The sequence below is a fragment of the Haliaeetus leucocephalus genome, unplaced genomic scaffold (assembly GCF_000737465.1).
Source record: "Haliaeetus leucocephalus isolate CR32 unplaced genomic scaffold, Haliaeetus_leucocephalus-4.0 Scaffold171, whole genome shotgun sequence".
In the NCBI taxonomy this organism is placed as follows: Eukaryota; Metazoa; Chordata; class Aves; order Accipitriformes; family Accipitridae; genus Haliaeetus; species Haliaeetus leucocephalus.
In genome coordinates this window covers 1,033,386-1,105,474 of record NW_010972607.1, presented here as the reverse complement: position 1 = coordinate 1,105,474, position 72,089 = coordinate 1,033,386, and the positions used below count along the sequence as shown (strand labels likewise).

Sequence of the window (72,089 nt, the reverse complement as noted above, 5' to 3'; positions counted from 1 at the left end):
ATCCTTGACTGAGAATAAATTGGTGTCCAATGTGCATAGCCTGTGAACTGGTCAGAATGAAATAATGTTGCTTACCATTCTCATTTTGAGTAATGATCTTGTCAGAGTTTAGAGATAGCTGTGAAGGATCTAGATAACTGGAAACTAAAGACTGAAGATATTCAGATAGAGCTGCTGCTTTTTCTGGAGTCTTTCACACCAATGAACAAGCTCTTTCAGAAGAACTTGAATTTAGCTGGCCATAAAGCTTAACTGGGCACGATGGTCTCAGTTTTTCATTTGAAGTTATCAGAGTTAATTGTAAGGGGGTGATTCAGAGTAACTTTAAATACTATTTTTCCCAGCAAACAATTTCTTAAAAATGCAAAGGAAAGTCGTATCAAGAGTAGATGTTATTTTTTATATTTTTACTTTGGTGAATTATATGTTACTCAGTCAACTTTTCAAAAAATCAGTTATGCTGATATGCTTTCTGTGTGGCAGGCTGCAACTGAACCTCGTTTTTCATACAATATGTCGTGTGATGTTACCAAATCAATTTGTGCTGTATCCATTTTGCACTTATGGATAGTTTGCACTCTCTCATGAGCAGAAATAGTCAGCTGGCAATAGTAGAAGACAGAGGAAAAAATGGATGGAGTCCACAACCTCCTTCTTTGTGGCAGTAGGTCCTTCTTTCATCCACTTCCAGTTTTTTCCTTGTCTCATCAATATGTACAAAGCAGATGCTAAGTCAAAAAGCAGATACACTCTTAGTTCTTTATAAATCAATCCTTTTACATTGTAACAGCCAGAAAGTTAAATGAGGGTAGGGAAAGGTCTCTATCTTGTCTGATTGGCAGAAAAGGGCCATGGCTAGCTGTAATTGCTTATTGGATGTAATTCTGTTCAAAGACATTGACTTGGCAGACCAGTCTTACCAGAGCCCAGGCTACTGTAAAACAATGCACAGGGTATTTCTTGTGTTGCTGAGATGAAGTTCATAGCATGAATGAAGGAGCAGTACGTTGCTACAAGCCTAGAAAATAAGGAGAAAAAGAAAGCTAGAAGGTGTCACTTGTTGGTGTATTGCACATGTTTAGGAATTTAGGAATGCATGCTCTGTGATAATTTCATACTCTTACTGTCCAGTTCTGTTCCCTGATTTATTTTGGAAATGTTTTTTCACGAGTTGGAAGTAAGATGGCAACCTGAAAGGGCATGATATGAAATCAATCAGAAAAGGAAGTCAGAATGACTTCTGCAATTATGTGAAGTGCAGTTGGATGCAGTGCAGTTACTGTTCCTCTCTGCCTTGTCCCTTGTTTGCTTTCATTACAAAGTACACAGGCACACACCCTGACCTTTGGCAGCTGAGGCCATAGAAGTATCTACTGAGTACAAATTCTAGTGTAGTCCGTGACTGCCAGTTGTCAGACACCTCTCTGATGCTTGGAGCTAAGGCATTCCTTCTCTGGAGTGGCCTTCACCATCCCTCATTAAAAAGACAAAAAGTTTTTTGTTTTTTTTCCTCACTGCCTGATGAAACTAGCTCTCTGAAACTCTTTGATTTTATTTCTAGTTTTCAGCTGTGCTAAATGCACTGGGAATTAAATTACAAAGCCGATGTTACCTCATGTTCTGCAAACTACTCCCTGAGGCATTTCATCACTGTGCACACTTGAGACTTTACAGTGTTGCAGCAGGGCTGTAAAGTGCCTAAACAAAACATTATGCAGCTGTTAAAAATAAAATAATAATAATAAGAAGAAGAAGAAGAAGAAAACAGGTTAAAAGGGAGAGAAACTCTTCCAGCCAGGTTTCTAGGCAGACCTGACAAGTGCCACATATTCCCGGTGACATGCATTTGGCAAGTGCATCCTGGAGTCCTGATGCAGTCTGCAGGGAGGCAGCAAGGATTCCCCAGTGATTCATCCTGCCCACCACGCAGTGCTATTCTCCCCACTGGATCCCAGCCATCACGCTAAAGCCACAGCCGGGGGTGCGGAGGGAGTAGAAGAGGACGTACGCTGCTGCCCTAGCCGTGAAGCAGGAAGGCAGCTGGAGTGCCGGTTAGTCCCAGGCATCACTTCTGGGGTGAAACACAGTGCAGAAGCAGGCATGGAGAAAGAGGAGGAGGATGAGGTTGCTTTGGACTCCTTTTGACCATTGAGCCCTTGCCTAGCTGAAACTGATCTCTGTCACAGCAAGTTCTAGTCCTCTTGTTAACTATAATCTTATGCTTTGGCTTCTCATTGCTCCTTTTATGTATTATGATCACCCACTAATATGGATCCTGAATATTGTTTTGTTTTTTCTTGTATTAAATTCTCACCCACATTCTCCACTTGTATGAGGGGAGTTCTGCCTGTTGTGAAAGGAGCCGACTTCTGTTACGTTTGGCTTCTGAAGCATCTGGTTAGAATTTATTGAGAAAGGAAGAAAATTAAATTGTGTGTTTCACTGAGTTCTGTGTTTCATCTGTTTTTCTTTGCATGAAAATAATCATTAAAAATTCAGATTCAGGTGGACTAAAGGTATTAAATTAGTGTTCAATTTATTGAGTGGTTTTAGGAAAAACAGTTGCAAAAGGTGAAACAGGCATTTCAGCATTTAAAAGGAAAATTTTATTTTTTAAAAGTGTTAATTAAATTATAAGCTTTTCCCATGTCCCAAAACCAAAAGTTATTTGCACAGCAGTAATGCTTACGTGTTTATTCATCCTACACACTACATCTGGTTCCTTCCAGCTGATTCCTGTTGTGACTGCTTCAGCAAGGAAATGGTCTTGTGTGAAGCCCCTATATCTTCTGACTGCATGAAGAGATTTGGGTGAAGTTCAGGTGGCAGAAGCTACTCCTGGTGTTGGCAGGTGTCCTGCCTGTGCAGCTGCTCAGAATTCATTGCAGAACACAAAGCTGGGTGTTGAAATTGCAGGAGTAGCAGATAAATCTGAAAGTTGGATGTACTGTTCATCTCATCTCCCTAATTAGGTATTTATGTGGTCTCATAGTATCCAACTGACTCAGTCATCAGTGGTTACTTTCCCACAGCAATGAAATACTGCTTTTTTACCAAGGAAACTCTGAGATAGGACAGCATACAGGAAATCTGTTATTAGGCCAACACTGGACCACGTTGTTCAGGTCCTTAATCTACTGCTCTGTGCCTTATTTTCTTTCATGGAGGCTATCAACCCACCTTTTTGTTGCAGGCCATATTGGACAAGAATGAGTAATATAAGGAAATAATGTGGATAGTCATAATAGGGTCTAACCTTATGTATCTATTAATGCATCCCATTCTTCCACTGTCTCAAAATGCCTTGATAAGCTCCTCCTTCTTTATGTTAAAATTGTGCAGAAATTTGCAGCTTTGCAGGAGAGAACAGGGTAACAGGGAGCCCCTGCAGTAACAATCTTATCATCGTGCTGTGACACCCTGTGCTCATCAGCTGATTGGTCTCAGAGTAATATGTAGTCAGGTGCTAAGTGGCTGGGAGGTGCAGTCCTCAGTTCCTGATAAGAAGTCTGTAGATGTGAGGAAAGGCTTTATTGCCCTTTGTCAGTTGGTACGTTAGAAGGGCAGAGCCTTAAAAGCTGTCTTCTGTCACTTACCTTTCCTGTTGTGGAAGCTCTGTTTAAGTCAAATGAGCTCTGCTCTAGAGAATGCCATCTGGATGGAAAATAACACAGACTTGAGTTGTCAAAGCCTTAGACCAAAACAGAGAGAGGACTGTGGAACTATTATCTCCATCCTAAGATTAGGACACAGTATCTTACAGACCCTAGCTGCAAATAGTGAAGTAGTAGGACTACACAGGTATTCAGCTGACTGAGTGTCAATGAAAATGTTTGATGCTGACCTGCAAAATCCTTCAGAGCAGGCTGGAAACAAAAATGAGAGCAGTTTCGTAGATGCTGGATGTAACCCTGCTAGCCCAATCCAAACCATCTCTGCAGAACATATATCAGTGATGTAAATCTAAGGTTTACTGACGGGGGGGATTTACAGTGCAAAAACCTAAGTTTCTTCCTGAAGTTGTAGTAAGTCAGCGATGAAGGCAACTCCTCTGCTCTGACCCTCATATGAGACTGCTTTTGGGTCATCAGTGGTTTGGTTAAGCTCATAGTAACATTTGTTTACACTGAGATTTTTACTGTTTGTTCCAAGAGGATGTTTAAATTTTCTGCAGTTTAATGGGTACTGAAAGGTCTGGGTTGTGTCTTTTAGCTGAAGTAGACATTGATCACATGCTGCTACTATTACAAACCGTGAAAGTAGTAAAACTTCAGGCTCTACTTGTTCAGACAAACTCTTCTTGGTCACATGGCAGTTCTAAGAGCCCCTGCCTCTTCTGCTGTCTGAAGTGTTGTTGTGCACTCCTACTACTGTACATTGCTTTTGGGGGGTGGGTGAAGCCTTTAGCCCAGAGACCAATTTTTGGAGTTGAGGAGAAGGCTACAAACACTTTTGCAGAATTGGTCCACCAGCATCTCTGTGGAGACTATCTAACCAGCTGATAGATAGAGGAGCAAGATCCTGAGCTGGCTCAGATGCTGACAGTGGCCAGGCTTTGTAGGAACGTAGACAGTGCCCTTGACTACTGCTATCAAACACATCAATGTAAAACAGCAGGCATCAACAAAGTTAATAAATGAAAAAAGCAGTGCAATCAAGAGTTGTTTTAATTAGCTATTGGTTCTAATTATAGTGTTGTCGAGTGCCTTCCTGGATTTCCTACCAGAAGAGTAGTTGGAGTAATATATATGTTTACCAAGATAAGGTATAGGAGGTGCATACATATATATGCATTAAAAATGGACTGAAAATCCTGCTAGCAAAACAAAATGATGCAGATGAAATCTACACACTGAAGACTCAAACCCAGAGGTTCTGCTTCAGTTAGCAAGTGTAGTCATCTATTATTGGAGCTGGGATGCTGATGTTAACTGAACCAAAATATTGGTTTTACAGTTCATAAGCAGTTTTGGTGAAACGAGCAGCTCACACTGAGCCATCTGAAGAACTTCCTGTTTCTAGAATACTCTGAGCCCAAGCTACAACATAGAGGAGAGACAGCTGATATTTTTCAGTTGACATTAGTTTGAGTGGAAGGAGTTGGGGTTGGGAAAAAAGTATTTTTTCTTTCAGTACTTGCACAGCATTCTGAGAGCAGGGGATGGTTATTGTTTCAAGAAAATTTCTATTTGGCAAAGACATGTGGTCTCCTGACACGTAGAGGATCTGTAAACTAAGTCTGCAGTAAGCTCTTTCGCACATTTACTCATTCCTTCTTTGGTTAAATGATTTCCGGCAACACACTTGACAGCTGTAAATGTAAGGGTCCCGCATATCCCTCCCTAGACAAGACCCCTTACCAGTGTGAGCGGGTCTGGGCGCAGATATGCACAGCTAGCTGATTCTTGCTTAGCCTGACAAGAGGAATGTAAAAAATGTGCCAGCTTTCAAGGGTCAGAGGCTAAAATATGGATGTGTTTATTGCATATTTTGGTTGTCCCTTTCATAGACAGTTTGACACATTCTTTCAGTGAACTTTCTGGAAGACAAATAGCTCAAAATGGGCACAGGAGAAATTGATCCTGTCAGGATTCCCATACATGCAATTATGTTCACGTGTCAAGTGTACTTAGTCACTGTTGATTTTAATTTTTTTTGCTGTTCAGACATTTATACCTTGCTGTCGGTGAGGTATTTAATTTTATTAATGTGGACATCCTTAAAGGGAAGACGTGAAAGATCAGTTGTTTCAGACTTCACTTTCCCTTATGAAATGGCTGATATCACATTGTAGATAATTCTTTTGAAGACATGCTTTTGGTCTGCTTTTTCACTCAGCCGTGTGGAAGGATGCCTACATCTCCTTGCATAACTTAAGCACTGAAAGCTGCTCTTTAGCCTTTGCTTCTTTATGTATGATAGCTAGATCATTATGAAAAACTGTTTTGAGCTCCTTTGTTCCTTTGCTTTTAAGCTTTTTGTGTGTGATATGCTTAACAGTTTTGGAAGTTATTAAATCAGCTAATCTACCATGGTGCAAAAACAGTGGCAAGATGTGCTTCTTAAAATTACTAGCCTGGGAATGTAATTGTCAATACATCTTATGCTGCGTTCAAATGAATACTCACATTTTTTACAGCAGCAAGCAACTAATGGAAGGATGAAATTATTGTAGTCGGAAACCAAAAGTCTCAGAATACAGAAGAGAGCAGTACTGAGAAAACATAGTATGAAATCTGCTTTGAATATGTCTGGCTTGGAGTTTTCCTGGTGACTGGGAATGTAAATCCTGTACTGAAAAAACTGGGAGAGATGATGTCAATTACAGAAAGAAAGATGGATGTTTTATTGTGGATGGACATATTTAGATAAAATCAGTCAAAACACTGCTAAAAAAGAACTCAAATTAATTTGTATTGTATGCAGCCAGCTCTTAATAATTTAATTCAAAATTAGATAACCTTTTGCTGATCCAGGGACTGCTGGAATTTCACAGCTCTTGTTTTTCAGTCACAAAGTGTGACTAGTTCTCCATATCCATGAAAACTGGAGGTCAGCATTTTTTTAGTCTATATAAATGCAATCTCAAAATGACAGAAGGAGAATGTTCAAGCTAATTACGAAGGGAATTATTGGCTTTGTTCATATAGGAACCCCTTTAATATCTGGAAGAGTGGTTTAATGATGTGATCTGGCACACATTCTGCAGTGCCTCATCATCAAACAAATAAAAAAGCCCTCAGTTGGCATTTTTGCCTGTGGGCTGCTGAGAGTTGATTATTCTTCTAATCAGAACCATCACAATCAAGGCAGAAAATTAGCTAGGTTAGGTCTCTGCTGATTTGTCCTGTGGCCCTAAGCATCAGATGGCCTTGAGTACTCTTGAATCCTATCAACAAGTATTCGAGTAATACCTGTTTTGCTCAACCTGTTCTAATTAACACCCTCTTTTCTTCTGTTGAAGTGCTTGGTTGTGTGCACGCTTATTCATATTACACTGATACCAGAAGGCATTAGCTGTCCTTCAAAAGAGAAAGCTTACTAGCCTAGACAATAAATACAGAGTTTAATTTTCTAGTATAAAAATGTAGAATTATTTTGATACACCATGTGTGTCTGTGAGTGTGTACCTAATTCTGTATTTTTATCAGTAACATTTATTTTTATACACAGAGTAAACACATACAGTTAAACAGTCAGCTATGTAATTGAATATACAACCTGGGCGTGTCGTGTGGTGAACCTGTTTGTTTGTAAATGGCAATGTGCTCCTCCTGACAGCAGCCTGCTTCAGTCATTAATTCTGGTTTTCCCCTATTATTTTTGCACACAGCCAATGCTGTTCTGCTTAGCTGGAGTTTACAAGTGGTCCGCTTGATATCTAAATTAACTAAATATTATAGTTAGTAGGCCTGATTTTCATCCCATGTATTTACATGTTGAAACCAAGGAGCGGCTCCCCGTTTTGCCCTCCTGCAACAGAAGGTGAAACTTGATCCAGTAGCTCTTGTGGGGTGGACCTTTTCATCTACAGATCCTGTGCAACTGAAGTAAATTGCAAGCTGTCAAGTTAACTTAATTGCTCCCTTTCTCTACTGTATTCTTAAAAACCCTTAATGACTCAATAATGCTTTTCTTCCTGCAGCTTCTACTCTCCTTTTGTATAGTGTGTGGTTAACGATTGTTAAAAAAATGAAACAAGCCCAATTTATTTAAAATACAAAACGCATGTTTAGCTTATACCTAACATAGGCAAAAGAAAAAGTAAAGCACAGAAGGCAACTGAACCGGTAATTCTCCTCAACACCTGCCATGACTCTCTGAAGCTTGTTGGTACTATTAATGTAAATTTTGTAATATTTCTCTAGCGTAAAAATAAGTATGGAGTGATGAAAGATTTTTAAGATTTTTTTTTTCAGAGTATGGATTCCTTCAGTTATTGAATATAAAAATTGCTTCTTGGGACAATCTGGGAGTTTTACACCAAATTTAATCCATTCTTAAAAGTAATTATTCATGTCAAGATGATTCTTTTTCTGTATTTGTTGATGGAAGAACTCAGCTTACTAAGTGGCTGCCTTTTTAGCTATGTGATCATGCTACTACTGCAACTGAACAAAATTTTGAGAAGAGGAGCTCTTTTTTGTAGTGTTAGACAGCAGTATGGAGATTCTTGAGTTTTATCTACTTCAAAGAATTTAAATAACAATGTTCAGCAGACAAAAAAATCTAATTTTGAGGGTATAGAAATGAGTGAAACAATGATTAGGCAATCAACCCCAACATATTAAGAAGTTGTCTTCTCTATTGTGCTGCACTGGAAAATGATCTCTGTGTTTCAGGTTGAGAAGTTTAAAATAATTGATTTTGAAAGGAAGAACAGGTTTCAATTAGCCTTAATGCAAGTTTCCTCATTTGTAATGCATTAACGAGACTAGATATTCCATACCCCATGTGTTATGAGCACACACATTTGAACAGACTGTGTGTTTCTATGCAACACACACATACATAACTGATACTAACCAGTGGAGTCAATTTAGTGTCTTGCTGTCTGAGTGTTTATTCAAGAGCATCACCTTAGCACGTAAAAGCAAGAAAATTGCACGGGTGAAGTGAATTAAGCTTTAATGTTTGAACACATGGGAATTACGTGCTGCCACCTACGTTCAGATTACTGGTAAGATCAATGGTAGTGTATTGATAGAGTCTCAGGTCATTTTTAGCAAGGGGATAGTGGTAGTGATGTCATGATCTTCTAATGGACCAAAGAACCATATTTAAAATGTTAATCCTGGCAAGAATTTTTTCTTTCGTGCTATAAAAAGTGGCCACTCATTAAAGTAAAAGCATTTTAACCCTTTCCCCCTATGGATTAAGAGTCAAGTATTGACCACTAAGATATCTGTAGTCCAGTTTCCCGGAGATAGAATAATTAAATGAAAGTCATAAGAGGAATTACTGTAATAATATTGGTAATGAATGATTCTCAGTATGAGTTATTCATTGTCATGTTTCATATAATAAAACGCTGTGTTCACACATTCTTCTTTGGCTGAGGTAGTTTTCCTCTGACATCAGCATAATAATGCATAATTTTACATCACTAGGTAGTCCATGCAGATTCACTGCTTTGTTGAATGTTTTCTGCATAGTTAGGCCTCAATTCAGGAAAGCATTTAGCTAATTATTTAAATCATTCCGTGTAGTATGTGCTTAATTCTAAAGCATCAGCTTAATTGCTGTCTTGAACTGCTTATTAGAACAGAGGACCTTGATAGTCACCTATCTGTAACCTTCTGGGAACTTTGGACCTACAGTGTCAGGATGTACTTTTAACATCAGTCATAGCTATGATTTAAATAAAGAATAAATATTCATGCACTGTTACTTAGACCATTCTGTAATCTAACAAAAGGTGTCTTAACATATATTTAAGTGCATTTGTATGCCTGAGTTAAAACATGCTAAGGTGTGAAGAAGGGGGAAAATGTACAAAAAAGCTGAAGATGCTTGCTCATTAACAGAAGACGTTCATAAACAAAGGCAAAATAACTGATGAAGTGGGAAAAAACAGTTAAACAGCTTGATTCAGCAACTCAGCAAAAACAGTCTAATAGATTAGCAAAAGGCAGTGATTTTCTGTCGGTTTATTTCTTTCTGTAATCCAAGGAACTGTTAACATTTTTTAAAGGATTTGGAAGGTTCAGGATGCTTTGTTTCTCTGATGTAAAAGCTAAAGTAGATAGATAGATTTCTATACTTAAGTTCATATCTTTATTACCAATAAGTTTTGCTTTATTTATTTAAAACCATGATTTGTATTTCTTTTGACGTATTTAATGTACAAAATATTTAAGGTTTTTTTTTTTCACTTCATTGATGAAGGGAAAGTTAGGGAAACAAAGCAAATGACCTCCAGCTGTTCAGCATGTTGTCTGCAAGTTTGGTGAACACCAAAGCCTTAAATTGCCTTTTGCTCCTGGGAGCTTGGAAGGCATAATTTAGGAGAAGATTTTTCATTTGAGGGAAGGAAGTAGAGGTCTCTGTGGACATTTCTTGCCATGTGGTATGAAAAAGCAGGTGTAAACCAAGTTTGATTACGTTTGCTTCACTGTAAAAATTCTTGCAAAGCATCTTTGGGCAACCTCTCAACAAAACTTAAGAGAGCAAGCTTGAGCAGTAGAAGAGTGTTCCTAAAGAAATGACCATGTGATTATGAAGTGTGCATCCTGAAAATTACAGGACAAGCTGAGCAATATAAAAGTCTAAGATATCTTTGAAGTACAATAAAAGACTTTTCAGTTGTATTATTTTTGTCCTGAGTCAGAACGTACAAAATGAAAGGACAAATCTTGAGGTCTGTATTCAGTTTCAGTCAATTGTTAGCTGAACTTGTATTGGAGACAGTAGAAAACTAGGCAGCCTTCATTTGTCTAGGCGTTTTTATGTTACAGCCTCCTTGGAGAGCTAGTGAGATGCATTTAAACAGGTATTTTAATATACTCTTTTACATAAGTGTTTCTTTTTATTAAAATAAAGGATAAAGGATTTCAAGGGTAAAGGCATAAAGGAAATCAAGATTTACTTTTTCTCCGAGTAAATTTGTGTCCAAAAAGTAATCTTGTCTCTGAGGCATTGACGAGGTGCACTCTTCCTTCTGACTGTTACAGGTAGCAAAGGTGAAAATGTTCCATTGATAAACATTTGAGGACTACTGCATTCGGTTAGACACTTGTAATCAGCTGTATCATTTCCTATCACTCTTTTTCTAAAGAATGCAGCATCATGGATTATAAATTACTTTCTTACCTATGAAATTCATGGTACGAATTGTATCTGTGGTAGAAATTGTCAGGTGTCAGGCTCAGAAATGCAGAGGAGCAGGTACGTTTCCATTTGGCAACCAAGCTGGACAACTCAGTGACCAGAGACTGGAGTGCACCAAATTCCAAAAGTTTCCAGAGGTTCAAAAAATGGTCAGACCAACTGATGAAGAAAAATCTATCATTCTCTGTTAAGCACGAAGAGCCCAAACCTCTGGCTATGCAAAAGATTGGTGGCCGTTGTGAAAATATGCTGGGGAGATATGACTATGTAGGTATTTAGTATAGTCTAGACATCTTCCATTGGCCAGTGTTAGGACTATTTTGTTGGCCTTGATGGGAATTTGCTCTGGCCCAGGGTCACTGCTCTTGTTGCTTTTCACTTTGAAGCTCTGTAACTGGGATTTTGCCCACACAATTGGTCTAAGCTTCATGTGATTATGTGTTTATACCCCAACTATGTGCTTAAGCTATGAAGACTTCATTCTTGAGTTTTAGGGTTTGTTTTGTTTCTTTATTGCTAACGTAGTACTTAAGAGTAAGAATGAAAGGAAGAAATAGTTCATGTGCTCAAGAATTCATTTTAACATCTAAGGAACAATGCAGACGCTTCCTAATAGACAGTAATGGTTCTTGCCAGACCTGTGCAGTCCCTTTCCCACACCTGCCTTTTGGTGTCTTTATAATAAGTAGGAAGAAGAAGGGAGGGCAGGGGAAGAAACCTTTGGTTTAATTTGTCTGTGCTATTCTCTGCTTCTTATCTTAAACCTTAGTGTCTGTACTTTTAAAAATAGTTACTATGTGTTATGCAGACAAGATCATCGTTCAGTTGTGAATGAATTGATTTCACTACAGGCAGAAGATTAGAATTCATTTAAGTTTAATTTGGAAACACTTTTAGGAAAAATTCCATAGGGAAATTAAAAGAATAGCTTCAGTTTTACCTCTCTGAAATTTCTGATTGGTCCGAAAGCAATGCATGCTTTTTTCCTCCCTATTTTTCCCCTATGTGGGTATTTTACACATGCATATAAAAGTAAATGAGCAGGTTTTGCACCTTTTATCAATTCAAGCTTTATTTTTACATATTGAAAAACAGTTTCTGTCACTCTTGAAGAAATAAGAATTCTAAAACCCCATAATAGGAACAACATTATGGGAACTTCATAATTTGAAAAGGGGGGGAGGGGAGGATAAAATAAAAGCTGCATTGAATTCCACCATTTCTTGATCTCATTCAACTAAAAAAAAATATTGTTGCCCATCAGATTGTAATCTTTGTAATGTCTTAGATGTTTTACACACTAATTGGCAGTTTATAATGCAAAGCTTTTCAGATCACATTTGTAAACAGAGAAGCTGATTTGGATCAGGACCTATCTTGTTCATATGGTATACAAAGATTAAGATAAATTTCTCTAGTTGAAAAAACATTTTAAGTCCTATTGTTGAGAGACCATGTGTATCAAGATTAAACCTGATGGAAAATTTTATAGTCTATGTGCTGTAAGTCTTTAGAAGAAATTACAGGAATGAAAAGAAAAAAAAATCTAGCATTAATAATAGCTGTGCTGCTTGGTGCTGCTTCAGTCTGTAATCTAACACTCTGGTTGTTCTTCTTTTGCTAGTTTGCCTAGCCTAAGAGAGAGACTAATATGGAAGAATAACAGAAACAAGGTTAAATTATTAGATTTCTCCATAGGACTTTCTCTAAAATGCCACTTCCATGTCAGGAAAGGAAATTTTTTTCCTATGGGTCTCTTAAATAAACACAAGGCAATTGTGTAACAAGAAAGCAATTCATTGATTGAAGCCTGCTTTCCTGATAGCAAATTGTCTGTGAATATATTTATGCTTTGTTTTTACGTGAACAAGTTCCAATAGCTTTTGAGAATGTATTTGAATATATAGGTTATTCATGTTAATAGCAAGTTGTGGTTTGATACTAGAATTTCTTGTTATGTTTCTGGGTCTGTTTGTGTGGCACTGTGATTGGTTTTTTTTCTCAACATTTTGCTCAGGCTATTTTATATTGCATCTGGATTTATTCCTTTTAGCTGGAGGATGGGGATTATGACCATAACTTACTAAAACATACACAGTTTATTAAACATAAAAATACTGTGAAACTTCTTGAGGATTAGTTTCATTTTATACACTTACATATTGGGAAATTAAGGAGTAGATTTTACCAGTTATAAGTTACTAGGGTGTCTGAGTCTCCAAATTCTAATTTGATCACAAAATATTTTAAATTAAGTTTGTTGACAGATCGAGAGATTAATAATAAACAGCTATAGCTTAATGTTAGAGAAGAGCATTTCTAATGCAACAGCAAGTGTAGGTGTATACGCAACAGATAGGCACTTTTATCAAAATGTATGTTTCTTCTCAAATACTGCCCATATAATTACTGGTGCAAATTGATGGAGTGTTTTTTCCCTAGGAGTATGGAAGAGGTGGAGATTTCAGTTGATACTAGTCAGCCATCACTCTGCTGTTAATATATTAGTGGGAAAATAAATTTGCAAAGATGTCTTGGGTTATGTACACTTCCTTGTGGAAATAGACTGCAGTTTATCTCTGTTATTCAGTGTGCAGGTCAACATGCTTGTTGGACAAGCATTCTTTTCTTTCATTTTGTGTGAGAAGCAAGACCTTTCTGCAGATAGGGCATTGTTCTCCATACCCATTAACAGATGTCAGCACATGCCGCAGGATAGGTTAGCAAATACCAGTCACAGAATCACATTCCATCAAGGTTGATAGACTGTGTCTTCTGGGTTAGACACATGGTCAACACATTTTGTTAGAGTCCAATTTGGACTCTTTAGTAGGACTCCTAACTGTGGGTGTTTTTTACTATTATTTTGTTTTGGTTTTTAAGAATTTAAACTCTGAATAGGTTATTTTCTCCCAAATGTGTCTGATAGTAAAGCATGTGTTAGTACAGCAGAGATTAGGAAGACTTTCTTGCTTATGATAGATAGCATAATGTAGATGTGCTAATGAATCGGCAAACTGCAGGTTTTCTGGTATAAGCCAGAGGTAGCTGAGGTAGGTTTTGTATTTTCAAGCAAAAGCATGGAATAAAAGATGAAGCTGGCATCTGGTGTGGTGTTAGTGTCTAAAGTAGGCAAATGGAGAGTCATGCATGGATGGTATCAATGACCATGTTTAGAAATAAGTGAGTAGTAATTACCAGATCTCCTCATTCCACCTCAGATAAAGTGGTGTAAATGTTGCTGGTGAACTCCAGAGTAGTACTTATGTGAACACAGGTAATAAGCTTGTGTCCATAAATCAACAAAGAGACTGGCTTCAGCCCAGACATTTTGGATTCACAGTGTGGATAGAGGCTCCAAACACAAATCTCAGGCTGCCTTTAGTATCTGGTTAGGTGTGGTACCTTTCAGATTACGTTACCAGGATCTTCAACACTGAAGTTTCTCCTGTAAGTCTAAGTAATGCCTTTCACAGAATAGTAATTCTTCCTTTACCTTCCCCTCCCTCCTTCTCTCTTCATCCATCTCTGCAAGTTAAATGCCCACAGCAATGGAAAATCAATAGCCAGGTAGAGTCTGTAGTCATGGGGATTAAAGCTATAAGAGCTGGGACAGCTGAGAATGAGAGCCTGACCTCTTTGGGAGCAATGCTGTGGCATGTTGTACCCCTTTATCACCCTTACCATCCACAGCATGACTGTGTCACTGAAGCCCCCAAGATGCAGCAAGTGCTTCGCTTCAGAAGTTGCAGCAAAACAGTAATACTGAGAGATGAAAGTCATGTGCCAGCTTTGGACAAATTTTACAAATGCAGAGTCTGAGGAAACAGTTTTAATAAACAGAATAAAAAATGTCCAGCTCATCGATTAGGAGGTGCAGAATGATAGGAAGTTAAGTGGGTGAGGGTGTTGCAGTACTTCAGAATTTCTGGAGTACTCAAATTTATAGGTGGGAAATAAATGTTGATTTGTTTATTCCCTCACTCCCCCATATCTACTCAAGGAAGGGCAATTAGTTTCTATTTTTTAATGTTTGCATTATCATTGAACATATATCTTTCTGCAGTGCCAGCTATAAAAAGTCAATACAGGACCCAGCTGTACAAATAAACACAGTTATGAGTGTAAGGGAGAAATTATTATCAGTAAGTGGAGTAAACACATTTCTGCAGAATTTATTTCTTAAAGAGCTTTTAAAGAATAAAAATAAAAGATGTGTCTGTACTTTAAATTCAATGTCATTGTTAACTGTTAAAATGCAACTGAAATTTTTGTTCAGCAATAGAATCAGAAAAAAATGTACTTCAGGTCTCTCAGGTTAATGGAATTAACACAACATATGTCATTCAAAGAACCCATACATTTTAAATAGGATAGATTCCTTTCCTATTCAAACCTACTCCTTTCCTCCTGTGTTTTGCAGTCTTTTTTTTGCCGTGATTCTGCTTATAGAAGCCTCCTCCTTCTGGATGTAGGCTTTCTTTGTTTTGCAAAGGATGTGTTTCAGTCAAGGCGCATTAAGAATTTTTCAACAATCAGATTTTATTAAAAGAAACAAAAAAAACCCAAAAAAACAAAAAATTGGGGGGCTTTTGGAATTTTGGTTGTTTTTTTTTTTTCTTTTTCTTTTCCAGAAGGTAAAAGACTTTTACCAGACTGGTTTTAAGGAGGTTTCTTGGTTCTGGAAGTTAAGAGAATTAAAAGGTTGTAATTGGTCACCTGCAGGATAGCTGTAAACTTCGATAGCATGGGAAAAATGAAGTTCGAGAAAGTGAAGCTTGAGCAGTTACTTTACCAGTGTTGTAAACCTTGGCCTGTCCTATCTAAGGACAGTTTCCAGATCAATTGCCTATGCAGGGATAGGTACTTCTGACATTTCAAAAGGTCTAGTTTTTGTATGAGTACAGAATAAAAGTAATAATCATGAGTTTGGTATTTTTTGGTGAATTTCTTCTGTTCTGGCCAGACATTCTTTGACTCTTCAGAGCTACCCAGTGCTTAATAAGTTCTTTTAAAAACCAAAATGCTAGCTCAAACTGATTTGTTTCATGTTTCTTCCCATGTTTTAATCCCTATAGTAGATCACTTGTTTGTCTCATTTGAATAGGCAGTATGAAGTACCAGGTACAATCATAACTGATCAGAGTCCTGTTTTTTAACATGAAAAAACCCCAGCCCTTCAAACAGAAAGGCACAATGTCTCTCTTGTACCATTGGCTGATAAGAAGGGGTAAAGGCATAAGATTCTCTAGGGAGACAAGCCACATAAAAATGATACTTTTTCTCATGAAGTCCAGCTTAATGCAGCTCTATTCTTTCTGATTTTCATTTGTTTTGTGTTTTTGCTTTTGGACCCATCCAAGTAGTGTGAAAAATCTCCCAGAGAAGAGGGACATAGCAGGAATAAAAGGCAAAAGGTAGATCTCCAACAGATGCATGTGAAGTGAAATACATGTAGATCACTCAGCTCTTTCAAGAAGTGTGATAGGCTCTTGCAGCCGGTTGTGGAACAGTAATTTGAAGTCTGATGAACTCTTTCAAGTGCAGGGGCCTGATTCTGCTCAGCTGTGTAATTGTGATGGAAGGGAGCCAGCCAAAGGCAGAGACCTGGGCGCAACCTTTTGGGAGGCTTGTTCCAGCAGAGTGGGTGGGAGAGTAAAATGAAGGTTACAAATAATAAGTTTCTCTGCCTGATTGATAATGAACTAGTAATAAGTGGCCTTATTATAGTAATAAGTTTCCCATGGAAGCCTGATGATTGCAGAGAGGCTTTAGCTGAGTGCATGTGACCACATCTTATTTTGATCAGCTGTAGCATAGCAAAGCTGTGTAATTATCATAATCTAACAATTAGTCTGGCATCCTTTCCCAGTGTTTAATTACTCCAATAAATGGTAATTGAATAGAGGACTTAATGACAAGAGAATAAGTTTCTTTCTGCATTGTGTACTTAACTTGCAGTCTTTTCTAGGCATAATTTTTGAATACTGTTTTTTTGAACAACAGCCTTGATTAATTGTTTCTCTTTTGTTTTGTCAGTCAGTATTTTGCTTCCTACGTAGTGTTTTCTGATGGTGTTTTGAACTAGTCTTAACTTGTGAAACTGTAGCCTAAGGACTAAAAGGTCATAGGCAGCTCCTTTATATTACAGGGGGGTTTTGTTTGCTTGCTCAGGTTAGCGATATCCTGCTAGAGATCTAAAATGTCACTGGCTTGCTACTGTTATCAAACCCACTTCTCTTAGCATCTGGAAAATGTTGAATTTTCTTTCAGTTTGAATAGAGCTGGAATCAAAATAGCTCTTTGATTACTTCATTGTTTGTGCATCAGAATCATTGTTGATGTCAGCAGAGCTATGGGAACAGAGTTTATTAAATGTTGTGACAAAGCCAGTAAAAAGAGCAGAAAAGCATTGAAGAGGTTATTTTTGTGTAGCACAGAAATAGCATCTTTAGAATTATCTGCAGTAAAATGGTACACTTAATCCCACAACCCCTCAGATAATTAACAACCAGAAGATTTCCCTCATCACACATAACAGCTTTAAGTTAGTTGAAGTGAGGGGGCTTGGACTGTCTAAAAAGATAACAAGGCACAAGTTACCCTGGTGTGCTCCAGTCACAGCATGTGAATAGAGCTTGGGATGGTCTCATGCACTACACTTGCCACCTAAGCAGAGGTAAAAGCTGTGAGCAAGCTCAGTAGTGTGGAATAGTAAATCACTGACATCATCACATCCTAAGGGCAATTAAAATGTTGTCCTTTTAAAGGATGTTAACATTTTCCAGAAAATGTTTGGGGTTTGTGTATTACTGCATGTACAAATACGTACTTTATACTCATCTTTCTGTTATTAATAATTTAAGCAAATAGTTTCATAACTAGCTAACAGAAATAAATTTAATTTTCAACCTATTTCTGTATTTTTTACAGTTGAAGCTTTTCCTGTGCCTAGAATGTCTGTAAGAGATGTTTCTATTGTCTAATAACATGTAATCTGCTGGTGGTTCAGCCTTTGTTGGGATACTTACGGGATCTTCTCACCTGGGTGCTTTTTTCATGATACTTGTAGGAATGGACTTCTCCCTGATACCTGTCTGTCTCCATTAAATTTAGTTAAAACCGGCTTAGTAGCTGTGAAAGTAAAAAGAAGGAGCTGTGCGACCAGCAGTTATAGGGGTATGCACGTGCTGCTCACAGAAGCCTTTTTTTAATTAGGAAACAGAACATGTAAGTTTTTGCTGGGCTATTTCTGAAGAACTAAGGGTAATTACAGTTTGTATTTACCCCAAGAATAAATGGATTCAGTGAATTTTGTTAATATTGCTTTGCATTTCAGATTATCATTTGAGAGCAAGGCAACTGGTGTAAGGCATTCAGCAGTGGCAGGGTCCCCTGCACATTGGTGTTACAGGCTGTGCAGGCTCCAGACAGCAGAGTTGGGGCCATTTGCATCTGATCCCTTCTGATGCCAGACTGAAGACTGGGATTTCATAATTCATTGTTAGAGCAGTTATTTGAAGTCTTTTCTGGTTCACAGTGAAGTCTTGCTGCATGCATTTGACAGAACTGACTCCAAATAAAGAAAGGTTGACATAGTAAAAGGAAAATTTTCCAATACACTTATCTTGAAGTAAAGCATCTGGTGTGTTGATTTTACAGGAAGGGTGATAGAATATAACTAATAAGATTTGTATGGGAAGCAACAAGCAGAAGCTATTGCAATTTTTTTATCTATCTAAATGATAATGGGCAATTAGTGTTATTTGTGCTGTTCTTAAACTGGATTTTTATAGTGTTTATTCCAAGAAAGAAAGAAAGGAAGAAAGAAACAACAACAACAACAAAAAACCAAGCAAAACTGTTGTTGCATTCTAAATATCTCTTTAAATACATCATCACTTGTTTCAGTGACCAGCAAAGTTAATAAATTCAAGACAAGTCACATACACTTCAGAACTTAAAATTATGAAGAGAAGCATGCACACAGACTGTGTACTTTTACTTGTGTTAATGGATAAACAGAAAATAGAAGGCATTAATTACTTTGAAAATTTTTTGCTAGTCTTGTGTTTCTGTGGTTAAAATTACCGTGAAGTTCTTTCTCTGCATCCTGAATACTTGGACATTTCATCAGTGGCACTTGAGTACAGAAACATTCATATGACTGTCTTTGCTGGAAGCAGTATGCAAGTTTTGTGTAGTAAGCTGATGTTTGTTGGTTATGGAAGTGTTTAGGTTTAGAAACTACTTAACTATATGTCTCTGTCTTCAAAATGGCTTTTATAGCCCTACCACCTAACAGCTAGCTTTGTAGTATGCAGGTTTCCAAGACACCGTTTGAATGCCACCTGACTCAAAACAAAGGTTAATTATGTTTGAAGAATAGCTGTGTTTTGCTGTGCGTAAGCCAGAGTGCATGAAGACAAATGACATTATTTGCAAGAAGGTTTGTAGGTCCTGTCAGAGTTTCAGAGAAGCCTTTTTTGTTGGTTTCTAACACAACACAATGTTCTGTTGCGCAAAATTTATGTAGGACTGGTTTCATCCTCGTAGTGGGTTTTATCTAAAGATCCTGATTACTGCGTGGTTCCAGAAGGGCATGGGAGTCCAGACGAGGATCTGCCAGAACAATTTGAAGACCTAGCTGAGAAAAAGAAAAGTACATCAGTAGCATTACTAGAGACTGTAGGAAAGCAAGCTTTCTATTCAGAATGGGATTAGAAAAAGGGACAAATGTATTAAACCTTAAATGCAGTCAACAGGAGATCTGCTATTCCTGTCATCTCTACAAATCTATCTGCTAACAGATTCCACCTTCCCTTTACATATTATGCTCCTCAACATATGTACCTGGCTAAACATTGATAAGTGCTTTCATTTGAAGTGGAACTTTTGTTTCACTCTAATACCTGACATTACACTACCACTAAGAGGTTTTCAGCCTGTAAATGTTAAGTGTTTTCCTCTCAGATGTGGTTTAAAATTCTTGGAACTGTGTTTCTGAAGTGTTTTGTTTAATAGCTTTGAGAAGCCTGAGCTGATGAATTTTTTTGTGAGGTACTCATGGCCACCCCTTGCCTTTCTGTTCAGGTTAGAGGTCTTTGTGTTTCCTCTTTGAGAAGGTAAATACAACATACTGCCTTATAGCTGAAGAAATGAGAACAGTCTCAGTTCATTCCAAGAAGGATGCTGGAGATGTTGTAGCCTCTTTTGGAAAAATAAAATTAGTTCTACAACTCTTCAGTACACATGCTGAGGTTTTGATTACTGACTTCTTTAAGATATTACAAGAGGGGAAATAAATACCTGCTTTCTGCTTCTTAGCTGGCTAATAACCTCTTTTCTGTATTGCTGTTACTATATGGAGTGAAGAGACCTCACTCAGAGCAGCTTGATAAAATACCTTGGTACATGTTTTCCCTGGAGCAGGTTCACTGCTGTGCCGGCAATATCAGCTAAAGGCCAGTTTAGATCACTTAAAATATGCACCATCTTCTTCCTTTTTTAGGCATGTAAGTGTAAACACTTTCTGGCTACGGTGAATGACTGTGAAATGAAAATATTGAGAAGCAGGGGAGTGGGGAGGGAAGGACACTAGGATAAAAGGACTTGGTTATGTGCTTCACCCTCAAATCTGCTTTGCAGGCAGTGCTTGCTTCTTACTTTCCACATGTTTGATAGGCAAGTGTGTGCTGTGGCGAATGAAGACACTCAACTGCTTTAGCATTTAGGGAAGCAGAAACAAGCATGAATCTACTAAAATACCAGTGATCAAAGAGGACGGCTGTGGTTTGGTTTTGTTTGTTTAACAAGAATACAGTAGGGAACTTTGCCAAGAGGGAGTCAGATGAGCTCTTTGTGTGCAGTATTGGATAGAACAGCTCAGTGGTGCAGATTACAAGTTTGATTTCTTTGCTAACATGGATTTAAGGTGTGATCACAAATTTAGTTGTCTGTCTTTTTGTATTTATCATCTCCATTATCATAGACCGTGCAATTGGATTCTTCCCTTCAAATTCAGCTATTTACAGTACAGGTTCTGTCTGGGAAATGTCTGTCTAGACTCTCCTTTTGGTTAAAGGAGAGAAATAGCTGCTTCTGGAGTGTGATCCATCTCATTCCAGTGTACCTTGGGCCTAAACAGGCCAGATGAATTGGACTCAAGAAGTTGTGTTTCTCTCCATTGACCTAAAGAGAATGCAGAGAAGCAGTTCACATAAGGTTATTTGTGTTGTAAAAGTCTAATATTAAGGAGACCACTCTGATCCCTAGTGTAGTTACATAGGTGTAGTTCTGAGAGCATATAGTTTCTGTCACAAAACCATAATTGGGCATTATTGTGAAGGCACAGGCTGATATAAGAGGTAACCTTGAGAATCCCTTGAGAAAACTGCATTGTCTGTCACCTGCACCATTAAAAAAAAGCACACACACACACAAACACACACACACACATATAAATATATATTCATTTTTACTTACTAAAACTGTAATTAAGAAAAAAAAAAGAGATACCATTGCCAGAATGTGGCTTTCCTACTCATAAGATACTCTTTTTCATTACCTTTAAGAAATAGCATACTGTTAACTGATACGGAGAACAGACACCAATTTGAAAACAATGCATTTTTGCAAATGTACTAAGACAGAATCTGTTCAGGTGACAGCCTTTGGAAAACACTGGAGTACAAAAATATATTCTTAACTAATGCTTTAGATAAATGTAAATTCTCCTGGAAGAACTGTGGTTCAGAGAGGCTTTTCCATGTTACAGAATGGAACTGTGAGGCTGTGCACTGGCTAAAATTATACAGATATATCATGCTTTGATGCGTGTTCAGTTTTTCCCCTTTAAAAAGCTATTTTATTGAAGTTAAATTATTGTAGAGATACGAAAAGTTGTAGTTTGCTCTGAATTTATCCTTGGAGGGCCAGCAGATCATTGCTTTTTCTCTGAAATTAGATAGAAGGATCCAGATGGCAGATTTCAAGCCTATCAGGTGTTTAAAATGTGCCCCTCAGCTAAAAAGAAGTATTATAGTTAAATCTGTCGTGGTCTTTTTATTGCTCTGTGTACACTTGACAACTGCAGCCGTGAAAGAGAGAAGCTACAAGTAGCCTAGTCAGCCTCAAGTGGAGTAGGGCAGTGGTTGGTTTCTTTGGCTGCCCCAGGGAGTCTGATAGACGTACAGACCTGGTTTATGGAATCATTAAATTCATCATGGTATAAGCTCCCATGAAGGCAGTGAATTTGTTAGCATAGTTTCTTCCAGATACTGTCAGGCATTACAGAAGTAATATAAGTGAAATGGAGAGGGGGGGAGGACACTCTCCCCACCCCCAACAAAAGAAGAATCCCACATCTCTTAAAGGGTTGTCAGTAATAATAGTAATAATAAAGTGCATCTGGGTTGGTGCTTTCTGCTGCATTTCTCAGCTGGCACTCATTCAGAACTGTCACGTTAGGCTAAGTGCTGATAATTTGTATCCCAGAATCCTTTTATCTGAACAGAGCAACATCTCCACTGTGTACTTTTGGCAAAGGAGAGACACTGCTTTTCAAATATCTTTAAAAAGCAATACAGGCTTTTCTGTGCATTTGACAAATGGCTGCTAATCATGAAGAAAGAGTAAACCTGTTTGTGCTCTTGTAGTAATTCTAAGTACTTGCAGTCAAATCAGCTTTCAGCACAGGGGTGATTACTGCCTGATTCAGAGAAGAGGATATGTTTGGGTTATTTATTTGCATGCATATGTAGATGTTTATATAGACACTGATTTGGGGAGGATGCTGCAGTTTTGGCTTCTTTGCTTCTTGCTTCTTTCTCCAATTAAAAAAACCACCAAAACAAAACCACAACTAAATAAAGCAGACGCTTTCTTTCTTTGTTTATTCAATAAACCATAAGGAAAGATAGCCTATAACTTGGTGTGCGTTAGCAACAGAGTCATGTTGTAAGGGAAGAGAGCAAAAGCCTTATCCAGAAGATCATATGATCGTAGTCTTGTAAAAGCAGTCTCTGATAGCTCTGGTGAATTGTAAGGGTTATTTCTGAGACTGAATGTGCATGGCTGGAGTGAAATGAAGTGCCATTAGTGATGCTCCTTTTATGAGAAAGTTGCCCTGCAACAAGGTCATCCTGAGTTAACTGTGCTTATGTCTGAACTCTTCCTGCGATTTCAGATTCCAGCGGGGTGACTACCACATCGATGTCTGCATCAATGACTACCTGGATGTGTTCTGCCCTCACTATGAAGACTCGGTGCCGGAAGATAAGACCGAACGCTATGTTCTGTACATGGTGAACTTTGACGGCTACAGCTCCTGTGATCACACCTCCAAAGGGTTCAAGAGGTGGGAGTGTAATCGGCCACATTCCCCGAATGGACCATTGAAGTTCTCGGAAAAGTTCCAGCTCTTCACGCCCTTCTCGCTAGGATTTGAGTTCAGGCCAGGCCGGGAATATTTCTACATCTGTGAGTATATAGAGAATTACCACTGTTGCACAGCAGGTGCAAGAAACCCAGCTAATTTTTCACCTATGCTCTGTGGAAATACAGAGGGCCAAACAGTATATAATGCAGATGTCTTACAGTGAATGCCAACTTAACTGTCCCCAGATACATAAGCTAGGAATCTAGCTAGTGAAAATGAGATTAAATCACAGCTGCTTTTCTCACATGAAATAGGATGTGGCTACTGAACCATGGTTGACTTTTAAAGCAAAATGCACTATTACATTTATTCCAGTACTCTGAGGTGGAGGAGGAGGAGAAGGGAGCAAGAAGCTGTCCCCAAATATAAGGAAAAATAATTAATAATTTCCATGTGAAATTCCTCAATTTTCTTATTTGCTTAGATGAAATACTCTTGTGTCTGTAATATTTATCATCCAAGGTAAGTGACGTCTGTGTAGTTTGTAAGTGTATGGCTGCTGATGTCTGTAGTCTAGTGGTATTTAAAGTTGTAATTTCCTAGGGTGAATACTCCTAGCATCAAGCCAAGTAGCTCCTTTTTTCCTCCTTCCCTTTTTTCCACCCCCTGTTTCTGTCAGCATGGGCGATGTGGGGTGCTGTGGGAGCAGGCAGCAAGCAGGGGAGTGTGAATGGGCTACCATACCTTCACGCCCACTCCCCAAAGCAATTTTGAGCACCCCCCCAGAGCTCTGCACTCCCCTTCACGTAGGTCTGCATCAGGGCTGCTCTGGGCACCTAGAGGAGATGCAGGATAACATCTGGGGATAAGGAAGTAAAAACATCAGGAGGCTAAAAACCAGTGGGTTAAGCAAATTGATTCCCTGACCCCACTGTGCAGTTGATACTGCTTCAGCTGTCTCGTTTGTTTAATCCTCCAACAAAGATCTTATTGCATCAATTTGTTTTGTACCTGAATCTTCCACTCCTAACAAGTTTTGACTGCTCCAGTAATATTTTTTTTTCTGTTTTTATTGTTAGACTATAGAGTTGAAAGCTTTAGACAGACTGTAGATCCCAATAAATATTGCCTTCATATGTGTAGCTGGCTTTTCTGCTGTGAAACAGTCATTCCACCTCATTTCACCAGAGAAGCTGAGTATATACGATCCCTGTTTTTCAGCCTCATTTCTTCAGCATGAGATTTTTCTTTTCCTTTTCTAAATCCACAGGGAAATACATTCCTATTGGATAGTTTTCCATTCATTTCTTTTTCTTCCAGCAAATAAAAACCTCTAATGAGTCGTGGTTCAGCATCAGAAGAACAGTGCCTTGTTCTTGTGCTGAAGCACAGTAATAATACTAAAAATAATTTTGAAAAGCAAACTGTAATATTACTTAAAACTGTTTTTTAATATGGTCATGAGAAATCATGTAAAGGTATCAGAATTAAGAGGATAATGTTCTAGGATGAATAAACCTGTACTGTGTTGGCCCAGTCCTACTTGTGTCACTCACAAAAGCTTCCCATTAACTTCAACAGGAGTTTTGTGTCATTCAAAACTCCAATATCACGGTCCCTGGGAATACTGGATTTTTTGGTGGGGTTTGTTTGTTTGTTTGTGGTTGGGTTTTTTTTATTCAATTCCTGAGCATCATGAGTAAAACAAGCAGGAATACTTAAACTAAGGAATGCAGTCATTACCATCACATGGTCTCAATGAAATCTAGCATAGGGATGGCATTGGTAGCTGCAAGCATTAAAAAAAACAACAACCTACCCCCTCCCCCCCAAAATGGTTTTCTACATTTCAAAAAAGAAAGAAAGAGCAATGTTTAATTAAGGTGAAAAACAAACATGAAAGTGAAGGAAAAAAATGTGAGAAATCTTACCTTGGTCTGTCTACCTAAGAGCATCGTTGTTAGAACATACAAAATCCATTGAATTCTCAAGCAAGACATTATTATTCAAATACATTCAGGTTGCTTATGCCTGATTTTCCTCATTGTGGTTAATTTCAGTATTTCACGGAAAATCATTATGTATCTACTATAACATTCATTTAACTGAGTCATTTAACTGTCAAGGGCTCCCTTCAAAATAATTGTTCCAAAGAGCTTTAAAATATGAAGAGCTTTATGATATTCAGCTGCATTTAGATGGAATTATTTTTTTCTAATGAAAGGTAAAATATCAAAAAATTACTAGCAAAGAGATGTTCATTTACTGGTAGCTTACTGGCCTGGTATTCACTGAAATTAAATTTTAAGGCATGTTTCAGGACACAAAGGCATTTTTCCTCCTTTTCTGTAGTTTAAGTATTTTTTGCCTTCATCCTTCGCTCTGCTGCTCTCGCAGCAGTTGCAGGGTAGCACTGTACATGAAGTTAACAATTATACGGAAACCTGCTCAGGGGAGAGTTGTCCATCCTGGAATGTTTTTCTCTTAGTTTGTGCTGAAGAAACAAGTTAGTGCAATGTTGTTCCATGTTTCCTCATCAAAATTGTCAAGCAGGCGCTAGTCCAGGTTACGGAGACTGCCTTTGTTATTTTTCTGTATCTGCATGTTAAAGAAATTACTGATTCGCCAGGGAAGGTTTCCTTTCCTCGGCTGTTCTGAAACCTTTGCCCTCTCTGCAGAAGAGGGGGAAGGCTGACTATGTAGCATCAGTCTGGTATATTCTATTTAAGGGTTACAAAATATGTCTTGTAGTCTAGACCTCTGGACAGACAGAAATATTAAGTGGTTGGTTAGGTATTTAGCTTAATTACTGTCTGGTGCTTTTTTGAAAATCTTCGCAGTTTACCTTTTAAGGATGTGACTTGCCTCTCTTGCTTCCATTATTTTCAGAAAATGCAATAATTTTAGAACAATCATTGTCTCTTTTTCTGAACTGTTGGTTTTGAAAATGCCACTTTTCTTTATTATGCCATTGCCTTCATATATCGTTCCGATGAACTCTGATCTCCCTTCATTGCATGTTCGTTCTAGGAAAACACAAAAAAATCTATCTTTCTGATATCAAATTTACATTGAAGAAGTGAATTCAACGTTGCAGACATGCAATCAACAAGTACTGCTTGAGTTTACTTTTGAAAGAAGAAAAGGTTAAATATTTACAGATAAGTTAACTTTTATTTGGTTAGGGAGTCCACATTGGGGGGCTAGGGAAAGAAAATAATAGATCATGACCTGAAGTCTCAGTTTTTACTTAGTTCTTAGCAGGTGCTCACCTCAGGTTAGTGTGTGTTAGCCTGAAAACAGACAAAATAGTCTTACTACTGAAACAGAAGCAAATGAAATAAAGAGAAAGCAGAAATTAAATTCTTACTGGTATGACAGTGATTTTAATGTCCTCTGAAAGGGAACAAAATTTGGGGTATGCAGGTTAACGTGGGGCACTGTGCAAGGGGAGATGAACATAAAAGCAAGGAAGGGGGGAAGAAAAAAGATCCTGAAATGTATAATGTCATCTAATTATATAATTCAAAATAAGGGTAACATTTTCATTACTTTAATTTAATTATGAGTGGTTTATTTTTATTAATGTGCTAAGTATTGAATAAAATACCAGTAGTAACTTGGCAAATGCTAAGTATTGAATAAAATACCAGTAACAGCTTGGCAAATATACATCAGAGCTGTTGAGATAAAAAAATAAAGACACGGCTAGAACCAGACTGGTCTGGATTACTGCAGAATTCTGACTGCAGCTTCTGAACCAAGCTCCTGTGTTGATGTAAGCTAGACCCCATTGTTCTTTTTTTGAAAGCAATATATCATTGGTGTAGTGTCAGAAGTTGTACTAATATTAAGCTGTAGCATTATGCTTTTCTCTGAGTGATCAGTCCAGTTATTCCATCAAAGAATTTGGTATTTGACATGATTTATCGTTAAGAATAATATGCTGGTTTTATCATCTTATCCTCCAAGATTTTATATTGTTATGGGAGAAGGTGCTGCCCAAGCATTTGCACAGCAGAGTTGCACACACATACCACGGTAGTATTTGGGTCTGGGGTTGTATTCTCTCTCACTGGGTCCTTTTTCTCTCCTCTAGGCAGTTCTTTCTCTTTCCTGTTTTTTAGGCTAGTTGTTAGTATGTCTCCTTTTTCTGGCTCAAACCAGTTCTGGAGCTTTCATATTTCTTAAGGAATCTTCTTATTCCTCCAATCAGAGAATAGGTCAACGTTAAGCAAAAGCATTAAGCAAGTTATGAGTTCTGCTTTAACATGAATGACTACTTTTAAGCAGCTCAAAAAAGTCCTTAAAGTCCTCCAAAACATATTAACAGCCTCCATAATTTATGTACGTTCCTGTGCTATTATAGCCTCACAATCTTATCCTATTACTGCCACATGCTGTTTCATCTGGTTTGGGTGTGGTCCACATGCTCATGTAGCTCAGCTTTGCCACTTTCCATAACATCATATATTGTTTATTTAGTCATTTGATCACTGTGAATATTGTCAGTTATGCATGTTTATACCCTTTTCCTACAAAGACCAGGTAGATTTGCTTTTCTTCACAGTCCTCTTGCTGCTCTCCTGTTCTCCATGAGATCTTGAAGGTTTTTGCCAGCAGCTAGCAGGCTTTACATGTAACGTATCTAAACATAACTTAAGTGGTTCTTTTCCCATGCTTATTAAGGAAAGAGCTCTTTTAATCTTTTAAAAATCCTGTTGTCCTACCTGTAGTTTATTTGTGTCACTTTTTTTGTTACTGTTTCTCTCTAGTTTTATCTCATGTGTCCTTCTGATTTTATTTCAGAATGCTTTTGCTGTTTCTTTGTATCACCTTTAATGATGTGTCATTATCACTGTATCTTTGTTGTCACCATTTATTTGCATGAAGCTTCTGATTGTCGATTCAGGAAGCTTTTGTTGTAACCATATTGCTCCTGACCACACCAGGATAGTATGCTTTTACGATTTGAATTTAATTATGGTTATAAATAATATGATCTTTCTTAAATTTGTGATTAAATTAAGAAATTCAGTTTTGTAAAGTTGTACTTACAGTTGTACATACACTTCTTAATAACAGCCACTCTCCTGTAGTCCTTTTCCTCATAGGATATATTCCCCAGGGAATGTGCTGTTACTTATTCCCTTGATTTTCTTAATGTTTGCCTTTGTTCCCCATCATCCTTGTTTCTCTTTACTAATTTCTTCTTTTCCTGAAATTTCTGACTGTCATCTCCTGAGGGCTTTTATTCAAATGACATTAGCTGCTGCTTCTGTAGGAGAACTTGTGATTTTCATAATTTTGAATATAAAATTGTCTCTCTTCTGTTAGCTTCTTCCATCTCTGTGACTGGAAGTTGTAATGTTTGAATCCTGCTGTCATTTTTCTCTAACAGTGGCCAGGTAGTTGGACCATCTCTCTGCAACCATCTGCACACTTCTGGAGGGTTCTCCGATTCAAAAGATCTTAAGGAAAGAACAGTAGTAGAAAAAAGTGTTTATAATACCCCACTTTTTTTGTCTCACTTTTTCCTATTAATTAGTTAGTTAGCTTGTCTTATTAATAAGGTCTCTAGCTGAACTTTTGTTGATGCAGTAACAGTCTCTGATGACAGTTAAGCTGAACTTTGTCTTCTCCCATCTGCCCTTTTGTGAGTGTGTGTTTAAGTGTTAAGGGTTTGTTTGTGCTATTATTTTTCTTTAGTCTCTCCTACAATCCTCTAGCAGTTTCTCTGTCCTGTCCAATTCCATGTTTCATGACAAGGTTAATTTCTGGGAGAGTTACTGGCTTTTTTTCTCAAAGCTGTAAGCATATTTTAAGATCGTTATCAAGTTGTCTTGTTCCTGTTCCCTCCTTTCCACCTGAGATGCTTTCAGTAGAACCTCTACTGAAATGCTTTCTCCAGGTGGCCTAGCCACTGAATTTCTGGACATGGGGGAGGACATGAAACCACCACTGCTTGGTAAGGATTGCTTGGTAACCACCACTGCTGCTGATGGTTGTGGTAAAGATTTTTGATTATTAATGAGGAATTATTGACAGAGTTTAGCAGTCTAACTCACAGGGAAGAACTGTACATATCCCTATACAAATCAGCAGTTAGCATAGGAAGGGCACTGTCCACTTTTCATGGAAATTATCACAGACCTAACAAAAACTCTCCATGACTAAGAACCTGGAATAGCTTCCCAGATTGCCAGTTTGGCTGTTATTCTTTTAGGATTGGTTTCAGTATAGCGAGAATTAAGGAAGGGGACTTCATAGAAGCAAGGATGAATAGCCTGTGGTACAGTATGGGAGAAAACTACTGAGAAATCTTTACACTGAAGTGTATTAGCAGTTACTTGGTATTTTTCATGTGCTCAGAGAATGGTATTAAACAGCTGCATAGAGCTCATTGCTCTTGCTCAAGCACCAGCTTAATATTAGCAGATACCAATTGTTTTGCATGAACAGGCACAACTCACGCTAAAATGATTATTTGATTTAGGGATCTCCACATGTTTGCCAGAGGTTTAGTCTGATGTAATGGGAGCACAAAACAGAAAGACTGTGAACTGTAATCTTGACCTGTTAGAAAAGGTAAATGTGAGTCCCCCCCCCAAAAAACTACACTTCTCTCTCTCCTTTTTCATTTTGTTATAGACCTGGAAATCCTGCTTTTTCAGAACCAGTTGGTGTTGTCAGTGTAGCAGTTTACACCACCGGCTGTAGGTCTGCTGGTGGGAGCTGCTGTCTGAGGGCATAAATATAGTATTTCTCAGGTTTTGAGTCGGACTTATTTGAGGAAATTCCTGCTGGAAAAGCAGATAATGTAAAGAACCCAGTATGACTACTCAGTTGCATCCTGGAGAGTATTAGAATCAATCAAAGGTTGCTGTAGACAAGTTGGCTAATGGTTAGGTTACTTACTTTTTTTTGAGAAGTCAGCTGTTACTTGTATCTCAGCTGGGGTAGGATGGTAATATTTAACTGGTAATACTCTAAAAACCCTTTTTTTTTTTTTTTTTTTTTTTTAATCCAACGCTTGGAATATATGGTTTCTCTGTAAGCAGTCATACCAGTAAAGACAAATCTCTTAACCAGCAAACTGACTTTGGCATAACTGGCAAATTATACCATCTTGGAAATTCAAAGAAAGCACAGTGGCTGTTTTATCTATGCATTTACCGATGTAAATGTAAAGACACTGTCAACCTGGATTTAAAGTTGCCTTTATGTAAAGGAGAATTGCTTCTTGATGTTCACCAATGTACCCAATACTGATTCTTCTTCCGAGTGTCCTTACAGTTGTGGGGAAGAAATTAGTTTCGATTTTAATGGTAATACTCTGTTTCTGTTTTTCTGTTTGTAGTTATGATCTGGGCATCTCTTGCAATCACCCATTGTGTACCTAGTATATCTGCTTGTTCAGGCAGTTGGTCATTTTGTACACTTCTAATGCTACTTGTCTCTCAAAGTCCTTGGCTAATTCTCTGTGTGGCTTCTTGACCAATACCCATGATACCTTTTCCAGTAGGACAAAATAAGGCTTTCCGTATATGAAAAGAGATTATTTTGCTTTTTCCACTGAGCACAGTCTGCAATTGTATGAGAAGATCTTTCAGTAAAACCCTTATTTGGAAGGGTTTTTTTCCCCTCATATCCATAACCCATATGCTGTAAAAGTCCTGGTTTGGATATTTCCCCCCCTTGAATCTGTCAATACTTGGACTCAAAGTAAAAGATTTGGCTTGTGGCAAAGTTTGGACTTTAGCTTTAGAGTTGTGCAAGGTATAGAGAAATGAGTAGAGCAGATTGATGGTAAGTCTTGTCATGCCATACTCAGCTTTTACTGGGGGCACTGGAATCACTGTATTCACTCCATAGGCTAAATTTTTATTAAAATTTGTTTCTACTCGTGGAATCAGTTGACTTAAGTAGCAGATATTTTGCTTGGAAAGTGAAGACTGGATTTGTCTTTCAGCAGTGAAAAAAGGCCGTCTGTCTTCAATTCAACAGGTGTTAGTTAATGCAGCTACTACTGGTGTTTGTGTTTTCTCTTTGCTTTTTGAAGACATGAAGTCAGAAGATACCTTTTGCAACTCTCTCCAGACATCCTGGTTCGCACCAAAAGCTAAAAGGTGAAGACTAAAGAACTAAAGAATGTTACTAAAGGATGCTGAAGGAATTACAACCATTTTTAGTGTGTTAACTGCACTTTTCTTTTGGGGAAACATGGTTTATTGCCAGGTCCCCCATTAACCTTTCAGTCAAGGTCTGATCAGCATAAACACTAATGCTACTCTGGCAGCAGTGGGCTCAGATATGCCATTCTACTACAAATCCTGCTTTGATAGCTAGTTTACCAGAATCACTTGAGATGTTCTGAATGAAATCAAAGCAATTGAAAGGGTTTGATAAATGTGTACTTTAAAAAATATTTTGTGTGATAACATTAGAGAGACAAGGAAGGTGACCTTTAAAAGGGAATTCGTGCTTACCCTAGTGTGTAGATTAAAGGACTGGTTTCTGTTATAAAGCATCAGAAGAATTAAGTGCTGGTCCTGCTAAAAAGAAAGCAGGAACAATCACCAGTGTCTAATAGATTTTGACATTGGTAGTGTTCTTAGAATCCTCAAAGGGAGTGTTAAAAGCTGTTGAATAATTTGGGACTCAGGAGAAATCTATATAAGAAAATGAAGAGAGAACCCACAGAAGTGCTGGTCTCTATTGTTTGAGTTTTTCAAAGGGAATGACTGTCTTTCAGATAACAAGTTGAAAGAAGATGATTTGGCTTCATGTGCTTCAAAAATTCAGTAGCATTAAGATCCTGATAGCAGCAGAAATACAAAAGAGGGGAGAATATAATATGTATCTGCAACTTTGAAAGCTGTCTCATGAGCGTATTGCATAAGGTCTTCCCCCCTGTAGGAAGACCAGTGACTTGTGTTGGTTTCTACTGAAGTACTGATTTTGGACGTTAGAAGAATGAGGGAGTGCCCACAGACAGAAAGGATGAGAGACAGGGTTTCCTTTCCTCTGTCTTTTTTTCTTTCTCATCTAACAAGCTTGATGAAGGCCAGTGCATTTTGTAGGAAAATAAAGCATGTGTTGACTGTTGTTATGTGATCATCAAATCACAAATGTTAAAAAGATAGGTTGGTTAGACCTTGGGTAAAAGACCTCCAGGGAGCATTAGGAACTTAATAAGGCCATATGTGACACACCTGCCTTACGGGAAACAGTGAGTAAATGTTTCATACTGGTGGCTGTGGATTACTGTAATTTTTAACATTTGTGATTCTTGCAAAAATCCCATTGCACCTTCCTTAAAAGTAAGTATTTAAATTCCAGTGTTCTGCTGGAAGTGCAATTGAATGAATTGCAGACAGCCCTTTAAATCCTGATGGACCATTCATCATTCCTTACTTTAAATCAGTTTTGATGTTCAACAGCTACAGCTTAACATCTCAGAGGTGGCTGCACTTCAATGGTGGGTGAGGGTCTTTGCAGTGGTACTTCACTGGGATGTTATGAGATTAATAAGGTGAAGCATGTAGATTCCTTGGATGAAAGAACTCATAGAAGTGGAGAGTAGTATTAATAATTATCTGAGGACTTATAACTCTGTAACAGTGTTCTAATTTGATTCCTGAGCAAACTGAAACCTGTTTAATGAGCTGTTGTATTGGAAGTATGTGTTTTGTAGCATGGAGCAGATGCCAGCAGAAATGGAAATAACATAGCAGTGACATTTGGAATAACAGTGTTGTAACTCATTGCCTCCATGTCATCAGCATGTTAGTCTCCCTGTTCCTCAGACTAACTCACTAAGGCAGCACTTTCTCTGCTGATACTGTCTGTGTGTCATGATACAAACTGAATATATATTCATGCCTGCAACCAATAGACCAAAACCAAACTCCCTCAATGAAAAAATGCTTCCACATGCTGAGCAACTGGCTGATGATCTTGTTTCATAAGTTCATATTCAACATTTAACTCCATATTTTCATAAATACTTGGATTTAAAAGAAGCAAATTTGTTTCTAAGCTACCTAACCCTCTGATATTAGAGGAGGCCATAAAATAGGAGAATGTTACAGAATTCTCAATAACTTTTTCTTTTTATTCCCCAGTAATACATACTATTCAGACAAGGTGGCCAAGACTTTGGGCTCAAAATGGAACATGTAGTTAATACTCCTATCATCTCCAAGATTCTTGGCAAGTCAATATATATCACATAGAATAAGATTTTTCACAGAGTATTCAGAAATGAATAGAAGTGCTTTATTCTGAAAAAATTACAGAAAAATTTTTTCAGACTTCCAAATGTTTCCACTTTCCCTCAGGAAAGCAGTAGGTCATCCTCAGATCTACATTGTTGGCCAAATGAGATTTTTTACTGCCTCTAAAATCTGCCTGGCTTCCCTTTTACATCATGGATATTTAATATTTAAAGTGTCAAGTGGTATAGCCAGCTAGATACAGCACTGCTTTAGGGAATTAAGAATGGCTTGAAGGTGTATCAGAATCTCACTCGTGCCATATCTCTATGCACAAAAGTAACCAGGCTCCTGATGATGGATATGGGGAATAACGTTGCTGTTGCTGATCTTCTGGGGGTGAAATGATCTTAATTATTTGAAAGATAATCAGAATGGCAGTATATTAATCAATTTAAAGAGCCCTGACAATTCAGTTGTAGTGGCATCCAAAACGTGTTCGGGGAAAAATACACCAGAATGGCTTAACGTACATTATGTTTTAAGAGTTGTAGGTGGGGATATTGTGAAGATACGAGCTTGGATTTCTTCTTAAGTGTTTTTTGACACATCTGCTTTTAGTAATACTGGGTCATTTTTCTGTATCTTGATGACTGTATCATTAAAAAAATGCATGTGGACTACTTCTCTCTAATATTTTAGCGTTTTGCAGAAGACATTCAGCTGTGAGGTGCTGAAGAATGAACTATCCTACAGCACAGAGGCCTGTACTGGGACTAAAGTCAGGATCCCTAGCAGCAGCTGCAGCAAGGCTTACTGTCTGTATGCATGTGAATGTATTTCTGCCTGAGAAATCTTGAGCAGAAATAGAGTAGCCTTAGGCTGAAAAAGGTGTTGTGTCTTTCTTCAGCATCCTGGGGACTGTAAAAGAATGCAGCCTCTCCTCTTGAAGAGGGCTTAGTATTAAGACCTCTCTGCTTCTGGCTGGTGATGCACAGAAAAGTCATGAACTTGTCTTTCCCCTGGCGAATGGAGTTATGTGTACAGTTCCTGTTGGTGCTTCATGGAGGTGGGGTCTGTCTTCCTTAGGTCTTTTCTGTAAACAGCATCGAGAAGTAGAAGGGAGGAATGGCATAGTCAAAACTCCATAGGCATATCAGCAAGGTAGAAAATGTGTTTCTTTCTTAGAGAGGTGCAGAAGGAAAGTGTATGTTTGTTTGGAAATAAAGTATGTTCCAGTGAGGATGTTGACAGTGTTGTGTAGTTCAGATGTGAGTAACTGACACAGGTAGGTTACTGTTCAGCAATCTCTTTTCTCAAATTTTCTTGTATTTCACAAGACTTTTAAAATCATTTTATTAGCAGTTGAATATAAGCAGGCAAATTATAAAGCTACTGGATTTTCAAATTAATAATCATGTGTAAGAATACATTTAAAGTATGTTTATAACAAGACAAACCAGTTGAATCAGTCGTCTGAAGCCTTGAAATATGGATATTATTTATTTTTCACCATTGATAGTGCTGTGTCTCTTACCTGGGTCTCACTGGAGTAATCTGTGTGATCACAAGACTGCCTCTGAGGAATGAAGCATCTCCTTGACAGCTGTTCGGCAGTGTGCTACAAAGAGCCCACACTCAAGCCCACACACTTTGCTGCAGTACTGAGTTTCAAACTTAAATTGGGAGGAGTTTAGCTGTCTCCCATTGTAGCACTAAAAAATGCTGCCAACTAGGTAGTGGAAGCAACAGCTACCTCACAGCCTCACAGATTGTTGTAACCACCTCCCACATCTGTACAAAATGTGCCACTTCCAACTTATAATAGGAGAGTCTTGGGTAGCTTTCACTGCTGACCCTTTCTCCCTGGCCTGAGCAGAGCGATCAGCCAGTGTGGTTAGAAATCAGTGCCAGAGACAGGGTTCCTCATCTGTATTGCTGCACCTGTGTTAGCTTTGCTTAGAAACACACACCAGTGCAACAGCGTTTTTTGTTCACAGTCCCACTTGAAATACTCAGTGGCAGCTCAAGCAAAACTGTGTAAATTAGTCACTGTCACGTTTAGGCATTAAAAGTGGAATTAGTAATTTATATTAATCACAAATGTTTCTCCAGGTTTTATTAACAAGCAGATTGGCTGCCAAAATGCTTTCTGGAAGACATTTTTTCTCTCAACTGCCACAGAGAACAAAACAGTTATTATGGGCATTTAGATAAAGATTAACTGTTTCAGCAATTCATTTGAGGAAAACTGTATTTTATTATACATTCCACTTCAGTGCAGACCACCACTGCCAGCATGATTTGTCACCTCCTTGCTAAAATTATACAGTGGAGACACAAGATGCTGTAATTCATTTTAAGAGCAGAAACAGGTTAATCAACAAAGCAGAATGAGGTTAAAAAACAAACTAGACCCACATTTCTTAATTTTTTGGCAGGTCCAAATTTCCAATAGAAGTGAGATGTCTATCTAAGTGCTGTTTTAGCACATTTTGGTTCCTTTTGTCTTCATGCTTTCTTCTTTCTTTGCTGGCATCATGCCTTTTTTTTCGTCAAGATGGCTTCATGTGCCCTATTTAGATCTCCAGGAAAAAGTAGTGCAGGTAACTGCTTCATATTCTGTGCATCTGCAGGTAGTTCTGTGGAATACTGTAGGAGTGGTCCATGAACTCAGTACAGGTTGTGAAGAGATTACTAGAATGATAAGAAGGAGGTAAGAATGAATATTGCAGTGTTTAACAGCAATGCAGGGCAGACTGCCAACACAACCTTCACACTTTCACATGATTTGGACAGACAAAATCAATTTCCTAGGATACTACTTTTTGAGGTTATCAGGTTCCAAGGAATTAAAGAATAGACATGCTATATTTTGTTCTATTACGGCTAGCTCCCTTTTTTCTTCCACTTTTGCATTTTAGAATGGTATAAAATGAAGGAAATCAAAACACAAGTGAAAAATCAGCTGTTTGCTACAAAGGAGACAAACAAGGGTTGAAGGAGAAAAAAGCTCATTACAGAGAGATTAGAAGATTAATTGATTGGTGGCTCTGACAGTTCCCATTGGATGTCTAAGGATCCTGTGAAAAGAAAGTATAGTCTCAAACATAACATTTCTTCCTATTATTTCTTTCTCTTGCATAGAGACTCCTCTGAAGCATCACTAGGTTCCAATTATTTTCAGTGAAATATTTCACAAGAAAAGGGCATGATAAAATCAGTAGAGGTAGTGTTATTCCCCTGAGAAACTTACTATGGCTAATACTCAAACAGTAATAGGGAAGGCTTCTGTTCAGCATCAAACTTGAGTGATTTCCACAGGGATGATTCTGTTTCATGGAGGTTTTGGAACTCCTGTGACATGCAGTTAATGTGCCCCCTCTTTCCCCACAATTAGTATGGGGTAGGTGATGGATTCAATTCAGTGGGATCTGAGAACTTGACCATATCCATGTCTTAATATAAGCATGTGTGAAACTTGCAGTGAATCGATTTAGTGAAGGATCTTTTACTATTTTTTTTCCTAAGGCTGAGTGTTGGCTTAGAGGTACTGTTCATTCAAAAATGACAAAATATTTGTAATAATGTTTTCTTCTCTACTCACTAACCTTTTTTCCTATATTTATCATGTATTTATTTAGCAGCTATGTGTGTATGGATTGTATGTTATTATATGTGCATACATATACACGTATATAAAAAAATAATAACATGAAAAAGTCATGTGTTGGTTAAGTCTTTGATAAAAATTAATCTTTTTGTGTTAAAGGCTTTAGCTATTGTGATTATAAAAATGCTAATTTTGTCAAACTAAAAATATACATAATTTTCACTCCACTGAAAGATAAGATGTTTGTAATATAAAATGCCAGTGAAGTGCCTCAGGAGCATTGACTATACTTTCACTAGGTTATCATTCTCCTCTATGGGCTGAGCTGACCAGTTGTTCTTTCTTGTCCTCAGTGTGGTGTAACCATGCTATTATCACTACACATAGCTTATGCTTTCCAAAATGAAAATGAGGTTAAAGATAAATTCAGCCCCAGTTTAGATAGGGAACTGCTTGCAATACTTCTCAAGGTAGAGGTGTGACTATCATCTATTTAACTTTGCTTCCCTGCTGTGCTTAGTTCCTCTTTCCTTCTTCCTGGTAACTAACTTGGTAATGGATGTGCATTCAAGGAGAAACATTCCCACTGAAATCTCTCCTGTTGAAGAAGATGGCAGAAGAAGCCATGCTCTACAAATGTGCTCCAGCTTCTGTAAGGAAATATGTCCACTTTTCAGAAAGTTTGCCACCAGAATCCTTGGGTTGCAAAATACAAAATGTTCATTTTCACTGGAGTTCTCCAAACTGTATGTCATGCCATGCTATTGCTGCGTTTTTAATTGTGGGAGAAACTGCCTTTTCCAGTAGCTCTGCAGTTACCCAGCACCTAATTCTGTGTAACGGCCACTGTTTGCTGTAAGGGGTGATTTGAGGGCACTGTGCACTCTCAGGCCCTTGAACCTCTCTCTGCTTAGTACACCAGCTGCTTGTTCTCATCAGAAACAATAGCATTGTTTCTAACCAATCTACAGGATAATTTAGAAAAGCAATAATCTGTTCGAGATTTTACACAGGTCTAAAAGATATAAAGATATACATTAAGAGTCAGCTTGGAAAAAGCCCTTACAAAGGACTATCTAGGGAGAATATTTCTTAATATGCTAACCTATCTGAGAGAGCTATTTCTGCCTAGGACTTTTTCATTTTAGTGAACTAGAGAATATTTTGAGTGAAAAATAGTCTTAAGCCAAAAACAAATCTCTTGGGAAATGTGGTGCCACATCTAAGTTGTAGGCAGAAAAGGAAGAGAAGATTTTCAGAACTGTATTGACTATGAGGAACACTGTGCTTTAGAAATGTAAATTAAAATTACACTTCTGGTACTTGTGTGAGTACAGCTGGATTTTCACAAGGATGTATGCTGTTCCACGGAGTGCTTGTCGACAGCATATGGTATTCTGTGTGCTAATATGTACATGTAAACCTGCACTCCACCCTTATAAATATGAGGTGAAATTATAAGCAGAAGTACCTTCTACAAAGGAGTCAGCAAAGCAAGCCACACAAATAAAACAGGTACAGAAGGTCCCACAAAATTGCCCTAGCTCTTCAGCAACTGTATTCCAGGCTGAAGAAAGAAGACCCTGAAACAATAGCTTTCTGTGAGGAGGGGGGTGAGAGGAAGACTAAAAATAGCGAGTTTTTTTCTCTGCCATTTCATGAAGAAACAGCTTTTTTTATTTATAGACATTAATTTCCCACTGATGGTTTTGCTTCAGATTTGAAAAGTAAATAGAGATTGTGTATGTACATCAAATGCTAAAAATTATTAATTTGATTCACTTTAACTGCACTTCTGAAAAAAAATTGTGACAACTGTGCACACAGATTACTTGATCATCATGGTCTTTTTTGACTTGACCGTCAGTGGAAATGACATTGATTTTGGTGCTTTTAAGTGGAATCTTTATCTAGGCTTTAGGGGACTGATCTGAAATGCACCCAAGTACACAAATTTAAAAAAAAAAGCGCAAAACACAAAAAAACCAACCCACTTAAACCCAGGGTAGATGCAATATCTGTAATTTATTCTATGTGAATTGCACCTATGTGTCTTCAATCCTGTTCTTCCTTGATCCCGGTCCAAAAGTAGGTAAAATAAATAGATTGTATATTACAGGCCATATGTCAGAAGTGCTTAGCATTCCCAATTACAGTCATAATTTTAGAAGTACTTAGCTGCTGTCACTTAGGTATCCCAATAGTTGGCTGGATTACTAAAATGCTTTGTATATGAAACATTGAGTTCTTCTGAAAACATGATCTGTATTGCGGATTGTAAACATCTTGAAAGCTTGTCAGTAGGTTCTTTGGAATGTTATGTTTGTATTTTACCATTGTATTTTATTTTGTTTGGGTTTTTTTTTAAGTGCAAATACAATATTCTTATCAATTTGAGCCCCATTTCTGCTCTCCCATAATCAAGGGCTAATATAGTCTAGTATTGTTAGCTGTTGTTCCTTCCTTTTAACACAAAGTGCAACTGTTAGCTTAGAAACACATAAAAGAGTCATTGTAGTGTTGATGTGGATGGAAACTGACTTGAAAGTACAAGGTTTCTTTTAGGTTTAACTGGTATTTTAAACAGCTGTATCTCAAGAGCAAGTGTGTGTCTCAAGACAGGTAATGCTTTAATCAGATGGAAACATCTAGATGGAGAGACCAATAAGAGAGGGAGCTGGAGCACTGGGCTGTCTTGGCCTTTTCCTCGGGTGCCACCAGAGTCCTGCCATGCTCCTCAGAAGTGGTGGGAGCAGGGCTAGTACCCTCTCCTGGTATGAAGGTGCTCCACTATTCAGCAATGGGATTTCCTGTAGGGCTTACTGTCTTAAGTTGTGCAGCAGACCCCTGACATTAAGCTAATGGGTTTTTTTTTTTTTTTTTTGTGAGCCCTGTCATGGTTTAACTCCAGCCAGCAACTAAGTACCACGCAGCCCCTCACTCATCCCTGCCTGGCGGGATGGGGGCGAACTGAAAGAGTAAAAGTAAGAAAGCTCGTGGGTTGAGAAAGACGATTTAATAAGTAAAGCAAAAGCTGAGCATGCAGGCACAGTAAACCAAGGAATTCATTGAGCCCTTCCCATCGGCAGGCAGGGGTTCAGCCATCTCCAGGAAAGCAGGGCCCCATCACATGTAACGGTTACTTGGGAAGACAAATGCCATCACTCCGAACATCACCCCCTTCCTTCTTCCCCTGCTTTATATATTGAGCATGATGCCATATGGTCTGGAATATCTCTTTGATCAGTTGGGGTCAGCTGTCCCAGCTGTGTCCCCTCCCAGATTCTTGTGCACCCCCAGCCTACATGCTGGCGGGGGGGTCTGAAAAGCAGAAAAGGCCTTGACATTGTGTAAGCACTGCTCAGCAGTAACGAAAACATCCCTGTGTTATCAACACTGTTTTCAGCACAAACCCAAAACATAGCCCCGTATCAGCTACTATGAAGAAAATGAACTCTATCCCAGCCAAAACCAGCACAAGCCCACAGGTGGGTATTTTATCAGCAGTCATGTCTCAGATGGAAAAATTTTCAAGAAAAATTAAAAAAAACCCACCATTGTCCTGAGCTGCTAATGACCATGATCTGTGGATACAGCCATGTGAACCTCCTTCTTCCCCAAGCAAGTGCACACAATTTCCGTAATTGGAGCTGATGAAAACTTGTCTTTACAACTGCCATCATCTTCCATTGGAGGTGGCTCCCACATGTCACTGCTGAGGCTTGGGCTGAAAAGCAGACCTAACAAAGGAGTTTTCCAGCCCTTAGTGCATCTGTGGCACTTGTTCTCCCTGCTGTGCTGCCTAGCACACTAGCCATTTGTTGGCAAGTTCATATTTCACACTGCAGGAAATTGAAATGATTGAACAGGCAGGAGAAGAGTTTTATTTGCAGTAGCCTGTCTATCCCTAGACTCTGATTTGGCATAAAACATCTGCTTCATGATCTGTTTCAAGGCCAGTTCCCTTCCGCCAACAAAGGTTACAACTTCAGGCAAGCTGTGCCTTCGCTGGCAGGAGGACATTTGCCTGAAGACTTGATTTAGTCAGAATCAAAGCATCCTGCCACAGAAATAATTTTTTCAATTACTTCTGAAAAAGCAGCCAGACGGTAAACGTATTAACATATTAAACAGTGAGTAAAGGAGGCCACTGACTTCTGTTTTATGGGTTTCTATGACAAGTTGATATAAACTATATCTGTGTGTATGCGTGCACGTTTGGCTAGGAATAAATATTCATTATTGTTCTGACAGTAAGAGAAGTGACAGATACTCTACATGTACCTGCTTAACTCTGCTGCAATTGAGCAGAGTCAGTAACTAAGTAAATCCATTGGTTTCAGCTACAGTTTATGCATATTTTCAATTTGCAAAGTTAATTCATGTAATATTGATGTAGTTTCTGTTAAAGTCTTAGGAAGTAGGCCCTACAACATGCAATAGAGATCAACTGATATGTCAAATCTTTTTTGTATTCATGGTGGGGACCTAATTTCAGGGGTTATTGTCTCCTACCAGAAAAGTCAATTTTTGAAAGACTGATACAAATTTCTTTGCAGAAGTGTCATCTTGATCCACACTTACATATGTACAAATAAAATCCATGTTCCTTTTTGCAATAACGTAGTTACATTCAACCTTTATTAGAGTGAGTAGCATATTACCATCGCTGTACTTCACTGCCATTGATGCACAGTCTTTGCAACATATGGCTATTTTTCCTCCTTAGAAAAAAATCCTTTCTCTACCTTAAAAAAAACAGTAATTGAATATTTGCATATCTCCAAGGAGCCATGCAGGTTAAACTCTGCATTCATCTTCTGCAGTTCTTAGGCCACTTTTGGTTTAAGAGTAAGAACTATTGCTTTTATGAAGTGCCTTTTTCTATAAAGTCAAAACCTCACAGCAGTACACAGAAAGCCAGTGCTATAAAGGAGCTAAGTAGAGTCTTTAATAGAGAGAGCTAGGTTGTAAGTGGTTTTGTTCCTATGGAGCAGATAGATTTGGTTCCATCTGTTCCATATTCATAACAAAGGAGCTCACTTGCAGGAGGACTGACTTCCCGGGAGTAGCATGGTAATGATCTTTTCACCATAGATTGAAAGGATCTGAAAATGGTCACTTCAGCTCAGCAGAAAGCAGCTAGCACTGATAGTGCTTCAGACCTGCTATTTTTCTGCAGCTCTGTTTCAAGATGCATGTTTTTTTCTGAATAAAACAAAACAAAACCATAAACCTTGATCTCCCCCTCCCTGCCTCGTCCCATGTCAGTCCTCCTGAGGAGTTCAGGATGTTTTCTCAAACAAAAATGGAATGACATGTTACAAATACAGGGTCAATTTTTCTTTATTTGATCTTGGTATTAGAGGCAGAAGTGAAAAATGATTCATTGCCAGTCTGGGTTCTGTGTCCTGAACTTTTCTCATGTTCTCTACTTTCTCAGCAAGAAGATTCTGTGAACAAGAAATCTGAAGTCCACAAAATGTGTGCAAAAGTTCCTTGCTGGGTTTTGTAATTAGGATGCTCCAGTGCCAGCTTTGATTACACACCTCATGGGCTTTCAAAAAAAAAAATAAAAAAAATCCAGCTTGATCCAAGAAAAAAAATATTCTTGTCTCTGCAGGTTATTTCACAAGGGGAGAACAGAAAAATGCAGGAGTATACTGCAAGCACTCTTACTTGGCTAAAGAACAAATTATTCAGTGACCCCTGAAAAGGTCAGCTGGAAGTTTACAGAGATATTAAAAATTAACTAGGAACACAGAACAAGAAGAATCCTTCTGTGTCATTGGTTCTGGCTATGCAGTCTCCAAAAGAGCCCACGAGACAGACCCAGATTTACCATTATCCTGGCTGGAAATGCTGCTGGGGTTTGCTGGACCCCATGTGTCTCCATGCTCCAGGATGGTTGGTGCCTGACGCAGCTGTAAGAGCAGGACAGGCAAGCAGCAGGCATGCATGGCCTGCCTTAGCTGGTACTGCAGCATCCATGTAGGCATATGCAGGGGTTTTTGGCCTTCCAGCCAACAATACTATATCATGTAATTCATAGAGGTGTATGAAAGCATCTGCCACCCTTGTGTTTAAGACTCCAGATCAAACAGTACACACATATTTGCAGATCTGATACTTCCCCCCCATCCCAAAGTGAGAGATCTGATGTCAGACTGGGGTTTGTTTTTTGTTCAGTTGGGAGGTTTTTTGAGTGCTGCATATTTTGCTGCACTAACTCAAGGAGAAAATACATGCATTTCAAGTGACTCTTTTCCTAACTAGGGTAAATGAGAGTGTATCTGGGCTTCTTTGGAGAAAATCAGTACACTGAACCCTCTTTGAAACATGAGAGGAAAGAAGCACCTGATGCATGTTGTCATGCAACTCTGCACAGGTACCAGAACTATATCCAGTGCAGATATTTGTTGATATGGACTAGACAGGAACCAAGATACAAATATGAGTAGATCTTCATGATTACAGAATGTGGGATAGGGATTCTGCATTCCACTGGCAGGGTTGCTCTAGTATGACCAGGCTTGAGGTCTCCACCCACTGAGGAGTGGAGACACCACATTAGCTTAGAGGCACTTAAATCAAGCAGTGATGGATACTGTGTGGTTGAGAGAGTTAATTTGGCAGAGTTTTTGTCCATCTCTTTTGAAGTGAAATACGTGTCAGCAAGGAGGTTTCACGTAAGTAGTTTTGCGTTATCCCATATTGTTTTCCGTATGTATGATCTCAGATACATATGGGAAGCACCATTAGAAGCTGCTCACAACTTGGTTACGTGAGTTTCTTAACTGGTTAATGTGTAAAGAATAGAGGAGCAAGCTTGCAGTGGAGAGGTGGTTGCTTAGATCAGAAAGTAGTGGGTGGAAAATAGAGATGAGAATTTACCAATCTGCTTGGGAAGAATGTTAGTATGAAACAGGGACTGTCCTGGAAGAGAGATGGAGAAATGGTTCAGTTCTGAGAGAACAATTGTTACAGTGTTCAGGAAGACAAAAGCTTGAGAGGTACTTGTGTGTTTCAACAGCCTGATGCGGTATTCATTGCTTTTAAGAAATGGTTTCCAAACCACTAGGGCTTTTGAGTCCTAGTTATGGAAAAGTATACACATATATATCTAATTTTGAGTTCTTCTGGGAATGATCACTGAAAATAGGGCTAAGCATCCTGTGGTATACATTAATCTAAAAAAAAAAAGGCAGAAGGAAATAATTTGCAGCAGAGTAAAATGAAGGGTTAGCTACCCCATGGGTGTTTTAGACTTTCCCACATAGTTTTGACAGTCGACAGTCCTTTTCTGGCATAGGTGAGACACGTCAAATTCCTGAGAAGGCATCAATTCTCCTTGATATGGCTGTGGCTATTCTCACATAGGTCGGCTTTTTTTCAGATATGGATTCCAAAGTGTGAGTGCGACCTGTGGCACTGAACACAAGCTAGACAAGTGAAAGAAAGAAGCAGGGATCTAGAAGTTTAGATAAACTGCTATTGCTTGATACATTGGGCAAATTTTGGTTAAAGAGAAAACTTCAGCTTGATGTGTTCCAGAATTTTTCATGGTAAAGGTGACAAATTGAAAGGTTAAGGAAATCCTCCTAAGGACTGGAGAAAATTTCTGGCTCGTATGGTGGAGTGATTGAAAGTTCAATAGTCCCTCTGCAGGACTTGAGCAAACTAGGAATTCACCTGATACGGATGTACTGTTATTAATATAGTGCTGGCATCTGTTATTGTGTTTGTACTCTACTCAGTCATGGCCTGGGACCCTGCCATAGTACATATAATGAAACAGAAGGTCTCTGCCCTGAGAATCTTTACTTGTCAGAATTAGAGCTTGAGTTACAGTGGACTATCCTGTGTTTTATAAACGTAACCTTTTCTATTTCATATGTAGTTTCCATCCTGCACAAATTTGGATTTATCAGTATAAGAGCTGACTGTGTGCATAAAGGCATTTTTTGTAAAGGCTGTGCCAAGGTGCTATTAGAACTTTGCCAGGAGAAAAAGCCCTTCAGAAATCTTCTGGGCAGTGGTATTCTCTGTAAGTAGTGCATTTGCAAACTCCTGGACATGCATGCATGTGCACTCACATTCAAACACATTCAAACTTGCATTATTCTCACTGTTTGCCTTCATTTTAAATAACAACAAAATACAACCCACATTCTGTGCTGTTTTGTAAATTTCTCCTGATCCTAAGGCAGCTTCTTGAAGATGTCTTCCTGCCTTTACATCTTCTCCCTCCTCCACAACACATAAGCAAGATATTTTGGTGCTTTGCTTAGGTGAGTCAGTAGAAGTAACTTTACCTGTCTATGTATGTGTCACACTCCTAGCACAATACAACATTTATAATTACTTCTTTATTTTTATAAACTAACAGAATTTAGAAGCATAGCATAGGAAGCTAGAAGTATTTCTAAATGTTTTAAAGATAGTGGCAAGCCCATGAAGATCTAGTAGAATGGAATGCTTCTCTGCTTTAATTATAGTGTCAGCAGTGGTGAAGCTAGACACAGATAATATGAAGTCCATTAAAGTATATGAGGTTTAGTAATATGATACAGTACCCACAAATTCCATGTGCGTGAACATGTTGCTTTAAAGATCAAAAAGAGAAGGTCATTACTAACGAGACTATAATGTCCCTTCAAAGGATTTACTTACGTCTGGTTCTTAGAGATGGAAATTAGCAAAATGGATAGGCTGCTTGAAGAAAAACATTTTATTTCGAGTGATACCAAGGGAAAATCAAAGTACAAAAGTGCTTACAAAAAGTATGAGGGGGATATATTTTTCTGTAAGTGCTCTATTTGATAGTATTAACTTGTTTTATTAGCAATTTACTCTAATACAGTCTTAATGTTGTACAATAACTGTATTTGGTTTTGTTGATGCCACTGAAAACAGTAATGAGATCTGAGCTTTTTATTTCATTCTAGTTAATAAGTGTTGGTTTGTTGCAATAGAAAAGTATGACATCAGTCATTTATATTGTGCTAGTGCAGAAATGTTAGCCCTTATTTTCTGGTATGTAATAGAATTTGCATTTATGAAAGAGAAATCTTCTTATATGAGAGAAAAGGCCTGCAAATATTTCATGTGTGAGCAACTATATGATCTGTTCTTCATCTATACCACCTTTTATTTCACAGGAGCTTACGTGCAACTAAAAGCCCATTCAATGTCGGATATGCCTTTCATTTATTTCCAGCTGAGCTTTGTTTGTTTTTTAATAAGAAACACCACAGAGGCAAGACTGATTCTCTAGGAAGCTCAGGCTGCAGTTAGATGACAGTTTTGCTGTGGTTCATAAACAAACATAAGTGTTCTTGCTTTTATGAAAAAAAAAAAAGTCTTTGCAAAGAACAGCTGAGCTTGGTTCTCATATTGGTTCGGGGCTTGGTTTGGAGGAACAGCTCAGGCAGAGTTGGATTTTTCTGCAGCTGAAATGTCTGCTTTGTTGTTCTCCTGAAACTGTGAAAGGAACAAGCTGCCCTGCACTGAGGTGTTTTTGTGTTTTCCTGAAGTCAACTGGACTTGGCAACTTGGGAGGACAGATGATAACAGTATGACTATAATAAACCTTTGGACTGGATCAAAAGTGATGCTTTCTGCCTCAAATGAGCCCTCAGCTGCTGCTCACCTCTGGAGGTCCCAGCACTGTGAGGGACTGGGCTTTGGCATGCTTTGACGTTCTGCACTAAAAAAGTCTGACTCCAGTACACCACCCAGGCCAACAACAGAGAAGTCTTGTCATTAGATCACCCTCTAGAGCAGATACAGGACCTTTCTGAGAGAGATACAGGGCTAGACCGTGCTAAGAGGAAATAGTGGACAAATGGCTTAATTAAACTGAAAATCCATGGTTTACATCTCTTACCATACACGATTTGATTTTGTTTTGTATGACTTTGGTATGAAACCTACTTTCAGTCCATACAGCCTTCAACCAGGTATATATGCTGCACTGGTTTAGACACTGCAAGAAAAATTATATTCTTCCTGGCCAAGCAGTTACATTGGGACAGTTAATTCAGCTTTAAGTGCTAATGCAGAAACACTAACTATGTATTACTTTCTTCCAGAAACTCTCACTAAAATAGCATTTGTCTGGCAAGTCTTTTCCATTTACTAGGCTATTTTTAGGGGGTCTGAGAAATATAGTCACTTGTGAGATAGGCCATAATAATCCAGTGTTTTTACACAGTGCAAAGCCACTGCAGATTAGGTATAAGACATGAGGAAATAAAAGCAGTATTTCACAGTCTGTTTGTTGTTGTGCACACAGCTTTTATCAAGTCTTTTTCTCCATTGCTGTGCACTTCGTGATTTATATTCTGCATGAAGTGCAGAATACTAGTCTGTGTATGTGTGTAGGCATGTATATACACATATACAGAGATGAGTACAGAAATACGATATGATTGTTTTTAACTTCACTTCATACAGATGTAGTTGAGCATGCAGGAGTAAAGTAAAATATGCCTTTGTATTAGGTGCCCTTTTAATACTGTGGATTTGAAAACTTCATTTGGAAATACTAACACCTGTAGTACTTTTGCCTGTATTAAGTCATAGGCAGTATTAACTGTGACCATGCATCTATTTGTTTGTTTGTTTGTTCGTTTGTTTTACTTGGTAGGTAATTTTGGGGGGTTTTCAAGTGTTGTTGGCAGTCCTAGATCAGGTGGTTTTCCAGATGAGGTTCTCTCTATGTCTGTTGGCTTGAGATCTCTGAGTCTTTAACTTGCTCGGTAATTTTTTTTGGTGATCTCATCTTGGTGATGACTGAATACAGAGAGATGGTAGACTCAGTGACAGCAAAGGTACAAATAAGTTTAGTCATGATTTACTGAGGAAGTGTGCTTAATTATTACGTTTGAAGAATAAGTAATTCATGGACATTCAATATTTTGATTTTCTCAGAATGGAGTTGTGTTTATGCTACCAGAACAAAACTTTTACTGATATGTTGGAATGAAAGAGCAGGCATGCAAAGACTCTTTTTTAAATTAAACTCAAGTATTGGTGAGAGCTGGGATTTCCACAGGACCAGTATTTTATCTATTTTTATTTTTTTAACACTTACAAGGAGAAAATGATTGGTAAATCCTTAGCTTCTTGTTTGATGAAAAATTTTGAAGATCCCTTCATCATCCTTAGATATGGGTCTTACTTCATGTATGCACACAAAGGACTGTTTTATTGATTCATGAAATTCTAGCTGACTTTTTCAGTTGTACCATTTATGCAAATTTGTAACTTTTTACTATCTAAACTGTGAGAGGAATATTAATAACTAATTCTGCATTTACCTGGCTAATTTGCATACATTTGTGTTGTATGGTAAATCACATGAAAACCTACAGGGGAAAGGCTCAGCTCTTCTAACAACTAATAGGCTATTTTTTCTTTTGACTTGCACAAATTGAGAAATATTGCCTGTGGCAAACATAATGGAAAACTGCATTTTTAATGCTCTCACACATACTCATTTCTTTACAAAGAAAGCAGCAGATGACTGTTCTTAAAAATAAAACTTTCTAAAGCTCTGTAGCTGACACAGGATATTGGATGCTAAAACACTTCAGGTTGGAATTATGATTTGCAGGTTGTATAAGGTTACCTAGATATTGGATTTGACTAATGGGAGTGGTATTGTGCCTGAAAGGGCTAGAGGCAAATCACAGCTATAAATATTTCCTCCTGAAGAGATTGTCTCTAACTTACAGGACTCAGAGAGTGGAAGGACTGCATAAACATGAGTTTCTGATTTACAGCAGATAGCGTCCTGTGTATGGGGTTGCTGCAGGTTCTCTCTTTGTGGTGTTTCTCCAGGTGATTACAGAAGTTAAGTGTGCAACCGTTTTGGCTGGGCAGTAAGTGTTAGGTGTTTGCTCCAGCTATATGCATGTGGCATCTTGATATAGTGTGCTGGGGAGAAGTCCAAAATGAATTCTCTATTGGCTTCCCAGTCTAAACCAATACTTCTGCAAGTGCTTGTGGTTGGGAAGCACTTATCAGTGCCAGAATTTTTGTAATGCACAGAGGGTGCTGGTAGTAGTATATCTGCAATGAACTCAGGTGAGATCTTGGTGTGATTTCTCGGGTCTTCTCTAGAAGGAGACCCTGTTTGCTGGACATCTTGGCAGTGAGCAGAAGAAAACATTTATCACAATTTAAAAAAAACAGTGAGAACAGACTTGTCTCCACAGTGTTTCATGAACACTGCTTTATAATCCTTCAGAGAATGCTCCAAGTGAACTGGTAATAGAAATTTGAAATAATACAAAATAGTAAGAGAATTATCATCTGCAGAGTACCTGCAGCAGATTAGATCAGGGCCATGAGAAGATGCAGTGGGTGGTGTTGGGTTTCTGCATAAGGAAAGGGTGCTCCGTTGCCAGTGTCCCCCCATTCTAAAACAAAGGTACTGTCTGAGTGACTTAGATAAATGGAGCACTATTTGTACACTGAATGGTTCTAGTTCTGCTGTCTAATAGGGCCCATAGTGGATTGTGCCTTAAATATTAAATATATTTGTAGTGCTAAATGAGGATTTGAATTGCATTTATGATTTCTTTTTTTTTTTTTCTGTATCAGGACTTGTGTCTTAGGAAAAGGTGCAATGCTGTAATTAGAAAGCTAAGAATGAGTGAGGAGGCAAGCAGAGGAAACCACTGATTACATGTGAATATCAGTAAATAGGATGGTTGCGACACTTTATATGCAGCATCCTAATAACTTGCTCTTAGGCTAGAAACAGAGCCTCAGATAGTTGCCAGCCAAACTGCTGCCTGTCTCAGGAAATACTTAATTACACCTTTTGTCACGTGAATAGCAGATCCTGGTAAACAAGTTACTTCTGAATTTTTAATACCTTTTCTTTTTTGTACGTACACTTTTTAATTAGCTTACTTTGTAGGTTGATTGGGCCATATCTTGATGACTTTTAAAGGGGTTTGGGGGATTTGACATAGTAAATTCAACTGCAAGACTGTTGGGGAAAAAAACCCACACTGTTTTCTGTGTATATATTACTTTTTGTTCTCTGTGGCTTCCTGCAGTCATTGAATAACTCTGCTAAACCTTATCAGGCTGAGGAAGGACCTAAACTGTTACTTATATCTAATATATTAATAATGTACCATGTGTTTTCTAGCAGAGAACTGCTTAGGAGTGAGATGAAGGGAGCTGGATTTTTTTTTTTCCCCCAATATTTAAATATAGCTAGCAAATACTGACATATTTATGGTTTGGCTCTAGATGAGGAGAGAATAATTTTCTTCACTCTCTTTGCTTTCCTTACAGGGTATAAAAATGGTAACCAGAAATGTTTCAGAGAAGAGACATTTTCTCATCTAATTTGTCTTCATGGGCCATTGTTTGATCCAGTTTGGATCTAGTCCTATGTGTAGTAGTTCATTGCATGGGTTTTTTTCCTAGTTCAACTAATGGAGGTGGAATTTTCATCTCAAGAATACAGAGAACATGACTTGAATTTCTTCTGAATTGTGGAATTTCCCTATTAAAAAAAAAAATGAAGAGGCCAAACAAGTTATTTTTATAATCATTGAGGTGTTTTCATATATCTTGTGATTTCAGAGGGTTTTTAGTGTGTTAGTCCTTCTAACCCCAAGTCTTTGTGTAACCATGAAGTCTAAAACATGTTCTTTAAAAAAGAGACCCAGGAGATTGTCATGAAGCTGCTGGTAAGGTTGGGGCAGGGCAAGGGGGGAGTGAAGTATCATAGGAATTGTAATAGCAACACTGCAGAGTTCCTCTTCTGTTTTTCATTATGATTCTTCTTGCCACAAACTAAACCAGTCAGACCTTTTCTATTCTAATAAAATTCATGGAAAAAAGAGGATATAACCTCTTCTATACTCCTTATAAGGGTTCTTTTCTTCAAAGGTTTCTTCTTATTGTGTAGCAAGGTTTCAAATGCCTTTTTTTCCTTGGGAATATCAGCTTTTGAAATGGAAAGTGTTGCTTGGGACAGGTTCCATTAGCATCAGAGGCTTCCTGCTCTCAGAACTGGCCTCTATTTTATAGCTAATATCACCTTTAAAATGGGCAAATAGAAAAGCCTTATACCAAAGCCTTAGGGGCTAACCTGGTTTTGTGCAGAAAGGAGAAGGAAATTTCCCTTTGTACCACCTAGAAGGGACATCTTTTGTTGTTATAGCTAATTTCAGTGGAATGTAGCAACAGCAGCGATAGTTTACCTGGGAAGCAACTTTAACAGATCCCAGCTGACAAAGAGCAGTTCTCTTTCTCCTTTCTGGAGTTCAGCAATGTTGCAGTCTTGCAAGCATGCAAGAGAGCGTCAGGGAGTTTCCCAGGCTCTGCTGCATTGGAAAACCACCTTTCCTGGAAAGTAAAACACCTTAAAACCACTGAACTTTCTTCTGCTAACACTATGCTCATTCCTACCCTGAGGTTCTGAAGTCAAGACTTGAATTTTTCCAGTTGCAATCAGTTTGATTGGAGATTTTTCATTCAAACTGATCCCAGATTTTTTCATGTAAGCCTCAGCTTTTGTTAGGTCCTAGCCACAGCATTACTTCTGCTCCAGAAAAAGCATATATATCATTTATTCTTAGTAAATGTTATTATATGGTTTATCCTTTCTACTGTGTTGCTTTGGTCATTTGGTGTTTCTTTGTAGCTGTTAGTCAAATGCTGTCAGCCATGTCACCCTGATTTGGAGTTTTGTCCTCTTCAGCAAGAGTTTGCTGTTAAAGCTACTTTCATGTAGAAGAATAGGGCTTAAAACTTCAACTTGAGTTCAAGCTTTGAGGCATTAACTTACACACACACCCCCCCCCAGATTTAATGAGGACTCTTGGCTTTCTGTAGCAGAGAGTGAGTGTGATGTGCCTAACGTTTAGAGAAAAAATATCTTGAGCTTGTTGCTGGAAGAGGGGAAAAAAAAATCACGGTTTTTGCCATCATATCCTGGACATCTTCATTCAATAGGCAGGGTTTTCATTGGCTACTGGTGAAAATATTGCAGAATAAAGAAGACACAGAAGAGAACAGAATGATACTGACAAACTTACTGCAATGTGTATGAGAGAAGGACAGATGATACAAGCCAACCTGACTCTTCCCTGTGGGTCATACATCTGGTCATAAGGCAAAAACTGCAACTGGACTTTGTTTTTTCTTTTGAGATGAAAAGGAGAAGGGAGAGGAAGGGAGAAGAAGAAAGGAAGAAAAAAAATATTGGCTGCAGTCATGCAGCTTGGCAAACAGTTCTTAATTTCTCAGGAAGGCCGAAGAGGTTGCAGTGTATCCCTTCATCACCTCGGTCTTGGTTGTGGAGGTAAATGTGAGAGCAGAACAGTATGTCACTTGATTATTTTGTTGTTGTTGTTCATTATTATTCTTTCTGAAGGAATAAAACACTGAGTAAAGAGGAATCTTTCTGGGTTTACTGCAAACAATGACAGTATATAATTTCCCTGGAAAGGAAAAAAGCACTTTTTCGTACTTACTGCTAAAACTGCATCAGTTTCTGGGATGAAAATTTAAATGCAACTGCTATGGTTGCAATAGGACTGCAGTTCATGATACAGTCTATACCTGCAAACCCGTGTGAGGACTGGTGGAAAAAGATTTAAGCAGGGAAGGGATTTTAATATTTTTCTCCAAGAACATGGCTAATCACTAGCTGATGTTTGCCTTAAGTGTGTGCAATTGATATGTACACATACAAACTTTATATGTACAAAGCATTAATTTTCTGTTTTTCCAGATAGAATATTATTAGCTCGTAGATGTCCTACCTAGTCAGTGGTATCCTAGTTGGTCACTGACTAACAGAGCATTCTAATGAACAGCAGTGAGCAAAACATGCTTATTTTATGGACATAACAGTGTGTAAGCATCAAAGCTAAAACTTGCCTTTAAACAAATGCATGTCGTGATGCTCTTCTGAAGTAATTTCTGAGCAGGAAAAATCCGTTAGTGATAAAATTACTCTAGGAACTCTATTTTGGCTAACGTTGGAAATGTTATTTCCACCTTTGTGTTAGTAACGTCGTAATGACTATAGGATTCTTACCTTTTGAGAAATCTAAACCTGCCTGTTCAGTCTGAGCAAAGCATTTAGCCAGTTGCATATATTCGATGAGGTCTACGGAAAGGACACAATTTCCTGAATATTACCACAGAGTGCAAATATTGTGCCCTAAATAACATACCAGTTACTGTAAATGTCAGTAGAGGGAGTTTTTCTGACTTTGATTTAGTGAGAGCCTATAGCAAAGCCAGCTGTTACCACTTCTTAACTGCTTGTCATTGTGAAGGGGGGAGCATCAGTTCTACACACTTTTTGTCTTTTGATTAAAAGAGGGAAACAGTTTTTCAAGCACTTCCCAACACGTGCAGAACCACAGCATTAGGTGTATTGGACCCATTACTCCTTTTTTGTGTTTGTACTGAATTTGCTAGTTCTTCTTTGTAAGTTCTAGGAAAAAGCTGACGCCTGCCTTGGAAACACATCATCAAAGACTAAGGGAATTTATTTCAAGTTAGTTGAGGAATGCGTCAAGTGTGAGCTCAGTACGAAGACAAAGAGTGTGCATTCATGTGTCTGTGTATAAATCATTTCAGTTATTTTCACAAACAGGGACAGAATTAATAAAAATGGATGAAAAAATGATAAACAGAACAAACTAACATCTTGCCAGCCCAATCATCTTTTGTAAGTCAAGACAGCTTCCAATAGTTGCCATTTGCTGCAAAAGGCAACTTGTTCTGACCTAATACATAGTTTTCTGAAGGATGGGGGAGACTATGCAATGAAATAAAAATTACTTTGCAGTGCTTCAGGCAGTATTTTTCAGCTATAGCTTTTGAGGGGTTTTGCAAAGGTGAAGAAAATGTGTATGCAAATGGTCTTTCATAAGTTAAAATCTGCATGCCCAAGTCAAGTTGTTTGATTGCCAGTATGCTTGTTGAACTGCAGGCCAATGTACAATTTCAAAATGGCAGACATTGATGGAAGTTACCAATGTGTTCAGATTGGCAGACAATACACTACGGAGTCCAGTGGTGACAGGCAGGCGTATTTCCCTATGATCATGTATTTTGAGGCAAGCACAGTTCTAGAAAGGAAGTTTTCACAGCAGCACTTGTTCCTGGGAAATAAGTAGGGGCTGACACTAGTCTTAGGTGTATGATCTTTTGCATTAGTGCTAGACATGTTGTTTCCACTTACTTTTTTTCTCCTCATACAGTAAGTACTCTTAAAATTAAACACTTTGAATGGAAAATGATGAGAGAGGGCTGAAAGAAGAAATAAGCTGGTTTTGGTTTATTATTTACATAACATGGGAAATCATGTTTTGACTGAAGCAAGATAAGTATTTCCTCAACAAAGGCAGATGTATTGGAGCATATGGAGGCTGACTGCTGTAGAATTTAATGGTGTGTGTTTCTACTTTTGTGGCAGTATATACATAGTTCTATTTTTAGCATTGACACCTTCAGTGTCATTTTGGTTTTTCATCCCTTTTAGGGTTGCTGAAGCATACGGCCTAGTGTTTCAAAACTAGCTTTTCTCTAAGTGATCTTAATTATTCTGAAGTGTAATTTTTCAGAGTAGACACCTGCATTATAGCAGAAGCTGTATTAAAAAACCTCTTGAGAAAAAGGTGTGGAAAGGTGAAAGGAGATAATGAAACATTCAAAATACCACGTGCTTCACTTCTTCCACGTAAAATAATCAAAAAAGGGATTAGAATAAAATCTGCAGTTCTTTCCCTGCTTTTGCATAATGAAGCTACTTTGTGCACTTGAAGTCCTTACATGCAGAGGCTGAAATGTGGCCAGCCCTTCAGATGAAGGGAAGATAAAGGGTATTTTATTTTAGCACGAAAGATGATTTGCATTTTCACTCTCTTACTCTTCCACTTGTCTTCCTTCTTCCCCATTTACAGCTTCTGCGATCCCAGATAATGGAAGGAGATCCTGTCTAAAGCTTAAGGTCTTTGTGCGACCAGCAAGTAAGTTCTTCAGATTAAGCTTTCAAGGGTGGCTTTGTAGCGCATGCTTTACTGTGTGGTCTAGTAAACAGCAGTAAATCTTTTTTTTACTGTTAAATCTTGTGTATCTGTTCTGTACAGCAACATTTGTGTTATGGTTTTCGTCGTATTTTCTTATCATTTTTCATAAAGCTTTGTTTTAATTACATGGCAGTTGCTAACTTGTTGTTTCTTAAACTGTTGTACAAATAGAAGACTATACTGGCATTTGGACAAGTGCCACAGACTTTAAAATATAAATATGTTTAATTATATATAGTAAATAGAGAGAAAAAAGAGAGAAAAAAAGGAAAGTGGGGAGTTTAAGGGTGTCTCACTAACATATTTGGCTGTTATCTCTATTTTTGTTGTAGACAGCTGTATGAAAACTATAGGTGTTCATGATCGTGTTTTCGATGTTAACGACAAAGTAGAAAATTCATTAGAACCAGCAGGTTAGTATGCTTAGAGAATCTCTTTTAACAAATGCGTGTATCCCTCTGGTGCTTCAGTACTTTTTCCCTCTTCTCTCTGCATGCTTCGCATGGTGCAACTGCTCTGCTTTTGCACATTTCTAGCAGTGCTAATATCACTTATGGTGTATTTCCTCTATCCTTGTTTAATGCAGGGGAGGAAAAATGTTGCTTTATTTGTTTTTTGGGTGATATGGTTTAGTAAAATATGGTGTGTGCCAGTGTAAAATTTTCACCAGTATCTCGAAGTCACTGGCCCATCCAAGCTGAACATGCAGCATGTTGGCAAAACACTCTATTTACTAACTGGGCCCAAAGTTTTAGAAATTAAGTCAATGGGCACACTTCATTTATTATGTGGTTTCAAAAGACTTTGAGAAAAACAGAAAGACTGCTTGTTTAATGCTGGTGCATGAGACTGGCATGCAACTGACAGAGTTAGTGTTTAAGTAAGAAATTAGTCCTTTAAAATTATATACATTTGTATGTATATTTGGTTAGGTGAAGTATCATTTTTACATACATGCACGCACACACACACTGATATATGTAAATTCCTATCCTGTTTTTATTGAAGCAAACTTAAGTTTTGGGGGGCTTTTCTGTCTTTTTTTGCAAAACACTGCCTTAAGAATAAGAATAAGGCTTGCTATGATAAAGCCCCTCATTTGCTCATTAACCTCCACCATCAATCAAGCTGTTGTATCTTTGTGTGGAAAGTACATGTGTATTGTTTGTATGGCTCAGGTTTATGAGAGATAGAAGCATGTTTAATTCTAGGGGTCTGAGTAATCCCCCCAGTTTCAGTAGCATGGCTCATGACATTAAAATCAGGTAGATATGTTGGAAAAGTATTTGCAATAGTAGTATTACCTGTTTGTTTTATATTGTTTTATACACACTGCTCACACACTGTTGTATTCAAACCTGAGTAATTAAAATACACAGTTAAATAAACAAATTATACCAGAAGAAAACTACTTACATGCCATTTAGTATATAACCTGAAGAACAGATTACCAAGATCTTTTTTTCCCTCTTACGTTGTTTGAAAGAGACTTCCCCATTGGTATGAAGCAACATACTACTTTTTTGCGCTTTGTTATTTGCAGTTCCTTTAACTAAAAGTCATTATTTATACAGAAGTATAAATAGGGCTTTCACAAGTTACCCAGTTTGAATGACTTATCAATGGTTACACAATAGATTTTATTATTTTTCTTTAAAAGGATTTTTGGAACTCTCCTAAAAATTTTGGTTTTGACAATCAAGGATGTTCTCTAAGCAAATCTAAATGCAAGGAGAGTGCATTTACATTAGCTATATTTGTGCATTTATTAACAGCATTCTTCTACAGAAAACATTAGGATGATCTTTCCCTGTTTCTAGGTAGCTTATGAATCCAGAAACGCAATGCACTTTTTTACATTTTGTGATTTGGTGAACATGGGCTAATTAATGTGTATTTCTCATGGTACTGCTTTGCAAAAGAGATCATCTGGGTACTAAATGCCTGATTTTAGTGAACTTGCTGAGGTTTTTTTTTCAGTAATGTTGCTCACTTCCCATTGAATGGCTGTACCTAACAGCACCATCACAAAAGCATATCGTTAGAAAGCAGCAGGCAAACCAGGGAACCAAAATCATATAAAGAGCATCCTGCAGTCTGAGATGAAATACTGTTTGTGTTACCAGAAAGAAATAATAGCTTTAATGAAAAGGTTTGCTAACAAAAAGTTCCCACTCCTGACATCAGTGTATATTTGCATTATTATTTGGACCGGTCACCATTAGATAATCAGTCATTCCCAGATCCACCAACTTCTGTCACACTTTTCTGTTATTAGGCTGTTAGACTTGCTGCTGCCTTGGTGGAACTTGCTGCATGTGATCTGTGTCATGTACTAATTTACCTGACTGACATGCATCTTCTGGTTCCGTGCTCTCCCCTAGCCTGCCACTGTCTTCTTCCACAGTAGACAGAAGAACTGGGAGGCAGGAGGGTCATGTTCAGCGGATTACTTACTTACTTACTATCACCTTTCTTTTAAAAATCTCCATTTGTGTGATTTTTGAACCCTTGTAATTTCACTGGTTTTGTTCAGGAATTTGTAGGAAACATCTATAGAAATCACACTTGGTTCAGAAGTGATGAAAGTAATGAAGCCTATTCATGTCCTTTCCTTCTCTTCCTCCTTAATAATAAAAATAAAAATCTCTAAACAAAAATTGCAGCTGTGCATATCTGGAAAAATTGTACCTGAAGCATATGATGTAAAGGTATGTGATCTGGAAAATTCATGGCTGTCAAAATATTTTTTTCTATTTACTGCTGGCATTCCCAGTCTTTAGCAGTGACCTTCTAGATTTTGCTCAGCAATTTTGTTCCCTTGCCTTCAGTGTTTAAAATAAAGCAAAACCTTTTCCCCAAGCATTAAGGATTGTGCAGTGTTATAATGCTGCACATCCAAGGAAAATCATATTTGTAAAGTGATTTTGAGAACCACAGATGAATCATGTGCTCTGAGTGCAGAAACCTTGGGACTGCATTGACAGAAACCCCAGATGATTTCTTGAAAGAAATCCCTTAATATTACATGAAAATTAATTCTTCTGTGAAGAATGGCTTTATAAAAATGGCATCATAGAAGATCTCCTTATTTTTCATTTAAGAGAAGTAATCTTTTTAGTTTAGGGCTTTTTCATTGAGTTTTTTTTAGCAGTAGCCAGTGTTGCAGTTGTGGCAGTATCTGATAGTCAAGGAGAATGAGGATTTATTACTGCTCTACACTAGTTCTGCCCTATTGTGTTTTAGTGCTGACTCACAGATGTAATTAGGACAAAACTGTTGACATTCAATGTTGCAAATTCAGACTTATTTGCAATTCTAGTGACGATGCAAGAGGTAGAAGGTAATGCACATCATTCTCCTCTATAGTTTCAGTGCATCAGCAGTGAGTAAATGTTTCCAAATTGGGAAGAGCTGACTCTAAACATTTGAAAGGAGGTAGAGCTCACAGTTAGAACTGGGATTTTTTTTTCCCCATAACTTCTTAGCGTATGATTTAATTGGGAAGCTGCTCTTGTGAAGTACTGTATTCGCACTGCAGTGTTGCCAAAGTACAAGAGTGTAACTCAGAAGTAAAATGTGAAACAGCTTTTGGTACTGATAGCCACTGGAACTGGCACTTGTCAGTAGCCAGTATTCACTGAAATTTTTAGATTCCTTTGAAATAATTCTGGAGGAAAAATATTAGGGCCTCGTTCAGGGCTGAAGTGCGTGGAAGGGTCTCCCTGCTGTACATGGTGAGGAGCTGTAACTGAAGTCATTCCAGCCAGTCTTTCCCACTGACATCAGTGGGACTTTCATCTGATGATGTCCCTTTCTTACAAAGGTGAACATATTTACAGGTGATCAGTGCTTGCTTTTCATACTTTTGCCTTGAGCAGCACTGAAGACCTGTTATGCCTGATGTGATTGTAGCGTCAATCAGTGCTGGAAAAAACATGCAATAAATTGCTAATCCAGTTTACTGTGCATCTTGCTGTGTAGCCAAACTGGGGCTGGAGAGCCTATTAACCTAAATTATGCTAAGTGCTCTACCTGCTTCTGTGCTAGGTGTCAGGGGTATAAAGGGGAGGGAGCTTGTTTCTAGCTAAAGCTAAGTAACATGAAAGGCTCCACGCCAAAGTGGCATGGCAATCCCAGTGCCCTGACTCCCACTTCCCTTAGTGCCTTTAACTGGAACTGCACAGCTCTCACCCAGTGTAATCCTGGCAGTGCAATTTGTTGAGATGGGAGCTACAAGACAGATACATCATAGATATGTCGACACCTCTCATAAAATGGTGGAGCTTATTACCCTAAGTAGTGAGATACTATTAATTTTCCTGGAAACTTAGGCACTCTAAAATAACTTATGGATACATTTTGAAGCCACTTCACACTTCCTAAAAAGGTTTAGCTTATTTCATTCATTTAGTACTAAAAATTCAAAATTTAGTACTGAAATTCAAACTCAGAGCTGACTTTTTATGGCAAGCCTCAGACAGATTACTTTTAAAATAGCTAGATTAGATAGCTGTGGATATGGTGGACTTTGCAAAGAAAAATACCACACCTATAACAACATTTAAGTTTAATTTGATTTTACCTACCTATTTTTATGTTACAAGCTGTGGCTTTAAGGATGATCTTTAGTTTACAAAAACTGATCAGAGCTTTATTCAGTATCACAAATTTAGTATTTGCTACTGTGTTCTCTTCTGCCAGTAATGTATAAGCATGTTTTCCCAAACCAGCTGGTTCTTTTTTTCATTAGTTTTAGCAGCATATATTTAAGTCTGTATTTTGTGTGCCAGAAAAGGTGAACTGTTACCTACAAGGCTTTCCAGATTGAGTATGTATTCTATAAAATTGGAGATTGTCATGTGGTAGCCTTTAAAATTATGTTTCAAGAAAGGCAGACTGGTCTTATATCCTCTGCGCATCCCTAGATGTGATATACTTCAGTGGAAATTTTATGCATGGAAGTGGAATATATGCTTGAGCTTACAGGCTGTCATTTCAAATTCAGGAGCCAAAATCTGTAACTGAGTAAGGGGATTAACTGCAAAATTAATTCTGAGCACGTGCAACTCTTCTTCAAGCCCTTTTGAAAATCAGGTGTTTTTATTTAGCTGCCTCCCTATTGACATTGCTGTCTAATGAGCCATCCAAAGCTAGAGCTACAGTGTTTTATTAGAAGAGGAATCTTTCATTCCTCAATCTGCTGAAATCAGGCTTACTTTCTGCTCCTCTGGTCTTCAGTGGGAGTCTTGCCAGTAAGAAATGCAGGACTTGGCCCCAAGTTGGTTACATAATGAGGTATTACACGCTTGTGAAAGTCAATGACAGCACAAGGTTCATTGCCCTATTTCATAAAGGCATTGAAATCTACTTACAGTTGTCGGCTCAGTGAGAGTTTATTAAGGATGCAAAATCTCATTGGAATGTATGCTTTCTGTTTGAACAGATGATACCGTACATGAGTCAGCCGAGCCATCCCGTGGTGAGAACGCGGCACAGACACCAAGGATACCCAGCCGGCTTTTGGCAACTCTATTGTTCCTCCTGGCAATGCTTTTGATATTATAGCACAGTATGCTCCGGCAACCTGTCACAGAAAATATCAGGGTCTTGGAACATCAAAGATCCACCTAACTGCTCATCCCAGGAAAGGGACTGTATTGTTTTTGCAGATGTCAAATTGTTATTTTTCCCTTTTCCCTTTTCTTCTCCCGTTTAGCCTGAACTCAGCAAAAATTTGAAGGGGATAACTAGCTTCAGCACCCATCCCTACCTACCTGTGACTTTCTTAACCCCTCCATATAAATAAAAGGACTCCAAATGAAAATGCCAAACTATAATAGTGACACTAGTGATTCTTATTTTCCTCTGCATTCTCCTTTAAGAAGTCACCTCTGTTAGCTCACTGTGTCATCTGTATGTGGACAAGGAAGAATAGTGGCAGATGCAGTCAGTGAAGGATAAGGGAAGTGAGTGAAAGCCTGGGAGAGTTTTTCTCTCTGATACAATATTTATGCCTTCTCATTCAGCACTGTAAGATGATCATGCAAGGCATCGTGTCACCGTGTCAGGACTGGAGGGGAAATATTAAGAATAGATATAATATAACACCATTTCCTCCAGGAGTTTCTAAATGAACAGGCTTCTGAAAGGGAAAGATTATGTTTCTTCTAGGACTGTCTTGAAACATCTTTGACAGTAAAATTTGTGCTCACATGTAGAAATGCTGTCTTTGGTGAGAGGAAGAAGTTAGTATTAGAAATGTTAGCACACAGCAGGCAAGGTCAGATTTAGGAAACTTCACTGGGGGTGTGAGTGCCTCTGTTATTTCGTTTTAAGGGGATAATGCACACCGGATTATTTTATTTTAAAACAAATCACCGTGGTGCTACAATTTTTTTCTTGAAATGCAGAGGCACTTTTGAGAATAAAGTGACCTTCCCCAGCGCTGACTTAGTAGCTGATAGCCTTGGATGCTGCTCTGGGTGTTAATACATGCTAAGAGAGGACATCAGTGGCCAGAGGAAACGTGTTTGGGACACAGGATCTCCAGTGTGCTCTTGATTTGTCTCTCCTGCAAGTTCCTCAGTCATGGGAATAAACCACATGTAGAAGAAGCCAGGACAGTCTAGTAATATTCTTTGGTAGGGGGAAAGAAAAGAAGTGTGGAATATGAATTCAAGGGTTGATTTTTTATCTTTTCCCCTTCCAGCACAGTTTGAAAAGTAGAGGAAACGTGTTTATCAGCCAGAGATAAACTAGATGGGCTCCCAAAGACTTAACGAAATATTTTTTTAAAAATCCACTAGAATAGAAAATACATTATTTAGATATACTTTATGCTGAGAGTGAGTATATATGCTTGTCCTATTTAAACATGTGAGAGAAGTGGTAACCCTTGATGCAATTAGGAAATGGGACTGTCTTGTTTGATGGAATTAGGAGTGACCCTGTTTAAGGAATCTGAGCCTTGGCTAACGTAGAACCTTAAAAAGTCATTTGCCAGGAAGTGCAAGCCTTGGGGTATATTTTGGCTAGGCTGCCATGAAATTTGGACTGCTAAGCGTAATCAGGGAAATATCAGACCAAGACTGAAACAGAGCTTTTCTAACAAAAACTGTGATAATTATGTTAAATGTAAAACAAAACATGGAGCACATTCATGCAAAACAAGGGTTTTCTATATTAATTCTGAAGAAGAAGTCTGCTGTAACAAAATTGAATGATACCATTAATGGACAGCACTTTGTGGGCTTTTTTTAATGAAGAAAAGCTTTCCAGCAGTTGAAGCAGCCCACTATTCAAAAAAGGAGGAAAGGGAGAATGATATTTAACATGTAAAGGAAGGTTTATGCATGCTAAACTATGATCTGGGCTTGCCTGATATCATACAACTTGGTCATTAATTCAAGGCCTGTGCTTACAGGAAGAATGTAGGAAATTTCCTGTTGCGTGAAGTGCACACAATAAAGATAGTCTAAACAGTAAGGGAAGTCATCATCTCATTACAGCCTATCTGGTACTTTTCTGTCTTTAATGTGGATGTGCTTCGTACACACACTAATACTTCCAGTAGGTAGGAATTAAAAAGCTTTGGATGAGGTGAGCTTAGTCAAAATGCACCTTCTCAAATGGATTATTACCTAGACTACAGATAATATTGCATGATAAGTAACTATATTAAAATTATTTCATACTAGTAGTGCCAATTTAGTGTAGAAGTGGTGACTTCATTTTTCATCCTTTGTCTCTGAATGATGTCGGAGTTCAAGACATACGTTTATCCATAGCAAGGGATTTTCACTAGTGTTATTGCTGGTGAAATTCACCCCTTCGTGTTATCACAGAGCCCTGCTGGGTAGATGAGGAACTACACAAGTGATACAGCTGCTTGGCAGATCTGTCCGCTGCCTGGCGTGGTGTGGCTTGACGGCATCAGGCAATCCCAGTCATACATACCAAGTACATAAATGCTAATGGGTTTTGTGTTGCATTGCAAATCTCTGGATGCTTTAAATGCAGACGTTGGTGCAAATTACTGCTCCCTTCCCCTTTATCTGCTCCAGCTCAAGTCTGAGGGACTGATTTTTCCTCAGCCTAGGTGGCTAACTTACCCCCATGACCTGCACTCCTGGCTGCCAAGGGCATTGCGATGTGAAGCAGGGAAAATAGGGATCAGTCAGTTTAGTGGATACTGTGTATCCTTTAATAGACAAGGTAACATTTCGTGTTAGTTTAGAATATTGTTTTGTACTGTACTTACTTGGATGGCAAAGGAAAGACAAGTAAAACTTAAAGCTATGTTCTTTAAATTCTGTATTATTAGCAATCTCTGTTGTATATAGTGTTTGATAATAAAGTATTAATTTGATTCTTATGTCTTTTGTAAGTGAGAACAATAGACTTTCAGGATATTAAAATCACGCGTTGATTACAAGACAGAGCTTTGAAGCATCAAGTGTGATCATGGCTGAGAACTGAGAGACAAGTGGCCATGACACTGCAACATACAGGACTCATCTTTGAAATTTGTTCATCATTGCAAGACTTCACAATGTCAAGACCTGGAACAACATGACTTTTGATGATCAATGTTTTGTCCTCAGTGTTTAAAGGTCTGATGTTGGAGCCCTGTGGTTTCTGTGTTAGTTTTTTTTCTTTTGTATCATGTTTGTTTCTAAAAAGGCTTTGGGGATATAACAACTCTTCTGTTATTTTGTTTGTTTCTTTCTTTTTTCTTTATTATTTTTTTCCTCCTGTTTTCCTTCTGGTTTTGTTTCCATGAATAGTTTTTTTCCAGAAAGGATCTTGCCAGTGTCATGTGTGATATATGTATGTACTTGGTTCCAAAAGAACTAGAAACAAATTTGGGAGGTACTGAGAGTAGATGAGTAGGTTGTTTCTTTTCCTATATAATTGTGGAAGGAAAATGTTTGTCTTTGTACCTGTTGATTCCCACTCCTAACCCTCAAAACCAAACTTAATCCATTGCCTTGTGAGAGCAATGGTTCAGTCACTTTCAGATGCTTAGAGTGTTAACTCTTCCCCTCCTTTCATTACACTTGGATTTTGTAATCACCAGTTTTAATGTACAACCCTCCACACTTCTCTTCCCTCTTCCTGCCCTTCCTCCTCTCCCACCCTTCTCCTTTTTTAATTTGGAGCTGTGAATGGGCAGATCTGTTTCTGGTCTGGCATCACTGAGTTTTTCCCATGCATTCACTCTCGAGCTTCTCGGATGTGAGACAAATCTCCCTACAATAGGCTTGCTGCCATTGTCTGTACAGTTTAATAGATGCTGGCATGTTGGAGGTTACCCATGAGTCTGCGAAATCCGCTTTCCATGCTTACTCTTGACACCCCATTGAAGACACTCATTGTGTATGCATCTGGGTATGAAAGTCCAGCTCAGTGTGGTCCTGTGCTTGTACTGCCCTGCTTTGCAGTTTCTTTGCACTTATTCATTGAGTGCTGTTTTTGAAATGCTTACATTATATGAACTTAAAAGAAAATGTTAAAAAAAACCAAACAAAACCCACCCAAAATCCCTGCCCCGTAAGATCTGTATTTGTATATACACGTGTCCGTACAGTTATACTTAAATAAAATTAAAGATTTTCATCATTTTAATTGGTTCTCTTAGGCTACATTTTTGTTCAATTAATTACATCTTTATTTTGGGGGCTATTTGTACCTACCTTACATATTTGTGGGCAATGGAAAGTGATGAGGAGTAAGAGTGGGAAAGTGTGAAGAATACAGTGGGCACAACTGACTATCTAGAGTTGTAAGTACCAACGTCCTGGCTGATTTAAAGCCTGGCTGCTCTGCTCTTCACCTTTTTTTTTAATGTGTTCATAGCTCTTCCAAATACTTAGGAGACTAAGAAACTATGTCAACCAAGTGCTGGAGCATTACATGGTTTCTGTCATCACTTTTGCCGTGCTCGGGGCCTCCCGAGCAGTCTTCCTTAATCCCCTTGGTAACAGGTGGTTGTATGGTGTAACTCTTGCTTCTTGAGGAATAGAGCCAGCCACAGATTGTGCAAACAGGGCAGTTGCACGTGGTGCCCCTCTACCAGGATGCCCCTCAGACTGACAAAGAGATGGGGTTGGAAGTGGCCTTGAAATCTCAGCCATGCTTTTCTTTACAAAAGGGAGAAAAAGGGCTGTGAGCAGTGGGAGCCTCATGGATCGGAGAATTTGAGCAAGGGTGCCTCCTGAAGGGAAGAGGAAGAATGGGGAAGCAAACAACTGGCTGGCTGTTTCTCCTCCTTCCTTGCACCCCTGGTCCGAGAGCCTGATGTAGTGCCTCTAAAAATGCACAGGACTGGATTGGGGTTGACTTGTATTTAGGTCTGAAGTGGTTGTCTTTGGCAGTGCCCACTCACTAATCATATGATAAGTTTAACCTGAGAATTGAGGTCATAGAAGGTGGGGGGCACATACCAAAACCTATAATACATACACTGCATTCAAAACTCAGTTGTAATTACACCATGTTAGCATTAAACTCACTGAAAGATTTTCATTACGTTTAATTACTTGTCAGGGCAGCAAGTACTAATTATAACTTACTCTAGCCTTCTTTACAAATGAGAAGTGACAGCTTGGTGAGAGGAGAAGTGTGTGTGAGTATTTGATACAAAGAATTGATGCACCAGACATTTTTCCTCTGGAGCTGTGATGTTACAACAGGGCAGGGTTATAAGTGACACATGTTCAGTATGTCTTAACATAATAGCCATGTCCAGAAAATATCCTGCAGTCTGACACACTTAATAGCCTTTGCTCAGAAGACACTCTGCTTTTGCTGAGAATGGTATTTGATTTCATTTTTCTGCATTAGCGTGCACAATGGACCTTTGTGCTCCCCCATCTTTCGTTCCGCAGAATAATTCTGTTCACAGAGTACCTCTGAGGGCATTCTTAAGAATATTCAGGCATGCATCATACCACTATGATATGGTTGTGTGCCAAAATGGTTTTATTCATTCAAAACAAAGCTTTGATTTCTATTGGTTAGAGATGTGGTAACAAACTGGGGTGGTTAAATTTTTTACAGGCTTTAACAGCACAGGATTGAAAAGTGCTTCCTTCCTTATAACTCTTATTTTTGTTAGCATTTGCCCTTATTCAGGCAAGTTCAGGTTAGTTTAAACCATGATTTAACTTTGTATTACAGGTGTATGCCTGAGAGCCCAGATCAAGACTCAGTCTTCACTGTAAAGGCTGCAGTACAGACAGCTCTTGTATGAGACTGCTATTTATGTTTGTTTGCTTTCAGCACCATTTTGATTTGCTACTACAAATCAAAGCAAACGGGAGTATCACCAATTCAAAATTTTTGTTAAAATTTTCTCCTAGATCACATAGAAGCTTTTAAAACAAAATATTTGTTAGATGCAAAAATATCCTTTAAAGAAAATTCAAAATGGAAGTGGTATTGTGAAAAATGTTGATGAGCTAAGCAGGTTTTTCTTGGTTCCCCCCCCCCCCCCCCGATAAATCTGTTAGCTGACTGATACTGTCAGTCATATTTAATTTGGAAGAATTCAAGACACAAGATAACTCTTGCAGCCACCAGCACATCTTGAAACAGTTGTTTCACTTATGATGGTTCTTCAAGGAAGTTCTCATGTCATTTGGTTACACAAGGAGGAATATAATAATAATAAATACAAGAAATTGCAGGGCAGCAAGCTAGATGTCTGCTTGGAGGGAAAGAAGAATTTTCTGTTTTGCCTGTGAAAGCATACATCACGTTCAAGATCAAGAGTATAGAGTGATTTCTAGATGCTTATCCACCTTGTAATGTATCTCTGAAGGGAAGGAAGGAAGGTACCTCCTTCTGTATATACAATCTTAAGTGCATTCCTACACACAGCTATCTTTCAGCTCTTAAGTTCAAAGCATGCTCTAAGTGCTGTTTTGTGGGACACACTTGCCCACTTAGCAATATATCTTTTCCAGTACTAATTTTAACATTTAAACACATTTCTTTATCTACAGAGAAAACTGCTTTTGGCAAAACTGAAGTTTTTGTCTGTATGGTGTTTGTAAAAGTAAAGGTCAAGTAAATTGCTAGGATACTGTAGGTATAAGCATCCATCTGTTCCTTCTACTGCTGAGAACCAATTGTGCCTTTAGTTTAGTTGTTTACTGTAACTTGCAGTATCTTAACTAAATCTCAACTAATCACTGACCACCTAGTCCAAGAAGTTGAGGAGGCTTTTTTTTTTTTCCTCACTGCCACTTTACCCATTGCAAAACAAAGGAATAAGAAGTCTAGAAACTGAATGCCACAAAAGCAAAGCATCTTTAGGCCTAAAGTCACAATCCTGATGTGATACTGAAGTTCCAATCCTTTCATACTTGGGTGTTGGGAATAAATGGAGTGCTACATATTGCAGATGGCAAACTGTGGTCCTGCAGCAACTGTCCTTGCCTGAGGAGAGTTAGAAGAATCAAGCCCTTGGCTGAGTGTGAATGCTTCAGTGGAAACTTGGCATCCTGTGATTACATAGCACTGCATGTATCCCAATGCTTCTGTTTGCTACAATGAGGATGGAGAAAGGGTGGGGAAGAAAAAGAGAGCTCATTCAGTCACAGATGGCTAAGCAGCAGCAGGACAGCAGACTCTGAGCCAAGGAAATGGCTACTGGTGTAAACTGTCCATGAGTAAATGTCTTGCTTATTTGTTGAAATTCATGAAAACATCAAATAAAAAACCTGCAAGGTGACAGATTGTGGTCTCTAGAAGTAGTTCTCTGGTGAAGCACTATGCTCGCAGAAGTCAGGGGAAGATTTACCATTTAGTCAGGCCAGCATTGGTTAGTTTTGAAAACCCACTAGCATTTAAAAACTTACACCTCACCTTACCATTCTGAAACAGGAAAAACTTGAAATCTTGCAGCCTGCAAGGCTCCTTGAGGCTGTATCTGGAGCTGTTGCATGTGGAGCTAGCAGCTCAAGATTTTGAAGACCTGGACCCTTGTGAGAGGTCTCCCCCCATTGCTGAGCACTCTGTAGCAAATACTTTAATGGTGGTTTTCAGACTTGGGTTTGGGAGTAACTTTTGTTGTTGTTGTTTTATCTTTGCCATCAAAAAGATCCTGAAGCTGAATCAGGAGCGTGCAGTGCAGTTGAAAAGCTGACTTTCAGGAGGCAGGGTACAGCTACATGTTGATTTAGGATGACTGCAAAGAGAAGGATGGCTGCTTTGCCTTAGAAAGGATTGAACAAGAGCATGGATCTTGCACAATGTTAATGGTTAGACATTAAATGTGAGGCAAAGCTGGATGAACCCTTGCAGCAATGTTTATCAGGCTTTGTACATTAGTTTTACCATATCCTGGTTCTTGCACATACTTGCATTACAAAGGGCCTTGTGTTCCCCTTGACACAGAAGCCAAAACAGGTGTGCATATCATCCTTGCTAGTGAATACGTGCCCCTTTTGTTGTTGTTTATTTAATTATTCTGCATTTATTTGCAGGTAAAAAGAAAGGAAAACTGTGCACACTTCCTGTTCTCTGGTCTCATTACCCAGATTTCCTCAAAACTCTTGTACTCCAGAGAAGTTTTGCCAAGTGGCTAAATGAAATGCACACAGTATGAATATTTATGCTGTTTTAATGATGAGATTTTTGCATCCATGAATAATAAAGGTTTTAACAAGAACAGATAACAAGACTGGCACAAAACAGTGAAGTGGGTGATATAGCAGCCTCTCAGTGCGGGGACTCCATTGAGAGCAGCAGGCAGTACATGCCTCCCTCCCCTCACTCTTCCTCTAGCACCAAAATTAGTCTGATGGGACATGCAGATCTTCCAGATAGGTAGCTTTGCAGAAAGCAGGTATTTTATCTATGCTTTGTGCTACAGCCACCTCTTACATGCTTCATTTAGGAAGCTCAAGGTTTTTGAATAAAAAAGGACCTTCAGCTCTTGAACGTTATTTTAGATACTGTCCAGCAGCGCTTGCATTTGATTCTGAAGCTGCTGCTTTGCTTTGTCTGTTCAGGAGCAACTGACTGACAAGTGTTTACAAGATATGGAGTTTTGGGGGCTGTAAGTCAAAGCAGCACAATTTTCATAAGCTGAGGTGGGGAGGCCAATCCCCACTCCTCCCTGCTCCAGCTGAATGGTGCTGAAGGGAGATCACTTTAAGGTCTCATTTTTGGTGAGGTACAGGGAAGCTGTGAGGCACTGAAGACCATAGCCCTCTTTGTACTTCTCTATAGCCGCAACTACTAAAAGCCTTATCTCTTTAGTGTCAAAGTGAGATGCCATAAGGTCACGAAAATGGCACATTTGGAGACAACACTGAGCATTACCCTCTGATGAATTTTAGAGCTAGGGTTTACTACATGTTTACTACACCTAGGTGTGCTGGACCTGCGGGAGTAGGTGTCTGGCAATGCACGCAAAAAGAAACACCCACTTAAGAGACCTGCGTGTTCACCCTTTCTTAGCCAGCACCTCCCTGCACTGTCCTGTTGTCAGACTGCTTCGCTGCCATCCCTGCTGCCACTCTCCAAGTAAAAATGCTCAATTCAGGTGTTGGTTGGGATCCTGGGTAACTGCGATCTATTCCGTATTTTTTCCACATGGAGATGCCAAAACTTTTTTGCCTGAATTTTGACCTTTGGCCAAACCTGTACTTCCAGGCTGATGTTCAGGGCTGTGCCCCACAGCTCGTTGTGAGCTTGCCTGCCACAGTTTGCTACAAATCTGATGAAGATCAGGCCTCAAACGGGGCCACTGACAGCAGCCTTGCTCTCAAAGTAGGAGCTAGGAGATGCTTCAGGTAAGAGCTGGACTGGAAAAGCTACCCAGGTCTAGGCACTGGGGTCTATACAAGTCAGAGAAACAGATGAGATCACATGCATTTGAGGAAAAATAAATGGAATTTATTATCGTAAAACTGCTTGTCTTTAAAAAAAAAAGGAAATAAAATTTAAAACAAAACAGTGACTTGAAAGAAATCACAGCTGGGTGCTTTTAAAAAGATTTATTTAATTTGCATGGATGGAAAGTCAGGGAAATAAAAGAAGACTTTTGTTCTTCAGTGCAGACTAAAATAAATCAATATTGAACTTAGTTATTTTCTTGCCATCTTCTCCATATGAAAGTTTACTTGGTGTTATATCTAACACTGTCAAAAAGAAGAGAAGAAAAATTCTTTCAGATTTTAAACAACTGAACTATTTTTAAACTATTTTTAAAACTTTTGTTAAGGGGCAATAAGCTTGCTGTGAAACAGGTAGATCCTTTTCTGTGTGTGTTTATACATGATACACAACTAGTATCATGGAGCAAGTTATCCCTAACAGTAATATCTGGATGTCTTTTCACTGTTATTGTCAACATCCTTTCAGTGAAATCTTGTCCCAGAAGCCACCAGGAAAGCTATTTACTTTGTTTCAAACATAATTAAAACAAGAAAATCACAAAGGAGTAAATTAAAGACCGCAGCCACTACCCTAGTTTCAACTCTCTCAGGCAACAGATAACTGTCATAAATGTGTGGTTTAATACACTGAAGAATAATAAAACTCTTCTATTTTGAGATGTAATACAACTTGCTAGTTGCTTGTGCTTCAGGAGGCTGAGTACATTACAAGAACTCTGCATTTTCCTCTTCCTCTCCTGAATAAACTGTGAATTCTGAAGAAGTTGCCATGGAAGAGACCAGAATGAAAACACACACCTCTGCCATGTGAAGCACCTGTTGTATGTGCAGGAGCAAGGACAGATGTAACCCAGGACAAGTCCTCAGAATATATATCCCAGTCACTAAATCTGGGATTGAGGAATTGGAAAATATGATGTTTTCAGAAATGGAAAAAGAAAATACATGCAGTCTTGCAATACAGTTTGGGGGGAGAGGGGGGGAACAACCCCAAAACAAAAGAATGTCCTAATTGGGTGTCCCACAGAGAAATGAAAAAAGAAAGCCATTCTTGTGGTAGAGTGGCAGGGCGTAGAGATTCCCAAGAAGAATCTTCAGAGGAGGGAGAAAACACACAGTGACTCACTGGGCAAGCAGTTTCCATTTGGAAAAATTAGGCAAGAAATATTAACACACCAGATTTGGGAGCTGTTTACATCAACACAATACACTACTTATTGCATATACAGAGTGAGTGATACCAAGCCTGGAAACCATCATGTCTCATCTAAACCTCAGAGTATCCACTGTTAGTTGAAAAGGGCAAGTGAGAGACAATGCAAGTGTTTGAAATCTAGCAATAAACAGAGAGGAACGTTATGAATTGGACACCTGGTGTTGTGCTGTGCTGTGATCCCTGGCTTTTAATTTCTGGTCTGTCTCCAACTAAATTAGAAGAGAAGGTAGCATATCTAATAGCAATTCTGTCTGTAGGGCATGCTAGAAAGAACAGAATTTAAATGCTGTATTATCACACAAAGTGTGTCTTGTGGACAGTCCTTCTAGTCCAGCTACTAACAAATATACTCACACACTACTGTGCTTTATGTATTCAGCTGTGTAATTTGCCTATTTATTTTCAGAGAATTGTGAACTCCACCATTAGGAATTAAAATGAAAACTTAGGGGCAGAAGTTGAATCTTTTGACATGCAGTGGTTCAATGTACTGGGAGCAAAAATGGATAGGAAACTACAGTAGAATTAAGGAAATACATTGGCTCTTCCTTGTGAGCCAGTGTACTCTCTCCCTTTTGACCAACCCCAGGAGCCAGTCATTTCTTAGTAAATAAACTTGAAAGCATTCCCTTCATTACCTAGTACTGTAGGATAGTTGGCCAGGAGAGATGCTGTGATGAACTTGTTTGGGCAGAGTGCTAGGTGTGGATACATATATGTGGTTGAAAAGCCTTTGCACAGGCAAAAACTCATATGATACACTATTTTTAATAGAGGAAGGTGACCATGACTATGACAAAGTACATATTCGTGGGTAAGAGTGCTCCAGGCCC

General features: G+C 38.5%; 1 protein-coding gene across 1 annotated transcript; it reads left to right on the top strand.

Annotated features, from left to right (window-relative positions):
* Positions 1–23,003: 23,003 nt before the first annotated feature.
* EFNA5 (ephrin-A5) lies at positions 23,004–61,891 on the top strand (the record flags this gene model as incomplete). Its single annotated transcript, XM_010563601.1, has 4 exons — positions 23,004–23,310; positions 55,000–55,065; positions 55,458–55,538; positions 60,572–61,891. Coding segments are annotated over 4 exons (576 nt in total), but the record flags the coding sequence as incomplete, so codon positions are not given.
* Between the last annotated feature and the right edge of the window lie 10,198 nt (positions 61,892–72,089).